The sequence below is a fragment of the Mytilus galloprovincialis genome, chromosome 4 (assembly GCF_965363235.1).
Source record: "Mytilus galloprovincialis chromosome 4, xbMytGall1.hap1.1, whole genome shotgun sequence".
Taxonomy (NCBI): Eukaryota; Metazoa; Mollusca; class Bivalvia; order Mytilida; family Mytilidae; genus Mytilus; species Mytilus galloprovincialis.
The window spans coordinates 83,688,320-83,756,116 of NC_134841.1; the positions used below are offsets into that span (position 1 = coordinate 83,688,320).

Sequence of the window (67,797 nt, forward strand, 5' to 3'; positions counted from 1 at the left end):
TTTGATGCGACTGTCATACAAGTGAGAGGTTTAGCTAGCTATAAAACCAGGTTCAATCCACCATTTTCTAAATTTGAAAATGCCTGTACCAAGTCAGGAATATGACAGTACTTGCCCATTCGTTTTTGATGCTTTTTGTTATTTGATTTTGCCATGTGATTATGGACTTTCCGAATTGATTTTCCTCTGAGTTCAGTATTTTTGTGATTTTACTTTTCACTGACTTATTTTTTTTTTTTTTACTTTTGTCGAAATGAACTGTATTTCAAAAACTAGTATCACGAAAAACATAATTGAGGAACAATGTTTATATTTATTTTATATTTTATAACTTATTAACTGAAATCTAGATATTACATGCAAGCCCGTACCTTGATACTTATTAAAAATATAATAAACACCTGAAATCGAATGGAACCTCACTAGAATAACTTAAATTCGCTCTAGCCCTGAACTATATAAAGCAATACTAACGTATTCGCTTTGCATATATTTATTAGAACTTCATTTAATACAAGAGAGTTAGAAATAAAAAGACTTAGAATTATAGTTTCAATGTTTCAGTGTTGTATTCTGATGTGGACTATATCTATTAGTTGGTTTTTCTTATTCGCTGTTCATGAATTTTTGGCATTGCACAAGATCATACTTTTCTCAGACGTTTTGTGTCATCTTTACACTGAATCCGTTGCATGGATGTGTACTGATTGATACGCTAGTCTTGAGGAACATGATTGATTTATTAGTTGTAATTGGCGTTGATCTAGCTGTCAGTTAATGAAAGTACTGTAAGAATCTGTATTTGTGCTTTTTTTTTTATTAATTTGACATTAAATTTTGTGCTTTGTGTCGATATGAAGAGTCAAGTCATTTCAAATAGATTTTTACAATTTGTTCTTATGTTGCACTGTGACACCATGGTATCATTTTAGGGGGGGACACTCTCAATCAATTTAACTTTAATTCAGCCTACGTGTTATATGTGTCTGTCTTAGTGATGAATAAAGGCAACAGTAGTATACCGCTGTTCGAAATTCATAAATCGATTGAGAAAAAAATCCGGGTACAAACTAAAACTAAGGGAATAAATATAAGAGGAGAACTACGACACAACAGAACACAACATTAAAATGTAACACACAAAGAAACAAACTTGGTACAGGACATTTTAAGAAAAAATGATGGGTTGAACCTGGTTTTATGGCATGCCAAACCTCTCGCTTTTATTGTAATGTTAAATATGTCATGATGAGCATGTAATTCAGGGGTTGTCGTTGTTTGTTGTCTGTCATTTTTGTTTTTCGTTGCTATTCTTTAATATTTTTTTATTGCTTTGTCACAAATCAAGCCATTATTTATTACGGTTGCATTGTTTCATATTTTGTCATGTCGGAATATTTTTTAGCTGACTATATGATATTGGTTTTAATCTGTGTTATAAGCAGTACGTATTGTAGTTGCTTACATCTTCATCAATGTCTTATGTATGAATGTATATGTATATTTAAATATAGCCTTATCTTGTATTATTATGACTATGATCGTATTAAATTTTTAAAAAGGTCTCAAAAGTAGCTAGTTTTATACGCGTGTTGTGTTCTTCGACTGAGTAGACTTGAAATGGTAATTTCCTTCCCTGTGGTGCGCACAGAATGATTTAAAATTTACTGTAACAGAAAAATAAAATTAAAAGAATGAACTATAACGGCAACAATACATCTTCTATCATGGAATAAAAAATATACAATCCGTCTAAACGAAAAAAGTACAAAGTCAGTGTTGAGAAGTATAAAAAAGAAGAAACTAGACTTTTAGCATTTCTTAGATTTGAAAATTGACGAAATTTTTCACGGTGAGTTAAAAACGTACCTTCCAGTTTGTTACAGATTCTTCATTTATTTATAAGATACAATGATAAATTGTACATGCATTCTAAAGGACAAACGATACAGATAAAAGGGGACATTTAACTTGAGAAAGTATAAAGATGGTACCAGTTTTAAGATTACATAAATAACTAACTTTTTGTTCTAGAATCATGAATATTTAATAAAATTTAATTTAAAATTTATCATTTCAAAAGAATTGTGATACAAATTTATAGCATACTTGTGTAAAGTAGATATATCAAGGTTTTTTTTACAAAAATCCGCATGTGCAAATCTATTTAAACAAGAAATCGAAATTTTGAGTAAAACCGAAGTCTTGCGCACATGTATCATTACGGTTATTTTTATATAAGGACGTCCTTATATTTCTTGTAGTCTTGTATAAGCTGTGATATTGATATTTATTCAATAATAACTGGTTAACCATTTTCTCGTGTGAGTCTTAGTCTATTGATCTAATAGGAATATATTTCTATAAAACCCATAGATAAACTGTTTTGTAAATATTTGAATAAACTTTACATACGGCTATTTTCTTTTTCCCTCGGGTTTATATATATATATATATTTATTCGAAATTATGTATTGAGCTACAACATCCAGCCAACTTCTGTTGTAGATGTGGCTATATTTGTGCTTTGGCAAGCTTCTGTTGTAGATGTGGCTATATTTGTACCGTGGCAAGCTTCTGTTATAGATGTGGCTATATTTGTACCTTGGCAAGCTTCTGTTGTAGATGTGGCTATATTTGTACCTTTGCAAGCTTCTGTTGTAGATGTGGCTATATTTGTACTTTGGCAAGCTTCTGTTGTAGATGTGGCTATATTTCTACATTGGCAAGCTTCTGTTGTAGATGTGGCTATATTTGTACCTCGGCAAGCTTCTGTTGTAGATATGGCTATATTTGTACCTTGGCAAGCTTTTATTACAAAGAAGCAAACCATATCGTTACCCAGTCAATTGTTTGAGCACCAATTTATATAACATACACTTATGTTGTTATTATGATCTGCTTTCTAGTGGACCTAGCCTGAAAGCTGCTTTGCAAAATGAATATAAAAGTTGCATTTAAAAAAAATGTACATGGTCCAATGTGCATCTAGTTTAGATAAAGTTGTTGTTAAGTGACAAACCGACATTTTTTACTTTTTCGTTATAAACCACCAAGATTACAGAAGCCTAAAAGGCACGGAGCCAGAATAGTTTTAGCTAATATTAAACATCTATATATCTATAAATGATTACAGCTGTTGTAATTTATGAAAAAGTAATATGACTTCTCGACAATTTTGGATAATAGTGCTAACGCAATAAGAAATCAATCATAGGATATGATGACACAATTAACGATTGGTTCTCTCTCATTGGCTACTTTGTATTATAGTTACACAATTCGATTCCACTTTTATATCTTGATATACGGAATATCTTGCTCAAAGGTTAAGCACCAATTTCTCCGCCTTGGAACTAATATGAAAATAAACATTTCAAAGTAAATAATCTAACACTTGTAACTCTGTACTTATTGGTCATTATATAAGTAAGTGATTTTCTCTAACTTTCTCTGAAGAGAATATTATTAAATGAAATAAACGCACAATATGAAGATAAGGAAATGGGACCTATATTTCGTTTGAAAACGTCGTTGTGCGTGATAAGTAAAAAGCAAATATTAAGTTGGTAGATATTGATGTTTCATAACGTGGAAAGTATTCTTTTGCATGTATTTTCAGGAAGAGAAAAAAAAAAAAAAAACAGGAAACATATAGTTTCTAAAAATGGGCGGACCAAACTGGTTGTGTATTATTCTGACTTCCATTCTAGACAACTGATTTTTTTAGGTTTACTTCTGTATGGCACTGATTTTGATTGATGCTTTTTTACACGTTTTGTATACGAGAAGAATAATGTGCTATCTTACATTTTAAATACAAAAATAGCTACTGTTAATTGCAATATAACTTCATATGATAAGTTTGTGACACTCACATTCACATTTACAAAAATAAGTATACTGTAACCGTATAGATGTAAATTATAAACATTAAAATGTAGCAAATCTTGGGAGAAATGAATTAAGATTTGAGGCAGTATGAATTAAAAAAGAAACAGCATTGTAGTCAAGGCCGGTTCCGATATGGAGAGAAGAGGACTGGATCGTTACCCTTGGCTAGTGAAGATGTTCACTTTATCTTTCACTTCAAGATAACTCCAACCATCTACGCTACTCATGTATACTAGTTTTCATAATTTAATTTAGCCTAACATATGGAAAACGTGATACTTTATTATATTGTTTCAGTATTGCAGCTTAATTCTATCAATTTATATATATCGAAATGAAACATTTCTGTTCACAACTACGAAGAATTTGCAAATACCTTGTGTAACAGTGAGGAGGGACGAAAGTTCAGATATAATTAGCAAAATCAGGTTGTACTTTCAATCATGGCTGACCCTAGGCTACTAGTTTTCCTACTCAGCTTCATTTATTGATAGTTGAGCACTATCATAGACTGTAGCTCTGACCCAAGAGTGTCATGTTGAAGACCATGAACACTTGTTCGAAATAAAATCCCTGCACCCATTTGCAGTAAAATGTCTATGTAAAACTTCGGTTACTTTTATATAAATCGTCGTAAAGGAACTGGCTATGTAGCCTATTATGCAAGATGCAATGATTTGTACAAATCCTTGTATTATGTTACAAAAGGTGTGCATGTCCGGCTCCCAATGAAGAAAAATGTTAAAATTACTTATATAACAATAATAAAGAATCTACTAAGAAGAAATAGAATGACAGACTAGTTAAATCAAATGAAAAAAATAATCGAACTAAGCAACATCATGAAATAAAGCGGTAAGGAGTATTACAGGTTTTCTAAACTTGATGTTGAATTCCAGTTTTATTTAATACCTAGTTTCACTTGTATGACATTCGCATCAAAATGCAGGTGAAGTAGGTATATCGCTGCTATAAAGGTAGGGGTGAATCAATAAAAAAAAAATCAAAATCTCGTTTTTTTTGGTCCTAAATTCATCTATATCATGACCAAAGAGAAATAACTCTATATTTTCAAAATCCGGAAATAAATCCGTCATTTTATGAATTATAATCTTTTGTATATTTCCGCCACCAACCAATGCGAGCTGAAAATTGTGAACGTGACTGTGAAGGTTGAATTCTTAAACATGGGACAGAATACCTCGACTATTACACAGACTTACGAAGTTGCACCCGGCACTCTGTCTAGATCCAAAGTTCCATATCCACCATTCGAGCTTGGAAAACCTCGGTTTGATCAGGTTTGATTATGTAAAAAAAATATAGACCAGAGTACTACTGTAGTTCTGGACATAATTATAGTCCTAGATAATGCAGATAAAACTGAGTGTAATACAAATATTTGGTAGGTACTAACATTACATATCAATCCCAATCAATCCATTTGATCAGTCACGTCTCAGTCATTACAGCTGAACGGACGTGCTGGGCCAGCTCTCCTTTACCCGCTATCTTCGATGATGGTTTACTGTTAGATGATCAACGACTTACTACTTTAGATCACAGAAACCAATCCAACGCTGTACAGTCACCGTAGTAGTTGGCTTATTCACGCGTTAACATGCACTCCAAAACCCGTTGTAGATGGGCAGTCAGGGGACTTACTTAAATGAGTGTTTTTCTAAATCACTGATTCAAGTAACATTACATGTATTTCCATAAAGGTTGAAAGTAAGAGTTGTCTTTCTTTGATAATCACCTATTTAAGTAACTACAAAATAATCACTAGAAGAAGTGATTTAATTTTACTGTAGCTTTAACAATGTTTAAATATAGAATACTAATGATCCAGGGACTAATTATGTTTCTAAACTTATCAGAACCAACATCTGTGTTATCTAGGATGACCAGGTCATTTCAAGTGACGACCTTGTACTGAATCTAGGATAATGACATAAAAATCACTTGTTTAAGTATCATACCTTAATTTCCTTCCCAAAAATTACTTCTTTAAGTATCATTATTTTAATAACCCCCCACTAATTTCAACACCCCCGAACAGTGAAATTTTTATCGCGAACAGTAGAATTTTATTACATAAACTGAAAGATGAAACCTTGAACTTTACAGGAAAAATACTCCCACTGCTTGGAAAAATCTTTAACAAAGTATCAGTTCATTATGTAAAGCCATTATAATAGCACTTTTTCAACTAAAATAGAATTTGCAGCTAAATGATAGCATCAAAGGCATAAACCTTGATACTTAATTGAAGCAAAAAATTCATTTTTTTTTAATTTTACTAATGAAAAGATATTTTTTAAACCTATGTGTTTAAAATTTTGGTTAAACTATATATAGCGACAAAATTACAATTTATGACAAAACTTCAAATTTGTTACTCAAATAAGTGATTTAAAAATCACTTATTTAAGTAAGTCCCCTGACTGATGGGGGAGTGTTATGCCGATTAACGTCCGAGGGCTGTATCCTAGGTGTTAAATAATTGACCTTCATTTCACTGCCTCACGGCTCTGGTCCTGATAATGGTTCTTGTCATCTTTAGCACTACGTCCAAGACTCATCTACCAGTACTCCATCATCAAGGTTAGCGGGCTGCCAAGCTGACTAAACTGGCCCTGAAAGCAGCCGTTGTGAAGAAATAACATCAAAATAGTAAACATACCAAACCAAAACATCTCATAAAACCAAGATGGCGACCACCACCTGTTCCTGACCGATGACACCAAATTATTTAAACGCTCACAATCGCCTTCGGGCACCGAGCCGACCGTGCGAGGGCTGTATAGCCAGTCAAGGTCGTTAAAAACTTTTGTTTGTTGCACTACTTATCAGATTCACACAAAGACATCAGTTTTGATCATGGGCACATGGATCATTGATTTAAAGACTAAATCCATATCCCCTGCTTGAGTCATCTAAAATTTATATTTTGCACTTTAGGATTCTATTTAAAGCTAAACATTTTGAGTTTTAAGATTTATGTTGCATATTTTACTGTTGTGTAATGTTTGTTTGCAAGTATTGTCACCCTTCTTAGTTTAGGTTTGAAACCACATCTGGATACATATAAATTTCAGGTCAAGTTTATTCAAAGCTATTTATAGATCTATCAAACATTATCAAAGTTCACAGTGTTTATTATCATGTATAAACAAAAAACATTGATAAGTCAAACAATAATTTTCACTGGCAACAAAACTTGTTTGATTTATCAATAACATGAATAATATTTTTTAGATGGGGGAGTAAACATACCAAACATATTATTTACAAATCTAAGGTTCATGTACCAGGTCATGCAGGTTGAGTGCTTGTTGAAGTTAGGAGCTAAGTGTTTTGCATTTTAAGGGCATACGATACAGTTACAGGGGAGGTAATGACGTTGCTAACATAAAATGTTATTTTCGTGACGTCAAACTGTGACATATCGGGAAAAAATCGACTGATTTTTATCATTCAAACTGATTTAATTTGAAAATGAATGCATGGACCCCTATGTTTTAAAACAACATTTTGTTTCATTTTGCAAGGAGATTATGTGGACCAATTTTATAAAACTGTAAATAGCGCAATTTTTTGAATTTTGATAAATATACAGCAAAAAATGAAGTTTTTTTTCTCAATTCATGACCATTTGATAAATATGAGTTATTTCTGAATCCAAAACGCATAAATTTTTAGGATACTAATAAAATACAGAAATTACAAATTAAAACAATTTGTGTTTATCTTTTAGAACAAAAAAGTTATGTCTTTCTTTTGAAAGAAAAATTTAACTCAAAAAGTAGCACATGAAGGTATATTTTTTATTACATATTTGATTTAATCAGGCAAAAAATAGCTTTACGGAAATTTTCATCAAACTGTAAATACAGCATCAAAACTGTATCGTATGCCCTTAAACTTGGTTTTCCTAAACATAGCTACATGTAGGTAAACAGATATGTGCAACAGTCAAATCAAGTTTTATGAAGGCCTAATTTAACATTGTTTAATATATTCCAATTTAGTAAATGTGTGAAAAATTCATAAATCAAATGTCTGAAAAAACTGACATCTAAACAATGTGAAACAATAGGTACATGATGTCAAACTTAATTGATGTATTTATACTTTTTTGTACACTTCTGAATGGTTTTAGTATAGACCATGTAGACAAAAAGAAGATATACGGACAAAATGTGACTTTTTTGTTAGTGTTTTGAGAAATTGCATACATTGTACAGGTACGAAAATATTAAAAATTTTAAATGATGGCTTTCCTAGTCACTGACTGGTAGAATGTTGAATCGAAGTAAACCCTTCAAAATGTTTGTAAACGTCCATGACGTCCAATGAAAATGATCATTCCAAACAAATTGCATTAAAACTGACTATTGTAACATGATTGTTGAATTAATAGATATAGGAAGATGTGGTATGAGTGCCAATGAGACAACTCTCAATCCAAATAACAATTTATAAAAGTAAACCATTATCATGATTATAGGTCAATATATGGCCTTCATAGTCTGAATAACTTTCTGCTTGAATTTTAATTTGAACTATTATAAACAGCATTTCTGTAAATGCATCATTTATACTACACTGGTCTGCTGTGACATGTAACATCAATAAATCAAAAATCAATTAGTAAGAGCTATACCATCCATAAAAACAAAAGGACAAAACTTAGGTCATCAGCACTTTGATTTGGTAATTTTAATGGAAATGTATTTTAATGCACTATAAGTTTTATTATTTGATGAAGGCTATCTAATTGTACCTATGTGAACAGTTAACTGTTGTTCTTCTTTTAGTCCTTTCTTTTTTTTTAATGGTAGTCTAGCTGACAATAATAGCATTCAATGTCATTTAATCTACATATGTTTATATTCCATTAAGTTTCATATCAGGCTACAAGATTCGATGTAACAGCTCAGTCTCCCAAGCATATATATGTTGATGAAGTATCTTTTTATATTTCAGAGTACATACCGTGGTCGCTTGACTCACATTTTAGATACAACAGACCCAAAGCTATTGCTTACTCCAAATGTAAGACTTAGATAAGAACATATTTATTCTTTTGAGTAGCAAATTTGCTTTCAAGTCCTTTTCACATCCTATAGGTTGCATTTCTGTAAATATTGACAATGCAATTTACCATAGGAACTCCTTTTACGGCTAAAACTGTACCACTTTTACTATGAAGTTTTGAAAAAAATCTTATCCTAGAATTGAAAGTTCATATGCACCACAATTTTTTTCAAAGGTCAAAATATAGGGCTGTGCGGCATATTTTCAACGTTTATATGCCCTGAACTTCTCAGAGTTTAAACTTACACTAATTTTCTTAACTACCCCTACCTGGAATGAAAGGTTACCACAGATTTCAATGTAAACAATATGCACGTGTTTATTTACTGGTAACATTCCCAAGTTCTGTCTCTGCGATATGGAACACAGAGAGCATAATTGGGAACCAGTATGTAAACAAAATGAATTTTCTATGAATATTCAATTACTCCCCAAAAGAGGCGTGTTTTGAGAAACAGCTGTATTTACAAAGTGCAACCTATACAGACATTTATTCAAATAGAAAACTCTCTAAAATCAGTTTTTCTCACATTAATACTCATTTATCAGAATTAAAGTCTTAAAGAAATCACTGTGTATACTCTAAGTTTTTCTTTACTATGCATTTTATACCCCCTCCCCTGTTTCAATTTTTTAAAGAATTTGAAAACAAGACTTTAATTATTGCCAGCTTAGCCTATTTGCATATTTTCTGATAAAAAATGCCTAGAACCTGTTAAAAACTGTTATGATAACATATAGAAAGCATATCAGAATATCATAAATGTAATGTTTAGCAGTCAATCATTACAACATTCAAGATTATATAAAGTATCCAATCCAGCCTCTATCTCCAGTCCACATCTTACTGTATGCCTATTTGTCAATTAAAGAACACATTTTCTGCCTCAAATGGTCAATTTAGAAATCTTGTCACAACAGTATCATCTTTAACCATATATCTGACACAATTTAGCTACTATATATACTAGAAGTGTTCAAACAAAGCCATATTTGCAATAGTTGTATGTATGCAGATACCAGTCTGAGATATAAATTCACTTAAAATGTTGTAGAGATGACTGCTAACATTTGATTTTTGCATAACTTCCAAGCATAGTTATTGTTTTCTATATCAAGAACTTTAAAATCATAAAATCATAGCATTTACAAGTTAAATTATTTGTTTTATGACCCAGGGGGTAGGCAATTTTCTATGTTTCTTGCCCCTGGGGCCTCAAATTTCCTAAATAATTCTGCTGTTTCTAGCAATTTGGAATATTTAGTACATATTCAGGATAGAACACACTATTGTAAGTTTTCTTGAGATATTTTTGTTTTTCTAACTTGTATTTATTATGCCGTGGTGACAAAAAAGCAGATTTAGGTGTTGCGGCTTACTTTTGGGTTATCGAAAGGACACAAATACCCCATAAATAATATTCAGGAAGGATCTATGAGTTTCAATGACTGCGAAGAGTAAATATAAGCACTTCTTAACAATTTAACTTACAAATATGCAAATATTATGATTTAATTTTGTATCCAGGACTTTAAGTAAACTATGCATACTGTAAACTGTGAATTTATGCTGAGTCATCATATATAAGGCCCAGGATTCTATCAATCTTCATTAAATATTTATAAAACTTCTTATTTGAGTTAATTTCTTTAAAATCTGTGAAATAAAGCAAATTTGGTTAAATTCTGAATGTTCCCCTTTTTGACCCTATATAGGTTGCATTTCTGTAAATATTGACAATGCAATTTTCCATAGGAACTCCTTTTACGGCTAAAACTGTACCACTTTTACTATGAAGTTTTGAAAAAAATCTTATCCTAGAATTGAAAGTTCATATGCACCACAATTTTTTTCAAAGGTCAAAATATAGGGCTGTGCGGCATATTTTCAACGTTTATATGCCCTGAACTTCTCAGAGTTTAAACTTACACTAATTTTCTTAACTACTCCTACCTGGAATGAAAGGTTACCACAGATTTCAATGTAAACAATATGCACGTGTTTATTTACTGGTAACATTCCCAAGTTCTGTCTCTGCGATATGGAACACAGAGAGCATAACTGGGAACCAGTATGTAAACAAAATGAATTTTCTATGAATATTCAATTACTCCCCAAAAGAGGCGTGTTTTGAGAAACAGCTGTATTTACAAAGTGCAACCTATAGAATGAGTTTATGCAAGCATATCATGTGAATTACTTCTAAGAATTAAATATTTGTATTAAAACAAATTGTATATTTATATTGTATATAAATGATATAATTTTTATTCATTTTTAAAAGCAAAAACTACATGAGCGCTACTGTAAATTGAATAAATTTTGCTTTTTTTTTACTGTAAAACTTACATTAATGTACCACAGTCCTCATGGTAAGATTTGAAAAAAATAAAAATTCCATTTTTGATTTCGATAGAATTTTTGTCTGCTGCATTTCAATTAATGTCACATTTTATCCATTTTTGACCACACACAATAATTTCTTACATTACATTATTCAACTGGTAATTATAATGATTAGTAAATAAATATACATGTACTGTTTTCAGGAGAAGGTGGAATGTGCTGTAGAATTTCTAGAAGATTATAAAAATGGAACAGCTCCTAAATATTCAGATGAGCAGTTGTGGCAGTGGCAGAGAATTAAAAATGTAAGATACAATGGAGTACAATATGTTCATGATGTTGGTCATTTGGTAGCACACTTATTTTTTTTAATTTCAAAAAGGTTATTGTTTCAGTACTGCATTAATTTTTAAACATTGATATATACATGATTGTTCTACAGTTAAAATCCTGAATTCAAGTCAGTAAATAAATCACTTCTTCAAAGCATGATATATTTGTGCAATAGAAGTAGTGGGTCTAGCCCTATTTGCCTTGATGAAATGTGCATGAAACATTAGGTGGTTAATAAAACTTTTACAGTATAAACTGTTTTTTCTTGTATGAATACAAGATATATGATATGTGTACTCTTCTTTTTTGGGGAGGATATGGGATTTTTGTTATACAGATATGTAAATTTATATACAAGTATTACTGTTAAAAATTGATGTTTGAAGACGAAGGGGATTTTAGGTTTCGACTCCATCGTCTGTCTGTCCATCAGTCAGTCCTGCAAATCAGTTTTCCATTTTTATTCCCCATTTATTATTCTCCATTTTGCTTCCGCCTGTCCCGCTTCAGGTTAAAGTTTTTGGTCAAGGTATATTTTGATGAAGTTGAAGTCCAATCAACTTGAAACTTAGTAAACATGTTCCCTAAGATATGATCTTTCTAATTTTAATGCAAAAATTGAGATTTTATCCCATTTTCACAGTTCACTGAACATAGAAAATGATAGTGCGGATAGGGCATCCGTGTACTTGGGACAAATTCTTGTTTTTTTCATGCTTAAAGATATTGATTTGATGTTTGGTTTATTTTTTAATCATGACAAGTTACAGATCAAATTCCAAGTTTGTTGCGTTGTGATAATTTGTGCAGAGTTATGGTCCTTTGATTTAGAAAATTCACTAAAATAATCAGTTTTCTGCACTTTTTTTGACATCCCTGAAGATATTGCTTCGATAATTATTATTAGTATATAGTTTTATCATGACAAGTTACAGTTCCAATTTGCTTGATGATATTTACTTAATATTTGTCATATATCATGTATATAGTTTACACCATTACAACTTATAGCTGAAGTTCAAATTTTGTTCCAATAAAAAGAATTTTTAACTGGTAGGGGACTATCCCACTATGTATTGCCATGCAATACTCACAGAATGTTTGTTCATCCATATTTTCCTTAATACATTTGTGATAATTTTCAGTAATATAATCGTTATCTGTTTCAGTCATTCTTTCATCCAGACACAGGAGAAAAAATATATGCACCATTTAGAATGGCAGGTAAATATAGTTTTAAAAGTTTAGATGTTGACAGGTATAATGGAAATAGGTTTGCCTAAAACTATGCATATATAATATTTTGTTATTGGCATTGGTATTAGTATATTCATGTTGATTTAAACATTGTTATAAAAAAGAACTCATCAGTTATAACCTTGCAAAGGAGGGACTCTCTTCCTGAATGCATAATGATTAAACTGTGTAAAAAGGGAGATGAGGGAAGACTTCATTGAGACAGCATCCAAACAACGTAGTCAAAAGATATCTAGAGGGCATCAGCCTTTCACAATGGACAAACACAAACAACGTAGTCAAAAGATATCTAGAGGGCATCAGCCTTTCACAATGGACAAACACAAACAACGTAGTCAAAATATATCTAGAGGGCATCAGCCTTTCACAATGGACAAACACAAACAACGTAGTCAAAATATATCTAGAGGGCATCAGCCTTTCACAATGGACAAACACAAACAATGTAGTCAAAATATATCTAGAGGGCATCAGCCTTTCACAATGGACAAACACAAACAACGTAGTCAAAAGATATCTAGAGGGCATCAGCCTTTCACAATGGACAAACACAAACAACGTAGTCAAAATATATCTAGAGGGCATCAGCCTTTCACAATGGACAAATACAAACAACGTAGTCAAAATATATCTAGAGGGCATCAGCCTTTCACAATGGACAAACACAAACAACGTAGTCAAAAGATATCTAGAGGGCATCAGCCTTTCACAATGGACAAACACAAACAACGTAGTCAAAAGATATCTAGAGGGCATCAGCCTTTCACAATGGACAAACACAAACAACGTAGTCAAAATATATCTAGAGGGCATCAGCCTTTCACAATGGACAAACACAAACAACGTAGTCAAAAGATATCTAGAGGGCATCAGCCTTTCACAATGGACAAACACAAACAAACAAAAAGATAAGAAATCAGTGACAAAATTGTATGGTTTCTGCATATTATTACAAAAGTTCACAGTTAAGTTATCTCGGTAGATTGTATCTGACCTGAATGGGGTATAACAGATACACTTAAGCATCCATTAAATAAAGATGAGGGTATGTAGGTATAATAGCCTAGAGATAACTATCTATTAGAGTATAATATTCTAGATGTTAGAAACTAAGGTCACTGTAAGGAATTTGTATATTAAAAAAATCAAAACATCCAGTTTCAGTTATACTGGTACCAAAGTTTCAGTTATACTGGTACCAACATCTGAGAAATGTAATTTGATACTGTAAACTGTTTTTATTATTGCAATAAAATGAAACTGGGTTATAATCGCAATTATTTAAAGTTGATTTTGAAATTTTTTAGATGAATTAAACAGGATTTTCTCAATATCACAAAAAGTAAAATCGCATTTTTGCTCTAAAATGACAAAATCGTAATAATTTATAAATTTTCGATAGTTTTACAATATTTTGGGATTTTGCTACTCATTTGATGTAAAAAAGGTCTTTAATTACATACACTGTATTGAATATTATAGATTTGATTTAATTTTAAATTATGTCATATATTTATCATGTTTATTTTGTTATTTTAAAATTTGTCTTTATTTTTTTGTGCTTCAGGTTTTGTTCCATTTGGATCACCAATTGTAAGTTATAATCCTAACATTTGGATCACCAATTTTAAGTTATGATTCTAACATTTGGATCACCAATTGTAAGTTATAATCCTAACATTTGGATCACCAATTGTAAGTTATAAGCCTAACATTTGGATCACCAATTGTAAGTTATAATCCTAACATTTGGATCACCAATTGTAAGTTATAAGCCTAACATTTGGATCACCAATTGTAAGTTACAAGCCTAACATTTGGATCACCAATTGTAAGTTATAATCCTAACATTTGGATCACCAATTGTAAGTTATAATCCTAACATTTGGATCACCAATTGTAAGTTATAATCCTAACATTTGGATCACCAATTGCAAGTTATAATCCTAACATTTGGATCACCAATTGTAAGTTATAATCCTAACATTTGAATAAAACATTCATATTATGCATGGCTCTGATTGATGTCAGGATAACATATGATAACAAGTGAAACTGCGAGCTACTGCTCACTGATGATACCCCCGCCGCAAGTGGATAATATTAATAGTGTAAAAATATGCAAGTGTTCGGTAAACAGGAAGTTGTCGAGTGATGAATCTGAAAACGCATCACACGGTATGGCTGACATATATAAATGTTGATACCAAATTTCAGAAAGGGTGGATGTGTAGTTCCTGAGAAAAATGTGACGAAAGTTTCATGGGACGGACTGACTGACTGACTGACGGACGGACGGACGGACTGATGGACGGACGGACGGACTGACAGACAGAGGTAAAACAGTATCCCCCCCCTTTTTTAAAGCGGGGGTATAAGGACTGACAGACAGAGGTAAAACAGTATACCCCCCCCTTTTTTAAAGCGGGGGTATAAAAATATGAAGTTAAGTACATACTAAATTCTTTACAATCTTTTCTAGATAGGTTTTTCTAGATAGGTCTGAACTATATTGTTGCTGATGGTTATTGATAGGTTTGTGAAATATAACAAAAAGTGTGATAGTAAACTTCAGAAACATGGAACTGGTATAAGTTACAACCACCAAATTTAAAAGAGTGAAAACAACAAAACACAAACAGTTAAAGTTCAAAGACAGGAAAATAGTAGCCCAGTATTCCAACTTTAATAGACTGTATTTTAAGTATCATGAAAATACATAGTTTGTAAGGATTCAGATCATGACAGGACAGTGTGAAGTCTGGCTAAGATGTTTATATGTTAACATTATCATGTATACCCATTTGATATGAACTATTTTCTAAGTATATATTATGAGTCTGCACTGGATTTGAAATTGTATATGTTCTGAAACCAAAACAATTGCAGTGTTCTCCCTAGGCCGTTTTAGCGTCGCGATACCGCAATGCTATATTTTCTTCCTGTGATGCTATAATAATTTCCAGGACGCTATAATTATTTTCTTGATGTTATTTTTCTCGTTTCTATATGGCAAAGCCATGTCCTAAATTTTGAACTTTCATCTAATTACCGCTTATGATCATAAAAAATATATCACCTTTAATTGTAATCCCTTCAAGATGGACAATAGCAGTGTAGAGGCAATATAAAGTGATTAAATATGTGTTAATTACCCTTTGGGTGATAACTGTTTGGATACGAATACCCCAAGCTGTCACTTGTGACATGATTAATAATACCACGTGGTCTGCTATGTCAAATTTCGACAAGGAGAAAATGTAATCAGAAAATCAGAAAAATAATCGAAATGTATGTTTGCAAAATGGAAATTCAAAGAAACAAACAATTTTTCTCTTTTATAAAGAGGTTGAGTCATATTTTTATGACTTTTAAAATATTAGTTACTTTCTTTCTGTTCCTATTACTTTTTGTAAATCGAGAGTCAAAATTTTGATTTTGAGCTAAATAAGTTTTGTAATTTCTTTAGAATATGATCATAATTGGCTTTAGTTTATGTTGCATCCATTTAATGCATTAAAAACGTCATATTCATTTTCAATCTCTTGTCAAACATTGTTTATTTTTGTATTTTTCATAGACTTCGGCGGCCATTGAATATTTTAGTGTAAACTACTGATCGGAACCGGACCAGATATGACAAAAATCCGCATTTTACGATAATAACTACATATGCACAAATGGCACAGAAGACAGAAAACAATGATACCTAAAAAGAAAACTAAGCATTAACAGACTATTTGTTAGATAACTTTGTTAAAAATATATATCATTTTGATAAAAAGAAACAACTGCCAACTGGGACTAATTCATTGAGTACCATGAACCAATATATTTCATAGACATGATATAGAAAAAAGTTTTTTGATTTAAATCTTATTGCTATATGATACTTTCTCTTCCCTTTTTTTGTCGAGCCTGCAACTTTTGTTGCAGAAAGCTTGACATAGGGATAGTGATCCGGCGGCGGCGGCTACGGCGGCGGCTACGGCGGCGGCGGTGTTAGCTCACTTCTTAAAAGCTTTATATTTCAGAAGGTGGAAGACCTGGATGCTCCATACTTTGTATATAGATGCTTCATGTTACAAAGTTTCCGTCAGTCACATGTCCAATGTCCTTGACCTCATTTTCATGGTTCAGTGACCACTTGAAAAAAAAGTTCAATTTTTTTGTAATGTTGAATTCTCTCTTATTATAAATAATAGGATAACTATATTTGGTATGTGCGTACCTTGCAAGGTCCTCATATCTGTCAGACAGTTTTCACTTGACCTCGACCTCATTTCATGGATCAGTGATCAAGGTTAAGTTTTGGTGGTCAAGTCCATATCTCAGATACTATAAGCAATAGGGCTAGTATATTCGGTGTATGGAAGGACTGTAAGGTGTACATGTCCAACTGGCAGGTGTCATCTGACCTTGACCTCATTTTCATGGTTCAGTGGTTATAGTTAAATTTTTGTGTTTTGGTCTGTTTTTCTCATACTATATGCAATAGGTCTACTATATTTGTTGTATGGAATGATGGTAAGGTGTACATGTCTAGCGGGCAGATGTCATGTGACCTTGACCTCATTTTCATGGTTCAGTGGTCAAAGTTAAGTTTTTGAGTTTTGGTCTTTTTATCTAATACTGTATGCCATAGGTCAACTATATTTGGTGTATGGAAATATTTTATGATCTTTATGTCAGTCGCGCAGGTTTTATTTGACGGTGACCTCATTTTCACGGTTCATTGCACAGTGTTAAGTTTTTGTGTTTTGGTCTTTTTCTTAAACTATAAGTAATGGGTCAACTATATATGTTGTATAGAAGCATTGTTAGCTGTACATGTCTGCCTGGCATGGTTCATCTGACCTTGATCTCATTTTCAAGGTTCATTGGTCTTTGTTTAGTTATCTTGGTTAATGTTAAGTTTATGAGACAGTTGTAATAAAACAAACTTTATACTTAGGACTATCAATATAAAATCAATGATTAGTATAGAAGGCGAGACATTTCAGCGTGTGCACTCTTGTATTTATAAGAGGCTGAGCCAGTGTTTTTTCCTACATATTTAGTGCAATTGTATCTTTACAGGTTGCACTATAATAAACCATTCATTCATTCATTTAGCTGGGTAGGTAGGATAACTGGAACCACACATATATTTTCATTTGGCCCAAGAGGAAAAAAAAATTCTGGTACTATATAAAATGAATATAGAAAACATGAACTGAAAATACTGTTATCATGGTTATAGTTTAATTGTATTCTCAGTTATGAATTCAACAATATAGACACAAAGAATAGGATGGAATAGAATATTTTATTCACCAAATGAGGGCCTATAGCATACAATCAATATAATACATTTTGTAATAAACAATAACATATATAACGTAAAGGAAATAGAGCATTGCCACGACGCGACAAATTACATTGAAAAAAATACCGTTTATTTTTTACGCCAAATGTGATGCTATCCAAAATTTCTTGGGAGAACACTGAATTGAGTAAATATGTTATATTTTAATTGCAGGTAATAGGTTCGTCATGCCATAAAGGAAGACTAACCTGTAAATATTTTCTATTTTGATTACAGGTAATAGGTCTGTTATGGCCTAACCCCAGTTTTGCAGCCACCATATTTTGGCAGTGGTTGAATCAGACACATAATGCTTGTTTTAATTATTCCCACAGAAATGCTTCAAAGGTAAAGTATGATGGTGTCAATATTCTCCAACATCACACCTATGTTCCTGTCTTATCAATATAAATCACCTATAAAACCAGGTTTAGTCTACCTTTTTCTACATAAGGAAATGCATGTACCTATGTTCCTGTCTTATTGATATAATTTGCATGGCATTTCAATACTGCATAGTTTGAGTCTGGTATAAAGATTATAACGAATGAAGTCCATTAGGATTTATATTTTCACTTGGATTGAGAGTAAAAGTTACCAATATTAAAAAGGACAGGGATGAAAACAGTTACAGGTACAATGCAGAGCCTGTAACAATGAAGTCAAACCAATACCATATATTAGTTGCTAGTTAGCTTTTAAAGGTCCATGGGATAGCAAATTGTGAAATAAATCCAAACAGATAATAAACAGCCTCATTAACAAACATTAAGCCAAAACCAATTATGACAACCAAAACTTGTCACCACATTTCAGTGCCTTCTACACAATATAAGGTATTGTAAAGGTCTAGGTTTTGCAAAGATGCTCCATTATAATTTTTAAAGAATATATTTTATGCCAGCGTTTCCAATCACCATCATAATTTGTCTTTTGTCACCAACTTTACCAAAAACATATTTCAAACTCAACATAATGTCATTTAAACTCTGGTGGATAGTTGTCTCATTGACAGTCATGCATTAAAGCACACATCTTTCAACAAATATGAACAAGTAAACTTTTGTTTTTACATTACAGCACACCCCTTTTAACAAATATGTAGAGGGATATGCTGGGGCTGTAACCAGTGCTGTTACTATTGCTGTAAGTATAGTACATATTTTATAGTTTGTTTATTTATTTATTAAAGGAGGTTTCATAGTCACATTTTATTTTACTTCTCTTGATATTTTATTGCCTTAAACATAGGCTCCTTGATGTTTTATTGCCTTAAACATAGGCAGTGCATTTAAAACATTGTAAAACAATTCATATAGTTCTGCTTTTAGAATGAAATTCAAAACAGTGTGGCTGTGGCCATTGATTGACACATTAAATTCATCCATTGACTGGGACAATTTAGGTGAACGTTTGTATGTAACGACCACTGCTCACTATGTACTTTTTAAAGAAACTTAAACTATGGGGTCACTAAAGGTTCTCAACACCTTAATAAAGTTATTCGAAAAATTAATCAGAAATAACACGATGTTTTGATTTATATCAATTATATAAATCAAAACATAAAGGTTATTCCTGATTAATTTTTCGAATTATTTTATAATTAAAGGCGTTAAGAAACCTTTGGTGACCCCACAGTTTAAATGTCTATAGTTGGTACGTCGTGAACAGTGGTCGTTACAGACAAACGTTCACGTAAATTGTCCCAGTCAATGGATGAATTTAATGTGTCAATCAATGGCCACAGCCACACTGTTTTGAATTTCATTCTATTGTCTTTAAACTTTTCTTTTTAAATCTTCACCTCACAAATCACAAATTGTAAATGAATTCAAGTCTTGGTAAATTGTAATTTTCTTTCATACTGATAACATTTTTTGTTTTTTTAGGTTAGTCTTCAGGCACTAATAAAGAGAGCTCATGTGTTTAGTCCAACAACCAAAATGTTAATACAGAGATTTATACCCTTTCCAGCTGTGGGTAGGTGACAGGGTTTAATATTACAACATAAGTCACTTAAGTCTTGATTCCACTATTTCATGCTATTTTCATTATTTTGTTTACGAGAAGTTTCCCAAATGATTTGATCTTTATTTAGGAAAGTATAAAAGGAGTCTTAAAAGCAGACATTTTATATAGCTTTATAGAGTTAAGATATTAAAATAAAACAATGTCTATGATTTGTAGCATGAAATATTTGCCACTGAACATTAAGCAACCAACAATCAATCAATATATGATTTGTCTATTAGATATATAGAGTCAAAAATATGTGTCTAGGTAGGGGGACATGCCTAAACTAGCATTTTAAAAAATTGGCTCAGCATGTTTGTCTTGTACAAAGCAGGGTAATTACTCATCTTATATTAATATGTTCTCATCCTGAATATATATTTAATGTGTGTTAAACAGCCATCCATCATCACCATCTAGATATCTATTTATCCTCATTTCTTCAAAGAGTTGTCTCCCATTTTTGTAAGAGTTATTGTGATTGAATATGTTTTCAATGTAGTTTTTTTGATAAAACATTTTAGTTTTGGTAAACATTTAAAAAAAAATAGGTAATCAAACGTTCACCACAATTTTGATTATCATAATGATGTTTTACGTATTGAATAGTAGTTATATTACTGCTTAAAATGGGGGATATCATTTTGGAAAACATGGACAATTATATTCAACCCAAACAGGTTATATACAATTTTTAAAGTACTGTGACATAAATTTTAAGCATTTCTTTGCTTTAAAAAATTACTAAAAAAACAAAGGTATATTTAAAACAAATAATTTCTCTGTAAGGTCTGTGTTTTATAGCTTTTATATTCCATACATCATGGAAGTATCTTAGAATAATGAGGTGTCAAGAAAGTTTCCTCTTTTTTTTTTAATATTTGGACAACAGTCAAGATATTCCTCTTAGTGAGTAAAAATGATCTCATTCCTAAATAAATTACTACAATATTTCAGCTGTTTTGAGTATAACACTTATGCAAAAAATATTTTTTACAGCATCAGCAAACATATGTAATGTAGTATTAATGAGAAAAAATGAATTAGAAGATGGAATTGAAGTTTTAGATGACCAGAATAATGTTGTTGGTACTTCAAAAATTGCTGCTAAAAGGGTATGTAGTCCTTATGTGTTATATTAATTTATATCTAGTTATATTTAGTTTGAGTTTGTTAATGGGTTAGACCTTAAAGGCAAAGGCACTTGTCTCAGAACTTTTTTTTATGGGCCCGCAATGAAGTTGTCGGTGCCATATAGTTTTACCCTTGTCTGAAATTCCGTAATTCCGTCATTCCGAAATTCCATAATTCTGTCATACCGAAATACCGTCATTCTGTCATTCCGCCATTCCGCAACAAACAATTATACGGAGTTTTTTCTAAACACCTTCAGATATTGGGCTGATTTTTGGTATGTGAGTTAACCATGATGAGTTACAGACCAAGTTAAAGTTTCGTTCCACTTTGCTAATTTTTGCCGAAATTAAGGGCTTTGGACTTTGATAAATTGTTAAAATCACAGTTATACCGAGTTTTTTTCTAAACGCCTTCAGATATTCGGCTAATTTTTGGTATGTGAGTTAACCGAGATGAGTTACAGATCAAGTTTAAGTTTTGTTCCGCTCCACTAATTTATGCCAACATTAAGTGTTTACAACTTTGAAAATTGTTGAAAATCACAGTTATACAGACTTTTTTGCTATACATCTCCAGATTTTGAGCTGATTTATGTGAGACTACCATGCATCATGTTTGTGTCCACATGTGTTATAGAAATTGCAGATTTTTCAACTTTTTGAGACGGGGCCATTCGTGTCGCTTTGACACATCTAGTTCCTATATACCTTAATATAACATGTTATATATAGGTATATAGGATTTTTTTTCTAAGACAAGTGCCTGTGCTTAAAGGGGAAGTTAAACTTTGCTGTTTTTACTATTCGTATTAACAGCTGTGTACATTGAATTTAAAGGGAAAGTAAAATGTTTGCTTAAGGGAAATTTCACAGTAATAAGTTTATCGTGACTCTAGCAAAAAAATATATGTGCATCATGTCTGCTCTATTGTGAATTTTGTGCTAAAAAAGATAAAGGATAATTATTTGTAGCTAAACTTTAAAGAGAATTTCAAAATATTTTGATAATTTTGTTGAAGGAAATATTAGATTAATTATACCTCCTCTTTTATATAAGTAGGCTGTATATTATGATAGCATTTACTGTCCATCTATCATGTCTGTTCTTCTTGATTGATTTTTTTTTGGCTGTCCATTTGGAACATTGGTTTTTGTTGTTGATAATATTGATTATCTTAATTTCAGGCTTTAACAGAAACAGCTATAACAAGAGTAGTTTTGCCAATCCCAATTCTTATTTTTCCTCCAATAATTATGTCAGTTTTAGAAAGGTAAGAGTCTCTTTCTTATATTATAAACTTATGAATCTTATTTTCCCTCACCATGCATCAAAAGCTTAAGAATGTTAGACATCAGAATGCAAACCTGCGTTGGTGTCATCACTATCCAACTAAATTTTTTTGTAGAAAGTTCTTTATTTTTTAAGGTAGTAGATCTGGATAAACCTTACACATATAGTGCCTTAGTATCTGAAGTTTCTGTGTGTCTTATATTATCCTTTGTTGATGAAATCAATTTCATGGTTCAATGAAAACAAAAAAACTGTATAGTTTTTATACGACCGCAAAAATTTTAATTTTTTGGTCGTATATTGCTATCACGTTGGCGTCGTCGTCGTCGTCGTCGTCGTCCGAATACTTTTAGTTTTCGCACTCTAACTTTAGTAAAAGTGAATAGAAATCAATGAAATTTTAACACAAGGTTTATGACCACAAAAGGAAGGTTGGGATTGATTTTGGGAGTTTTGGTCCCAACATTTTAGGAATTAGGGGCCAAAAAGGGCCCAAATAAGCATTTTCTTGGTTTTCGCACTATAACTTTAGTTAAAGTGAATAGAAATCTATGAAACTTTGACACAAGGTTTATGACCACAAAAGGAAGGTTGGGATTGATTTTGGGAGTTTTGGTTCCAACAGTTTAGGAAATAAGGGCCAAAAAAGGGCCAAAATAAGCATTATTCTTGGTTTTCGCACAATAACTTTAGTATAAGTAAATAGAAATCAATGAAATTTTAACACAAGGTTTATGACCACAAAAGAAAGGTTGGGATTGATTTTTGGAGTTGAGGTCACAAAAGTTTATGAATTAGGGACCAAAAAGGGGCCCAAATAAGCATTATTTTTGGTTTTTGCACCATAACTTTAGTATAAGTAAATAGAAATCTATGAAATTTAAACACAAGGTTTATGACCATAAAAGGAAGGTTGGGTTTGATTTTGGGAGTTTTGGTCCTAACAGTTTAGGAATAAGGGGCCCAAAGGGTCCAAAATTGAACTTTGTGTGATTTCATCAAAAATTGAATAATTGGGGTTCTTTGATATGCCGAATCTAACTATGTATGTAGATTCTTAATTTTTGGTCCCGTTTTCAAATTGGTCTACATTAAGGTCCAAAGGGTCCAAAATTAAACTTAGTTTGATTTTAACAAAAAATGAATCCTTGGAGTTCTTTGATATGCTGAATCTAAAAATGTACTTAGATTTTTGATTATTTGCCCAGTTTTCAAGTTGGTCCAAATCGGGGTCCAAAATTAAACTTTGTTTGATTTCATCAAAAATTGAATAAATGGGTTCTTTGATATGCCAAATCTAACTGTGTATTTAGATTCTTAATTTTTGGTCCAGTTTTCAAATTGGTCTACATTAAGGTCCAAAGGGTCCAAAATTAAACTAAGTTTGATTTTAACAAAAATTAAATTCTTGGGCTTATTTGATATGCTTTATCTAAATATGTACTTTATGTATGATTTTTGATTATGGGCCCAGTTTTCAAGTTGGTCCAAATCAGGATTCCATATCAAGTATTGTGCAATAGCAAGAAATTTTCAATTGCACAGTATTGCACAATAGCAAGAAATATCTAATTTCACAATATTGTGCAATAGCAATTAATTTTCAATTGGAGTTATATTTCTTTGTATAGAATAGTAGTTGCTAATATATGTTGGAAATTTGCCAGACATGACTATAATGGCATTTTCTATTTTTATTTGCCAATAACTTTATGTAAATAACTTCATTGGAAATTTGCCAATATAAAATGTTGCTGATGAAGCTTTTTTTCCTTATCTTATCTAAAATGTTTTTTAGATAATGTATGTTGGACATTTGCCAGACATGACTATGATGTCATTTTCTATTTTTATTTGCCAATAACTTTATGTAAATAACTTCATTGGAAATTTGCCAATATAAAATGTTGCTGATGAAGTTTTTTTTTATTGTTTTATACAATAAACAATGTATATTCACTTTTACTACCAACCAATCTTTACCATTCAGTGATAACAAGCACTTTATTTTACATTTTAATATTTTATGATGTATTTAAAAGAGTAGTTATTGTTGCAAACTCCATTAGAAATTTGAATTGATATCAGTTTTGGAAAAAGGGAAACGGGGATGTGAAAAAAAAGGGGGGGTTTAAATGCCAATAACTTTATGTAAATAACTTCATTGGAAATTAAATTTTTCTCATTTCAGATTTCATAAATAAAAAGAAAATTTCTTCAAACATTTTTTTGAGAGGATTAATATTCAACAGCATAGTGAAATGCTCAAAGGCAAAAAAAAACTTTTAAGTGCATTAGACCACATTCGTTCTGTGTCAGAAACCTATGCTGTGTCATGATCAACTATTTAATTTTAGATTTAAAAAGTTTGAAGAAGAAATCTTTAATTGATTTGTAAAATCTTGACATTTGTTTTGTGTAAAAAAAACCCATGTAATGTCAAAAATTTGATCACAATCCAAATTCAGAGCTGTATCACGCTTGAATGTTTTGTCCATACTTGCCCCAACTGTTCAGGGTTCGACCTCTGCGGTCGTATAAAGCTGCGCCCTGCGGAGCACCTGGTTATATCAACTATATCTAGATTATAGAATCATTGCAAGGTATTCTTGTCAATCTAACAAAATTCATTTGAATTTACCTCATTATCATGATCATGATCATCCTTTTATTCATTTTTTTAAGATTACCATATTTTGTATAAAAATTCCTTGTGTCAAGTGATTTTTTTTTAAGGTAGTGCAATATTACCAATTTTAAAATTTTTATATAAAATTGAAATATTTTTTGTATATGATTTCAGAAGTAAATATCTTACGTATAATCGTGGAATGCGTATTTTCTGGCATTCTATAGTTGTTACAGCCTGTTTTGCCATTGCTCTACCCCATGCAATAGCATTATTTCCACAGAATTCACAGGTAGGTATTGAATATTTTACTTTGAATACCTTGTACTACTAAAAGACAATGCTTACATTTGAGTAAACAGTAATAAAACATTTTCTATGGGATTATATCATCAAACAAACAAAAAATGAAATGGTAACCATTTTTCATGTTATTTGCATTTAAACTTAAAAAAACAACATAAAAATTTACAAACTTGGTATATTTCAAGGGTTTAAAAAATGTGAAAAATTTCTAGTTTTCTTAACTGTTGGTAGCATTCCTGATATAAAATTTTGTTAATATAAAAAATTATGCACCATCTTTTCTCAACGTAATATTTTTTTATACCAGGATAGATAATTTTGATTGATTAAATAAACATAAATATAGTTTTAAAAGGGAGATATCTACAAAGACTTCATTTGGTATAATCTGGTAGAATTTCATATATTATTTTGTTCTCTCTATTTCTGAATACTTACTGTTGGAAAGTTGTCTACAAAAAGATCTTTACAACTTTCTGTTATCCAGTTTGCCTTATTTTTTCCTTCTTTTGTAACCCATAATACAAAAAAAAGTGTTAACTAAATTACTAAACTTGGACCCTAATTTGTAAATTGCTTATCTCTATTTTAGATAAATGTCAATGAGTTAGAAGAAGAATTTAAAGACAAAACAGACCAAACTGTACTGTACTACAATAAAGGCCTATAGTATTGTAATAGTGATATTTGTGACTGGTTTTATACATGTTTATATACAGATGTATTTTTAATAAATGGAATTGAAGAATTATGAACTTGATTTCAGGAAGGAATGATGTGTCATGTTTTGTCTTTCCTTGCACAAGGGGAAGTGAATATTTATATCATCGGTGCACTGTTTTGATTTGAAAGTCAGTTCCATAGAATTTTGTCATGTTAGACATTGATGATATATTTTTTCCTCAGTGATTATATCACTTTAAGCTAACATTTCAAAAAACCCTTGAAACTATAAGCTTATTCAGGGAACCCATTCACTGGCATAAGTAATATTAAAAATATAACTAATATGTTATTTATATTAGTTAAAACTATAAAGATCGTAGTTCTTTCTTAAAGTGATTTATATGTAGTTTGCAGTGCTCTTTAATAGTCTTGGTAAAATTTTAGAAAAATCTTATCTTTGAATGAATGTCACCAATTTAAAACAATCTAGAGACCATTTTATTATTATTTACTGAATATATAAAATAAAAAAGTAGAAGAGAAAACCCTATATTGGTCAATACTTTTTTAAAGCATATTATTTAAAAAATCAAAAGATTGTTGCCATAATTTTTATCTTTGTCAAATGTTTACATATAAATATATCTAAAGCACATATTAAATTTCCTTTTACATTTTCTATTATTTAAATGTTTTTTAAATTCTTCATTGAAAAGAATAGATTTATAAAAATCATATTAATAATTTTAGATTTCATTAGGGAACATTTACAGATATGTTTTTTTAGTGACAGCTAATATGACTTAACCATACTGTTTGATTCCCTTGTGTTGTTTAATAGCTGAACAAGCAACTAACCCTGATTAAGTTATTTATACATTTAATGTTTAAAATACATGGTATATGATTAATGCTTTGTTATTTACTCCTCCAAATAAGTATTATTTACTGCATTTAACTAAATGATCTATTGCAATGGATTTTTTTTGTAAAAAAGAGTAAGAGGTGTCTTCTTTTGCATCAAAGCAAATATTAATATAATGATAAATTTGTAGTCAAAGAAATGTCATAGCAAGTTTGCAGTCATTTTCAGAACAAAAAATAAGTTTTCTAAAATTGTTAAGAATTTTGTCTGTTTTAAGATAATCACATTATGCATAATCATTGGTTTATGAATTGTTGTGTAACCACTTATTATGTACTAATTATTATTTGTTTTGATATAAATAATACAAAAGCTGTAATATTAATGTTTCTTGATTACTTAGAATAAGAAAATCTATTTTCCTTATAGTGCTGTAGAACTTGATTGATTTCATAGTTACAGCTAAATGACATGAGTGTGTAGGTAAAAGTAATGTCTTGGGTAAGCATACCTGGAAAGTGAACCATGAAATCATTATAAGGTTGGGTACACTCCCCTCCTTTAAAAGTACACTAGTCCAGCATATAACCAATCTATCTGTCTGTAGGACAAGACTGCTCTTAAAGGAGGGTAGTATACCTAACCTAACAATGATTTCACGGTTCAGCTAGCAAGCAATGTAGCCAAAGATGTCACCTTTATCTACACACTCAGGTCAATTTGCTGTAAGGTGATTGAATATCTATGACTGCATATTTGATTTGGCCTTTCAACTGTTCTAGCGCCAGCGACTAGTCTAAGTGTAGACAAAACGCACGTCTAGTGTACTATATTATAAGTCTTGTTTCTTTAATTATGTCTCATTTATGGGCATTATGTTTTCTGGTCTGTGCATTCGTCTGTCTGTTCGTCCTGATTCAAGTTAATGTTTTTTGTTTGAGGCAGTTTTTGATGTTGAAGTCCAACCAACTTCAAACTTAGAACACATGTTCCCTATGATATGTTCTTTCTTATTTTACTGCCTAATTAGAGATTTCACCCCATTTTCACGGTCTACTGAACATAGAAAATGGTAGTGCAGATGAGGCAACTGTATACTTGGGACACATTTCTGTTTTTTTTAGTTTTTACTTCTTCGATTTTCATGCTATTCCTTCTGTTTTTGTTTGTTACTTTGATACTTTGATTTGTCTTTTCGTAATCAATGTAAGAAACGTGAACACTGGTAAACGGTTGTCGCCTTAATTTTGAATTGCCTTGATTCGTGTCTAGCAAACTGAATTTAATAAACTTATCATAGATACTAGGATTGAAATTATGTATTTGTACCAGAGGCCCGTTTCGTCTAAGAAAGACTCACCAGTGACGCTCGAAAAGTTAAAAAGGCCAAATAAAGTACAAATTTGAAGAGCGTGGAGGACCAAGCATTCCTAATAGTTTTGCCAATTGCAGCTAAGGTAGAATTCAAAATTATGACCATATCAATGATAAATATGTCCACACAGAAGTGCTGACTACTGTGCTGGTAATACCCTCGGCAAATAAAAACTTCACCAACAGTGGCACCAGAGACATATAATATATATATATATGTCTCTGGTGGCATCGACCCAGTGGTTGTAGATAAACTGATCATAGATACTAGGATGGGAATTTTGTATGTGCACCCGACAGCATAGTATCTTTAATAAGATTTTAACAACTAAAGGTTGCAATCATTTATACAACACCGCAAAAAGAAGTTCATCTGGTGTATCAATTTTAGCTAAATATCTTTAAGGTATCTACTCTCGAAACTATCTGCAAATACAAAATACAAAATATAGCTAGCTATAAAACCAGGTTTAATCCACCCTTTTCTACTAAGAAAATGCCTGTACCAAGTCAAGAAATATGGTAACGCACTACTATACATGTTTAAGTCTATATGGTATGACATGGTATACATGATGCTGGTCCATACAAAACGAATGACTAGGTATTTATATTATCAAATTTCTATAGATGGTTCAACTACATCAAGTTGACTTATGTTTAATAATAAAACTTAACAGAAGCTTCTTACAATTAAAAAATAGTATCAATTAAAGAGGAATATTTTTTATTGATTTTTTCCTCATTTTTGTTGAGCCTACGATTAACAGTAAATATAACCTGTAAAATCAGACACTTTCCAAAAGGTCATTTCCCCGTAGGAATTTAAGGATAAAAAATGAAAATCCTTTTAAAATGATTTTATACTGTCAATTCATATTTAAAATAGTTATCAAAGGTACCAGGATTATAATTTAATAAGCCAGACTCGCGTTTCGTCTATATAAGACTCATTGGTGACGCTCAAATGAAAAAAAGTTATGAAGCCAAACAAGTACAAAGTTGAAGACCATTGAGGACCCAAAATTCCAAAAAGTTGTGCCAAAGACGACTAAGTAATCTATTCCTGGGATAAGAACATCCTTAGTTTTTCGAAAAATTCAAAGTTTTGTAACAGGAGGTTTATAAAAATGACCATATAATTGATATTCATGTCAAAACCGAAGTGTGACTTCTGGTCTGGTAATACCCTCGGGGACGAAACGTTCACCAACAGTTGCATCGACCCAGTGGTGTAAATAGTTATCAAAGGTACCAGGATAAAAGAATTAATTTTTTTCGTGTATTTTCGAATTCATGGTTTTGCGAAAGTCTGAATACAAGTATATAAAAACATGTGTTTTTAATGAACATTAAAAGAGGGACGAAAGATACCAAAAGGACAGTCAAACTCATCAATCTAAAACAAACTGACAACGCATGGCTAAAAATGAAAAAGACTAACAAAGATCAGCACACATGACACAACATAGAAAACTAAAGAATAAACAACACGAACCCCATAAAAAAAACTAGGGGTGATCTCAGGTGCTCCGGAAGGGTAAGCAGATCCTGCTCCATATGTGGCACCCGTCATGTTGCTTATGTAATAACAATCCGGTAAATAGTCAAATTCGGTAGGTCACATTCATGAAAGGGAAGAAAATTGTAGTTACGACGAAAGGAACATATCCGATATCATTTGTGAAACGGTTATTCCATAACGGTCAACCAACTCGTGATGGCGTCCGTAAAATTTACGAAGGGATGATTTCAACTTCACCATTTGGAACTCTTGGTTTAATAGCGTCCTTGTGAGCAGCAACATTCTATAAGAAAATCATGATAGGAAAAGCAAGCACGGGAATATCGTATCAGTTGGGAGATATATACCCCGTATGCAGGTGCTGCTTGAATTTTGCTACTCAGAAATGGAAAGTTCACAATTGGAAAGCTGAAATCATCTCTTTTGTCGTTAAGTTTTGTTTTCAACCGACCTTCATTGTCAATTTCTAGATGTAAGTCAAGATATGAGGCACACTTAACTGTATCTGTAGTGTCCTTTATCTCTAGCTCGATGGAAAAGATGCGTTCCACATAGTCACCAAATTTTGAATTATTTAGTGAAAGAACATCATCTATATAGCGGAAATTAGAGTTAAAGGATATTGCTTACTTCTTATCTTTCTTCCTAAGAAGTCTTGCATGAAGTCTTGAATAACTTTTCCAACAAAATCCTCGAAAATTAGTATCTCACGAATATTTATGGATTCGCACAAGCTGCTAAACTATGGGAAACCAACACACTGAAATCCACTATTGTTGTTGATCCCTAATCACGTGCAAAGATAGTTGCGATGCTTACTTAAATTTGAAAATTGTACCATAGAATTTGCGTCTTACACTTTGAGAAGCGAATAATCTTCAACTACTTTCTTCAAATATTGTGTAAAAACGTTAATGTTGAGCTATGAAAGTCAAGTGGCTCGAGCATTTTTCTGAGGAAGTTTTAAAAAATTGCAAAGAAATATTTTTACAGTGGGTAAGCTTTCATTAGTCTTAACTATCTATAGATTAACAACTTTTGGTTATATTTATAATTTAAAATCATCATTGAAGGTGGGGGACGATTGCACAGATAATTAATTATATTGATGTGCCATTTGTATGCAAGAGTGACATTCCGTTGTATTATGTGCCAATTCGAAAAAGTTATGCGAGTATTCTCGCCCCTTAACAGGTTCATTATTTTATAATTAAGTTTAGGTTTCTGATATAATTTTGAATAATTACAAAATGTATCAATTCAATGTATTTCAGTTTTTGTTCTTGGTGTATCAAAAACATTGATGTACGAATATAATTTCATAAATTTGAAACGTTTAAAATGATTACATACCAATATAAAGAACCGTTCATCATTTTTGAAAAAGACTATGACCGAAAATCGAATTATTTATCTTCACTTGGTGATAGATTGATTGGGAAATGAACCAGCGTAATCTAATGGTAATCACAGAGAGGGACCAACAAACAATTATTAATTGTAGCTTATTCAACAATCAAACAATTTTCCACTCTAAACGAATGTTACTTTATACAAATATAAGGACTTTGTTAGCTAAATCTACAAATTTTATTTAAGAATTAAATGCTTCCTTTTGTAAATTTATTGGGGTGTAAAAGCGTTGACCGAAGTACATTTTGTATGAAGCGCGGAAGCGCTTCATTCTAAAAAAGTGCGCACGGTCAACGCTTTTACAACCCTATAAAGTTACAAAAAGAAGTATTCAATACTTATAGTATGAAATTCAAAACAGTGTAGCTGTGGCCATTGATTGACACATTAAAATCATTCATTGACTGGGACAATTTAGGTGAACGTTTGTATGTAACGACCAATGCTCACTATGTACTTTTAAAGACACTTAAACTATGGGGTCACCAAAGGTTCTCAACACCTAATTAAGTAATTTGAAAAATTAATCAGAAATAACACGATATTTTGATTTATATCAATTATATAAATCAAAACACAAAGGTTATTCCTGGTTAATTTTTCGAATTATTTTATAATTAAAGGCGTTAAGAAACCTTTGGTGACCCCACAGTTTAAATGTCTATCGTAGGTACGTCATGAACAGTGGTTGTTACAGACAAACGTTCACGTAAATTGTCCCAGTCAATGGATGATTTTGATGGGTCAATCAATGGCCACAGCTACACTGTTTTGAATTTCATACTAATTACATTTTTTAGCTATGATCATGAAAACACGAATTTTATATATTTTTTTTATTTAATTCACCTGTGCACTTTATTGTTGGACCACGTGTTATCATGAATTAAAAGTTGTATTGAGCAATGCAACTGTTTACGGAATAACACGTGATGTGCAGTTAGCCAATCAGAATAAAGTATTATAATGAAACATACATCTAATGTAATTATTAGATATTATGATTTTTTATTGCAATAGATTAATATTGTAACAAACCCAGGGTTACTGTAATACTGTTTAACTCATTCAGGAGGAGTGGAATACTGGTTCAATTTAACGGAAGTGTAAAGAATCAGATGTAATAAGCGTAACGATAATATTTATTTAAGCAGTATTTCTGACTTGTTATTTCATCAACAATAAATACACATTCAACATTCAACAAATAACAACAATGCACCGGGTGGTCACCAAGAACTTGAACTAGTTATAACTTATAATCATTAGAGAAACACCACGGAAAAATCATCTAATTAAGAGTTTCTGTTTCTGGACAATAGAAATGACTTGTAAATCCCTTTAAAAGAATATTTAGTTTTAGCGCCAAAAGTCTAGTTTCGCGCCAAAAATCTAGTTTCACTAAAACAGATAAAAATCTAAATATAGACTCAAGTATTTAAATTATCATTAGTACCTTTCTTATTTAATTTTGATTATTTGACTTTTCTATTTTTATGTTGACAGTTCAAAGGATTGATTCCGACTGACATGTTGTTCTGCAGGCTCCTATTTATGTGTTTTGGCCCTAACTATGACGTAAGAGTAAACGTCCAATCGTCCAATCAAAAGCAACGTTTCTTACGTCTTTTGGCTTGAAACGTTCAAGAGGACAATCAGATTTCGTTATTATTAAATAAATACTCATTATTGGCTTGTCCTCATTTTGTCCTTCTTGTCCGAATTATTTTTAAAAGCAAATAAAACCAAAAGGACATTTTTATATAATACTATAATGAAACGGACAGTAAATTCCTTTCTCACTACGGCGTATGAACTTATGTGTAATTTACCTAACCTTACGCATTAGATATAATGCTTAAATGAGATCAATGAAAACCCTGTTCTATCATAAATAAAGACACTGTTAATGAAAAGGGAGGCACAAACATAATAAATACGCAATTTATCCGCATTGATAAAGTGTTAACTTAAACAAATAATGATATTGAGATCGCAAAGTGAAAGTACAGAAAGGTGTCATGGCGGAGGTAAACAAGTTGAATCTCACGACAAGGTTTGTCAAAATAAACCACTATATAACGAGAGAATCAAAGTATTTCATAGGTAAACATTACCAAGATATACATATAAAACTGGCCCTTATCACTTGCCAAGTACAAATAGTTTAAATCATGAGTATGAAAGTCAATGCATTTCAGCACACTCGAGAAGTTGACCACCCGGCAATATTCAAATAAATATATGTAATATACATAATAATACAATAAATAATAACAATTATCAGTCCAGATTTGTCACAATTTCCCCCACCCAAGTCTTAAAATACTCCTGTATTTTCTGGAGGTAACAGTATACCAGTACTTTTATTCTTTACTCAGACTCTGGATTTTGCAGTCTTAATGGAATATATTTACATTGTTTAATTATGTCATCTACACTTCTGTCTCTTTGAGGAAAACATCTTTCCATCATCTGAAGAAACTTTTCATCATCTATTTCCCCTAGAGCAATCTGCTTTAACACTTCATGATTGTAATATCTGGATTTTGTGATATGTTGGTCTTTCTTGTGAGGGGGTTGGATTTTGGTACCTGGTAGAATGAGAAAATTATATTTCTCTAATAAAAATGATCTGTGTGGTATAGCGTTTGGACTTTTCCTCAATTCTAGTTGCATGGCAGTATGTTCTGTTACAAGAAGTTTCTGATCTGGAGTTAATGCTTTATGATTTTCAGGCGGCCAAGTTATGTCTTCATTTAATTTCACAAAATTTCCACTCCAATCTCTCCTGGAAGGAGGAAATACTGGCATACAACCCATAGTTAAAAGTAATTTCGCCCTAGATTTTATATTTGTAGAGAACTCATCTTCATCACTGATATCTTCTACCATGGAACTTAGGGACGTAGAATCTATAGGTGAAATGGTGGGCAATGATGGACATGAAGTGGAAGATGATGATGTAATAGTAACTGAAGTTGCAGCTGAAGTTCAAGAAGACGCTATATTCAAAACAGAAGCTGAAGTCAAAGCAGGAACTGATGTCGGTGCAGGAAGTGATGTCAAACTAAGAATTGGAGTAAGTGTGTGAGCTGCTGTCAAAGAAGCAGTTGAATTCAAAACAGAATCTGAAGTCAAACCAGGAATTGATGTAGGAACTGGAACTGATATCAAAGGAGACAATTGTGGCACGGCAGAATCTGATGTCAAAGAAGAAGTTGGAGTTGTTGATATGGTCATAGGATGTATTAATCTGAAGATTTTCTGGAAATAACAACTTAATATACTGGTTCCTTTGGAAAATAGTTGGACCTTCACTAGTTCTTCTGAGGGATGTAAAGCTTCTTCTTTGAGATTTTGAACCATATTAGACCGATCATTTGTTAATGTGCCCATCTTCCTGCAGAGACTTTCTCTAACCTTAGGATCTTTTAAGGTATTATCTGTAAGTTTGACCCTATAGAAATCTGTTCCATACTGGATATCTAATTGTATGTGCCCTAATGCTAAATTAATGTTGATGATGTCTACCTTCAGTGGTTTTTCTGGAGAATAAGATGGAACAAATTCTGATTCAATCTCTGTTTTCTTTGATTTTTTCTCTTCTTTGTGTTTTTCCAGCCCTCATACCACTCGTCTTTTCTTTTTACAGTCTTATTAATGGTCAGCAATTGCAAGATTTCTAGACGCGCCTCTTTTGCTTCTGTACTTTCCCTTCTGGATGGGTTGATTATCTTCTTATAATCATCAGGCTTATTGGCTAACCAAAACCCATTGTTTTCCGAAAAAAAATACGGAGATAATTTTCTTACTTTGTCTAGATGATGTCTGTCTACATGTTTCTTAAGGTCCACCATTCTTCGACATGTTGTCTCCTCCTCATAGCAAAATGGGCATGTTACCCTTAACACATCATGAAAGGATGTACTTAAATGATTCTTTAGATCTCTTCTTGATGTGAATTTCTCCGGACAAAGCCAACACAATTCTAATTTATATTTCTCTGTCATTCTGTTGAAAAAAATAAAGATAAAACTCATAAACATTATATTAATTTCACACCTTTCATTTATTTCTATTTCTAATTATCAAACCCTACTGCTTCATCATAATTGTTTGTCATATAAGGTAATCTGTTCTGTAATTATAGAATCATCTGTTATTCCAAAATTCGTTGTTTTCATGTATAATTATGTGCATATTTTAGGTTGTCGATATGATAATACTATTTATTCATTTTATTTTCCACTGAATGATTTTCATTAACTCAAAACTATATATAAAATATCTCTAGACAATGTAGTGAACAACTCTACAAAGCAACACACAAATTCTCAAGTAAATCACAAGTCATCTCTATGTCACTCCTAACAATTTCTGATAAGACAAAGGACACATTTCAAAACCATTTAGAAACACCAGAGCCATTTTCGAATTTCTTACACTTATTTACAAAAACACTGTATCACTTTCACAAAAATAAAATATACCATGACAATGTCACTTCAAATAATAACTTCTGTTGACTCTGCAACTTTATTAACTACTTTGGAAATATCACAATAAACTTCCAATTTTCACCAAATTTTCTAGAAAACTCCCTCTTTTCAACCAACTCTGGGGTGATCAGTCCCTTTAGGCAAATCTGGGCTACGTTTCTAGAAAGTATCACATAACTACTGAATGCATTCACAACACTTCACCAATACTTCTTCATAAACACTATATCTCAACACATGAATAATTTTATTCATAAAATAAAAATAACAAATGATACACATTTAAACACATAAGCACAATAAATTTCTAATGGCATCTGTTCTCTTCTTTGGGTTTTTTTTTACTACTTGCTGGAATCTGCTGTCACTTTAAACCATTTTGGAATATTGTTTCCTTTATATTCTATGAGTCTGTCTATGTGGAACACTTTTCCTGGTTTCTTTGGATATTTCTTTACAATATAGTTCACATCATCAATTTTCTTAGTCACTATGTATGGCCCTTTCCATTTACTTGTTAATTTATGACAAACTCCAACTTTTCTGGTTGGTTCATAAACCCATACTGCTTGACCATCATGTAAGGATCTTTTCTTTGCTCTGAGGTCATAATGTCTCTTCTGATATGAATTACTTTTCTTTAAACTTTTTCTGGCTTCCTCATGTGCACTTTGAAATCTTTTCTGCAAAATTTCAACATACTCATTTACTTCCTGTATATCAGTTTCTCTACATGGTGTAGGAATAACTGCTTGTAAAGGCAATGTAACCTCTTTGCCAAATACCATTTTGTTTGGTGTCTTTCCAGTACTGGAGTGAATTGATGAACGATATGCCATTAAAATTTGTGGAACAAAAGTGTCCCATAGTTTTTGTTTCTTTTCACAGAAAATTGTTAACATGGTACCAATCGTACGGTTTATTCTTTCAACATTTCCGTTGGAGGAAGGTCTTAACCCACTTGTGCGGACTTTATCAATACCCAACATTTTACAAGTATCTTGAAAGATATTACTTTCAAAATTTTGACCTTGATCTGTCAATATCTGAATTGGAGTTCCATATCTACAAATGAATTCATTCACCAGAGTTGTAGTTACTGTCACAGCTTCCTGATTTGGCATTGGATATGCCTCTACCCACTTAGTAAAACAATCATGGACTACTAGCAAATATTTATTATCTCTATCTGTAAGCGGGAGAGGACCCATAATATCTATAGCTATTTTCTCCATAGGTTCACCAACAATGTAGGTTCCCATAGGAGCTGGGCTTTCTTTTGAATGTTTACGAGAAGTGCATAGATCACATTTAGTACAATACTTTTGTACTGTTTCTTTCATATTAGGCCAGTAAAAGGTTTGCCGTACTTTATCTAAAGTTTTCTCGACACCTAAATGTCCACCTGTGGGTGTATCATGCAAATATTTCAATACTTCATTATGCTTGGTAATAGGTAATAGGAGCTGCAATACATTCACTTCATTTTGTTCATCTGTCCAGTTTCTATAAAGCATTCCAATATGAATTACTAATCGGTCCCACTGTCGCCATAAAGTTTTGACTAAGGATGAAAGGTGAGATATCTCATTCCACTGTGGTCGATTTGAATCTTCTTTTGCTGTTAAAATGTAACCTATAACTGGATCTTCTAATTGTAGCTGTCTTATCTCTGTTGTATCCCATCCATCTAAAATGCAATCACTAATCTTTACTTTATCTTTTCTTTCAGAATACTGACTTCTTGTTATGACTCGAATTTGATGAGCTTCATCTTCTTCAATTGGAGTTTGTACAATCTTGTTTTCATCATCTCTTGCATCTTGAAATTTAATTTCATATTTGGGTTCTTCACATTCATCATCAGAACAATCATCTATAGCTTCCTGTCTCAAGCATACTTTACAAGGTTTTCTTGAAAGCGCATCTGCGTTTCGATGTTTCGTTCCTGCCCGATGAGTAACTGTCAAATTATATAAACAGAGTTCTTGTAGCCAACGCGCCATCTGTCCTGTTGGTTGTTTTAAATTAGACATCCAACTAACAGCAGCATTATCTGTCCTTAATAATACTTGTTGTCCATATAGATAGACATGAAAATGACGAAGAGCTGTAACCACCGCTAACAATTCTTTCCTAGTTACACAATATAATTGTTCATGCTTATTTAGAGATTTACTCATATAAGCTATAACCTTTTCAGCACCATCCTGTTCTTGGGACAGGACACCACCTAGAGCTTTATTACTAGCATCTGTGTCTAATATGAAAGGTTTATTGGGCATTGGATATGACAAAATTGGAGAAGTTGTTAAAGCTTCTTTCAGACTTTTGAAAGATTCATCACAAGATTCATTCCAGATAAATTTTACACCTTTTTCACATACTTTATGTAGAGGGCGGGCTATTTGAGCAAATCCCTTTACATATTTACGATAATAAGAACAGAGCCCTAGGAAACTTCTCATTTGCTTGGCATTTGTTGGAGTAGGCCAATCTTTAACAGCTGATATTTTAGCAGGGTCTGTTGAAGTACCTTCACTAGATACTATGTGACCTAGAAACTTCACACTCTTTTGAAAGAAAGAGCATTTGGCTGGTTTTAATTTAAGGTTTGCCTTTATTAATCTGTCAAAAACATGCTCAAGTCTTTCTATACACATGTTAATAGTTTTACCAGGTACAATTATGTCGTCCATATATAACAGACATTCAACCCACTGAATTCCTCTTAAAATGTCCTCAAGTGCTCTTTCCAAGGTACTTGGAGAATTAACCAAACCAAACGGCATTACCAAGAATTGATATAGGCCAACCCCTGTGGTAAAAGCTGTCTTATGTTTGTCTTCAGGGGCCATGGGAATCTGCCAAAATCCGGCAGAAAGGTCCATAGTATTAAACCAAGTATTTCCATTTAAGGAGTCCAAACATTCATCTACTCTAGGAAGTGGATAGGCGTCTTTAACTGTGCTTTGGTTAATTTTCCTGTAATCAACACAGAATCGCACGGAATTGTCACTCTTCTTTGTCACAAGGACTATAGGTGAACTCCAACAGCTTTGAGACGGTTCAATTATTCCTCTTTCTAACATTTTATGAACTTCTTGTCTCTCAATTTCCCGCTTGCCCAATGGTAATCGCCTTGGCATCTGCTTGATTGGTTGTGCATTTCCTGTGTCTATTCTGTGTTGCACATTTTCTATCCGGCCTATATCTTCTGAAGTTTTAGAAAACACATTTTGAAATTTTACAAATAAGGCTGCCACTCTTTCTGATTCATCAGTTGTAAGATGCTTTGAACTCCGTTCCCACATATCCTTTAAATATTCTGGAAGTTGAGAAGGTGAACTCTCAGGATTATCAACAACTACACTAGCACATCTTGCATCCGTATCAGAAACACGTTTTGAACATGACTCACATGTTCCTAATTGAGTATTTGGGTTCAAATCTATATCTTCATTGTTAAAATTTGCAACCAACACAGAAAGCTTGTCTGATACTGGTTGAACTATCCCAGCTAATACACATATATTCTTCTCAATAACTGTTTCATATAAACTCTCAATATAAACTGGTTCATCATGCACTTTAGCGGAAGGAAACTGAATATCAACCCATTTATAACAATTTGCTGGTAGATTAATACCCTCACTAGCAAAAACTCTGCAAATCATATTACTTTTCCCTCCTATCCAACATTGAATGACATCTTCATCTGTATGTAATGTCATTTTCTTATAATCAATTTTATTCACAAACTTTAATAAGAAATCTTGTCCTAGAATTGCATCTAAAGCAATATCACAAATAATCACATTATTTTCATAACTAATTTTTCCCACTCTTATGCTCATTTTTGCTACACCGTAAGTATTTATGTTTTTGCCATTAACATCATTTAATACTATATTAGATTCTTGTAATGAAGGGCACATAGTTTTATCTATTTTCTGAAACAAATTTTGCGACAACAAAGTTACTGTAGATCCATTGTCTACTAAAAAAGTGGATGTCTGTCCATAAACAGAACCTTGCATATAAAATCCATTGTCGGTTATATTTCCTAGTCCCCCTATTTGACCTATTCTGCTATTAACAATTTGAGTCTGAATTTCTTTTCCAACATGTTTAAAATTATTTAACAAGTCCCGAGGCCCTTCTGTAACCGTCAACTCCCGACCTATTGAATCAACGGATGGTCGTTTCCCTGAACTGGTTCCAAAGTTGTATTTGGTCTGAAATTTCTGAAATTATGGGAATTTGGTGGTTTATTTTCCCTAAATTTTGGACCAGTGTACATAGAACATTGTCTATAAAAATGATCAGGAGAGTCACAAATGAAGCAGGTTCTTTGATTCTGTGTATTTCTCCCATTTTGATAATTTTTCTGTCCAAATCTAAAGTTTGATCGGTTTCCCTTATTCTGAGTCTGATTTTCTAACTTGTCAATCCTACTTATAAGCATTTGAATGGTTTTGTCATTATTTGGCTGTTGGGAAACTAATCTAACATTTGGGTCAACATCATTTTGCCATTCCATATCTGCTTTATTTTCAATACAATTTTCATAAGAAACTGAGCGGACACTAGTTTTCTTCTTATCACTTGACTCCCCTAACAGAGCCTCATATCTTTCAATTATATCCACAGCGTCACCGACCGTTTTACATTCTCGATCTACACATCGACATTTCATTTCTAAAGGAATTGACTTATATAATTGATTGAGTGCCAAAACTTCTTGTGCCATTGAATTTAAATTACAATAAGCTTTTTGTACCATCTGGCGGAGGTCATCACCGAGAGCAGCAATTGTTTCACCTGAATTTCGCTTTCTCATTTCAAAACGCGATAACCAGCGATTTTGTTGACGAGCACTTCCGAATCTTTCTTCTAAGCGTCGGACAAGGATATTATAAGTTCGGCGTTCATGTGAAGGAAGGCTCATATAAAAAGTTCGCGCAGGGCCCTTTAAACTTGCAGCAAGTGTCAACACTCTATCCTCCATGCTCCATCTGCCTAGTTCTGCACAATCTTGAAAATGCGAATAATATTCTTCCCAATCTGATCCACTATAAGCATCTGGGCGAATTGTAGCAGGATGTCCAGCAATTGGTAACTGTTCACGGCCAAATCGTGGTGCATTTCCCCATTTTCGTTCTTGACTGTTATTATTTTCAAAATACAAAACACCCGGATTAACTTCAAAATTCCGTTCCGTCTCGACTGTATTTCTTTGTCTGACCATATCATCTCGTATGTTGTCATTAAATTCACTTTCCATATCACCTTGACCTTGTTTTACTGTATTTAATACAGAGTCTTCATTATTTTTCTCGACCGTTTCACGTTTATCCATATTAAACTCGATTTCTGAATCGGATTCGTCAGACATTGAAAATTATTACCAGTTTACTAAAATCGTTGAAAATTTAATATTCTAATCAAACTTAAAAATCACAGGCGAGGTATTCGATCACTGGATGACAATTATTTTTGTCATCCCACTTCTGACACCAAACTGTAACAAACCCAGGGTTACTGTAATACTGTTTAACTCATTCAGGAGGAGTGGAATACTGGTTCAATTTAACGGAAGTGTAAAGAATCAGATGTAATAAGCGTAACGATAATATTTATTTAAGCAGTATTTCTGACTTGTTATTTCATCAACAATAAATACACATTCAACATTCAACAAATAACAACAATGCACCGGGTGGTCACCAAGAACTTGAACTAGTTATAACTTATAATCATTAGAGAAACACCACGGAAAAATCATCTAATTAAGAGTTTCTGTTTCTGGACAATAGAAATGACTTGTAAATCCCTTTAAAAGAATATTTAGTTTTAGCGCCAAAAGTCTAGTTTCGCGCCAAAAATCTAGTTTCACTAAAACAGATAAAAATCTAAATATAGACTCAAGTATTTAAATTATCATTAGTACCTTTCTTATTTAACTTTGATTATTTGACTTTTCTATTTTTATGTTGACAGTTCAAAGGATTGATTCCGACTGACATGTTGTTCTGCAGGCTCCTATTTATGTGTTTTGGCCCTAACTATGACGTAAGAGTAAACGTCCAATCGTCCAATCAAAAGCAACGTTTCTTACGTCTTTTGGCTTGAAACGTTCAAGAGGACAATCAGATTTCGTTATTATTAAATAAATACTCATTATTGGCTTGTCCTCATTTTGTCCTTCTTGTCCGAATTATTTTTAAAAGCAAATAAAACCAAAAGGACATTTTTATATAATACTATAATGAAACGGACAGTAAATTCCTTTCTCACTACGGCGTATGAACTTATGTGTAATTTACCTAACCTTACGCATTAGATATAATGCTTAAATGAGATCAATGAAAACCCTGTTCTATCATAAATAAAGACACTGTTAATGAAAAGGGAGGCACAAACATAATAAATACGCAATTTATCCGCATTGATAAAGTGTTAACTTAAACAAATAATGATATTGAGATCGCAAAGTGAAAGTACAGAAAGGTGTCATGGCGGAGGTAAACAAGTTGAATCTCACGACAAGGTTTGTCAAAATAAACCACTATATAACGAGAGAATCAAAGTATTTCATAGGTAAACATTACCAAGATATACATATAAAACTGGCGCTTATCACTTGCCAAGTACAAATAGTTTAAATCATGAGTATGAAAGTCAATGCATTTCAGCACACTCGAGAAGTTGACCACCCGGCAATATTCAAATAAATATATGTAATATACATAATAATACAATAAATAATAACAATTATCAGTCCAGATTTGTCACAATATGCTAAATAGTATCGGCTTTTTTAGCTTGTTTTTAAAGATAACGTCCAAGACGAATAACCAAGAAGTTGGTTATTGACTTCGGAAGAAAACATATTACGATAATACTATTGAAAAGCCCGAGTGAACCGATTGTTGTTTAAAGCTATTTATATTTTTTTTGTGACGACATACAAGTCTTTAAAAACACTAGACAGCATGGCTTCCATGACCACAAAGGAAAATTACTGAACATGCATCGAACCTTGGTAAGATGATATAACAACACAAACTGTTACATAAATTTTAATGCAACCTGAAACATTGAGTACATGTAGTTATATTCTTTCATGCATGTCCGTGCTACGCAAGCAAATTAATAATTATACAATAAATAACAACTTTTGTATTGACTGGGACCACTCGAACAGTCGTGTGTACGCTATAAATACATTTTGGGGTTGATTTGTAGTATCTTTAACTTTATAAATGCTTGATGGAAAAGTGCTATGACGCCGAAATCTGAACTTCATCCAAGATAAGTTTGTTGTATCTATCTGTAGTGTATAAGAGAGTTAAAACTTTGCCTCTTGATATGTGTAAAAAAGGGGGGAGATGAGAGATGCGCAGTGTTGTACACATTTAAAGGAGAGAACGCTATCCAAAACCATAAGCAGAAGAAAAAACAAAGTATATCTAGAAGATGCCATTTTGTACATACACCAAACGGTCAAAATGATTTATGCTCGATTTGTTTTTTAACAAATGCATTTAGCTTATACATACCACAGGCACTTGTTTCTGTCAATGTGGGGTTTACTATCCATACCAGTACAAAAAAACACAAGGTAGCTAACGGAAATTTTCAATGTGTTCGCTTCAACCAATATTTTTTTAAATTTCCCTTGATTTTTTCACAAATAAAAGTACACCAGTCTGTCGGTAATTGATTTATCTTTACAATGAAACAACTTTCACGTACCTTGAGAATACCCCTCAAACAGAATAACACACTTCAGATGAGAATTATTGACTTTTTTCCAGACCATTGAATATGTAAGGAATTAACTTCCGGTTAACTTAGGAAGTTAATATAACTGTGTAATCCCATTGGTCACATTTTTCTGGTTACTGGTAACTAGTATAAATAAACAGGTAACCAGATGAATTAAACCAATGGGATTGCACAGTTATATTAACTTCCTAAGTTTACCGGAAGTTAAGTCCTTACAAATTCAATGGTCTGGAAAAAGGTCAATATAATTCTCATCTGAAGTGTGTTATTCTGTTTGAGGGGTATTCTCAAGGTACGTGAAAGTTGTTTCATTGTAAAGATAAATCAATTACCGACAGACTGGTGTACTTTTATTTGTGAAAAAATCAAGGGAAATTAAAAAAATATTGGTTGAAGCGAACACATTGAAAATTTCCGTTAGCTACCTTGTGTTTTTTTTTGTACTGGTATGGATAGTAAACCCCACATTGACAGAAACAAGTGCCTGTGATACAAACATATAAGAAGTGGGACACGGTGTTATGAAAAGTAATTAAATATACTGTTAGTGTCAGTAAACAAAGTCTGGACTGGTCAACTTAAAATAGAAAAATACTTTTTTTGCACTTTTAAAAGGCATTTTTTTACACTAAAAAACTTCATAAAAGAATACAAATGTTGCCAGTGAATATATACCAATTGGTTATCTAAACTTTGAAATAAAACCATGGCATGAGGAAAACAATGAAAATTCGATTTTATGCAAAACAATAAACAGTAAAACAATAGATCCAGCATCAATGAAAGGAGGTGTCAATAAGGCAGCACCGATGAACCCAATGACCGACATTACCAAAAGTAGACATCAACATGATTAAGAGGTCATACTGTAGAAAAAAACAATTATTGAGAATAAAACTACCAAAAGGTTAACATCAAACAAATAAGAAGATGCGGTATGAATACCAATTAGACAATTATCCACCCCAAGTTCAAATGAGGTGGATGTATGCAATTGTAGGCAACTGAATGGCCTTCAACAATGATAAACATTCATGCATCATGATTTTGATAGAGAATATAAACAGGGAATGTGTCAAAGAGACATCACACGACAAAAGAGCAGGAAACACCACAATGCCACCAATGGGCCGTGTCATCATCCCGTAGCAGGATTCAGCTTGCACCTAGACATTTTATAATGTATATTTCTATATGATGTTTTTTTCCAAACATTTTGTTTTTCATATATGCTATGCTGGTGACCAAAAGTTAATATGATCTTAACATTTACTTTCTTTTGTAGACAAACCAATGATGATTTCTGGACACAGATGTTATGTGTAAAATGTGAAGAATAAAAAAAAGAACTATAATATTCGAAATTTTCATTGTATCATAAACAGCTTCAATTTTATAACAAAAAGATTAAAAGATTTGTATTTCATTACTGAAGCAGCAATCATTATAAATAAATCACAGTATCAAAAATGTTGGGTAAACATTATTTTGACAGCAACCACAAAGCAAAAAAAGGTACACAGACATATATTTAGTATATTAATATACTATATTAAAACAAAAAAAAACAACAAGAAACACATTGTTGTCAGATATGTTAGAGAATTAAGATTTGTATTAACAAATTAAAAATCATATAAACAATTTAACAGATTTCACGTTTGAACTGTATCTCATTTACATGTCTGGCCCTTCTCAGTTAACTATATGGTATGGAGTTTTTCTTAATATTGAAGGCCGAGCAGTGATTATATTTGCGAATATCAATGTCATTTGAACTCTGCTGGGTTGTTGCCTCATAAGCAATCATACCAATCTCCTTATTTTATATAAAGGTTCACATGTACACGAGAAGTTATTGTTCTTGTGAAGCTGCCCTTTAACACATGATGGATATTATTATAGTTAGTAGTAGGAGAATACACTTTTCAGTTATTTTTTTTAAAAGTGATCATGTAGTATGGGATAAATCCCATTCCATCTTTACCATGTGATAGATTCAGACTTGCATACATTCAAAGAGAATTGGGTTTCATGAATGGCTGGGTAACTTTCTCCATAGACACAGAGACTGGCAAAGTGGTATTGTGTGTAGGTTGGTCCCTTTTTTTCCCCAAAAGAGATTAGGCGATATAGATTATTGTTGAAACATTCAGACTATTCTGACGTTTGCAATTTTAAGATCAGTTAAATTTGGAAATGAAAAATGAGTTCGCTCATAGTGTAATCTCACTGATCTGCCAGTGATAAGTTGTTAAGGAGGTTTTTCTACATTGAAATGTTAGTATTTGTATGAGTTGTTTTTCTTTCAATAAACGTTACTTGACATGGTGTGCTTTTCGAGTAAGGTAAGTGCGTCAGATATCTAAAAAAATACATAAAAAGGAAAACATAAATTATAACAAGAATTTACAAAAATAAGAATAATGAGACAAAACTAAGAAAAATGGTTAAAAATAAAGTATACAGACTAACGTGGATACAAAATACCGACTGTTGGTTGCTGTACGTCAAGTGGCAAATATTTCATACATGTTCAAAACGATGTGATACAATATAAAGAATAGAGAATAAATATAGTAGTGTGCTATAATATGAAAATAGAGAAAATTTGTATTTTATAGTATGAAGATAAGAAAATATTAAACGTGGTGTGTAAAATATAAAAAAAAAATTAGATTGATTTTGGGTTGCTTGGTTATTATCTTGTGGTAAATAATGACAACGTTCAGGACAAAAAAAATATAAAGATCCTAGATTATAGCCCGTTCAGGATACATGTCGGAGAAATTATAACTCGCCAGAAAATTAGGGTATATTGTATTGCGTTATGTTACTTACATAGTCTTACATAGTCTGTAACTGAGCGCTGGATCACTCCACTATGCTCAGATCTTCAGTTATTTGCTGACTTGTTTCGGTTCCGGTTCCTGTGTCAGCTTTTGCTCTATAGTTATATTTCATTTCACTATTTGTCCAAAATTTATCTAGGCGGCTTTCAAATGTCTGAATAGTTGGTGCATTTACAACGTTGCTGGGTAAGCTGTTCCATATTGGTGCAATTCGTTGTGTGAAGAAGTTGGATCTTATGTTTTTGTTGCATCTTTGGATAGTCAGTTTTTTGTTGTGTCCTCTAGTAGCAGAAGTGGTGTTATATGTGAGTAGGTTAGGTAACGCTTCGTCGTATATTCCAGATGTTAATTTGTAAGCTTCTATCATATCACCTCTCATGCGTCTGTATTTAAGTGTTGGTAATTTAAGCTTCTTCAACCGTTGTTCATACTCTAGATCTTTCAATGTTGGTATCAATTTCGTTGCTCGCCTTTGAACATTTTCAATTGCTGTTATATCTTTAACTTTGAATGGGCTCCATATAGCATTGGCATATTCGAGGTTTGGTCTTGCTAATGCTTTATAAAGTAATAAGAACATTTCCTCATTGAGACAGGTAAATATCCTTCTAATTAGTCCCATATTACTATTGGCTTTATTTATTTTTTCATTCATATGTTGTTCAAAATTTAGTTTGTTATCAATGGTTACTCCTATGTCTTTTTCTTTGTCAACATGTTCTAGTGTGGTGTTACACAGGTTGTATTTATGGTTGTTATCATGTTGTTTCCCTATTGTTAGGACTTTACATTTATCTGGGTGAAATCTTAGCAACCAAGTATTTGACCAAGTTTCTAGATGAGATAAGTCTGTTTGAAGTGCATCACTATCATCTGTTGTTTGTATTTGTTGAAAGACTTTGGTATCGTCAGCAAACATGTAGCAATCTGAGTCAAGCATTTCTGGTAGATTATTAATGTAGATGACAAACAATATTGGACTCAGTACACTGCCTTGAGGGATGCCGCTTGTTACTTGTTTGAATTCTGAGTAGCTGCCGTTGACACGTACTTGTTGTTTTCTACCACTAAGGAATGATGTTACCCATGATATTATCTCTTCTGCTATTCCGTAACTCTTTAATTTTCCAATCAGTCGTTTGTGGGGGACAGTATCAAATGCCTTCATGAAATCAAGGTATTTGGTATCTATGGAACCTCCATTATCCAGAATTTTAGTCCATTTTTCAAGAACATGGAGTAGCTGTAATGTAGTCGACCTTCCTGATAAAAATCCGAACTGGTAATCACTAAATAGTTTATTTAGCCTCATGTGTGACACCATATGGTCTCTAACAAATGTTTCTAGGAGTTTACAAAGTATGCACGTTAAGCTTACTGGCCTGTAATTTGATGCCTGTTTTCGGTTGCCCTTCTTGAATATGGCTGTAATACATCCTTCTTTCCAGTCTTGAGGTATAGTTTTTTCTTTCAGCGACGTATTGAAAATTATGGTTATTGGAGTTGATAGTGCATCACACACGTCATGTAATAGTCTAGGATGAATATTATCGGGTCCTTGTGATTTATTTATGTTCAGGTTTTTCAGGCGTTTTTGAACATTCTCCTGTTTAACTACGAGATAATTCATGGCTTCCTTTACGGTTTGTCCTTGAAGTTTTGGTATGTCTCCATCGTCCTCCTTTGTAAAGACGCTGGCAAAGAAACTCGAAAGTGTTTCTGCCTTTTCTTTGTCGTTGGTTGTTAGTACATCATTACCATCTTGTGTATTCATGACGAGATCGGATATACCAGTTCTAGTTTTAGTTTTTGATTTTACGTAATGCCAGAATTTTTTCGGGTTATTTTTTACTTGCTTGGCAATTTCTTTCTCTTTCATCTTGACTGCTTTTCTGGTAAGTTTCTTGACCTTGTTTCTGGTTTTACAGAATTCTCTATATTTTTCGCTACTTTTTGTTTCCATATACCTTGTCCAGCATCTGTGTTTTTTCCTTATTGCTTTCAATGTTTCTTGGTTGAGGCCTACAGCTTTATTTTTTTTTGCTCGATTGTCCTGTCTTTTTATGTGGTATGTGTTTACTTTGAAGTTCCAAGAGTTTTTGTCTTAAAAAAATATCCATTGTTCATTTGTAGACTTTTCTTTCATTATGTTGTCTATATTGCTCAGATCTGTCCTTAGTCCATCTAAATCTGCTTTATCATAGTAAAACTTTATCCTTTCTGAGTTTGTTTCTTCAATGTAACAGTTGAATTTAAATGTCAATACTGAGTGGTCGCTCTTCCCCAGGGGACTTAAGTATTCCAAATCAGAAATCATACCCTCTTCATTGGTCAGAAGTAGATCTAATATATGAGGATCTTGATTTATTCTTCCTCGTGTTGGTTTCAATACATGTTGGTATAAAAAGCAATCTCTAAGGCATTCTATGAATTTATATTCTCTTGATTGGTCATTTGTTGGTGTGCTCCATGTCTCCCAATTTATCTTATCATAATCAAAGTCTCCCATCAATAAAATATGGCTATAGTCTCTGGATACCACATCTTTAAATAACTTTCTCAGTGACTCATCGTTGTTATCTTGTCCATTAGGGCTTCTATAAATACAACCTATGAGTAATTTGTCTCCACTTACTAATCTGATATGAACCCATACTGATTCCTCATAATCTGTTTCAAAGTCTACTTGAGTCGCCTCAATAGATTCATGTATATAAACGTTTACTCCTCTTCCAATGTCATTATTAACATTTGCACTGTACATTTCATAGTGTTCAATTGCTAATTCGCAGTTCTGAATGTTGTATCTGAAGTTTTTGGGTTTTGCCTCTGTTATACCTATTATTTTAGGGATGTTGTTTTTAGCATGAAGTCTAAGCTCCTCCATTTTGTTGGTTATACAATCCGCATTTGTGTAAAAACAATCAACAGTGTCAAGAAAATGTAACGAACGAACTGGTGCTCTTAAACTTACATGGTGCTTTGAATGGTTAAAACTATTTACATTTTGTTTGTTATTTACTATGGACTCAGTTTCTTTATGTACATTGCCCACGGTGGGCCTCGTACTCTGAACCTGAATTTCCCCTGTGATTTTTCTTCCTTTTCTTTTGCCTTCTCTTTAAGTTGAGTTAGCTCTTCCTTTTCTTTTGGTGTCATGTCATGGCTGATGCCAATATTATTGTTATCATCACTTCCAAAATCTGATTCATCTCTAAGTTTACTAAAGTTTTTAAAATCATTACGTTTAATTGTGTCACTGTCAAATGTAACTAATAATGGTCTATGTTTATTCTCTTCTTCATATTTCTTTCCTAATCTGAGTGTGTTAAAAATGTTACCTTTTTCCATTTCAACATCAATCCTTTTCCCGATATCTGTTATACTTTCTGTATCTTGTGCTGACTTTTCTGACTTAACATTACTTTTAGGCTCAGGTACATTGAAGAAGATTGCATTATTTTTCCTTCTTTCCCTATCTTTCATTTCTTTCACTGTTTCTGTGATTACATCATCTGGTGTGGTGGCTGAAGCATGCCCAGAATGAGGTGTTATCTCACTCTTGAATTCTTCATTTATAATTGTTTTAACAGTTTCAACTGTTACCATTTGTTCTACTTTTGTTTCTAGTGTAACTACTCGTTGCTCAAATTTCTCCATAAAAAGTCTGCATTTTTCTTCTATTTCTCGATCATGGCGGAGATTTTTCTCTACTGTTTCATTACAGAGGGAACAGAACCATTTTATGTCAGCTCTGTTGGATAAGTGATTGTACAATGTAGCAGGCATACTAAGACAGGATATGCAGTTATGTTTTCTACAATAATCACATTCTAGGACTTTATCTGTTTTCTTTTTGTATAGAACATTGCATAGTTGGCAATTCCAGCCTTCATTTTCTGTACGAGATACTGATTTGGGTCTACCTTTGTTTACCCCGGGCTGAGATGCCTGGAGGTCATTTTCAATTTGATCTTTGTTTTGTGTATTACTCATGATTTTTTATACTCTGTTTCGATTATATGGATGGTGTGTGTTTACCAAGTCACTTTACACTTATTTCAGATATTTCTAAATCTGTCTATTGTTGATTATAACTATAATTTTCGTCGGAGCAAAATTCCCACCATTTTATAACAGGAACCGGAAGTTACACAACGGTCCACCTACGGATCCCTCTCTTAGCGCGCAGAGTTTTTTTTGTTTTTACATGTGTACAAAATTCAGGAAAAAGATCACTGCTAAATGCAGTTTTCGATCGTTCTTTTAAAATTGCCCATCTGCAAGTTGGGCAACATAGAGTCAGCACCAATAATATCAGTTTTAATATCACGTATACACGTAACGTTACACTGTTTATCGTTGTTAATTTTTTCTGGAATACTGTAAAATGGGGATAACGGATGTGCTATTTATAGATATGTTCTATATTTAATTATTTGTTACGCCCCCTATAAATATCTGACCAGTCCGGTTAATCACCCCAAACGTAATATTTAAATATGCGTCTGGGTAATCGAGACTACCCCCGAACACGATGAGTAGATATCAAACATTGTCAACTCGCCCCACTGGCCAATCGGCCCAACCTATATCGCCACTTTATGAAAAAAATCGCCCCACTCTTGTTTATCGACTCGCTCCACTTTTGAAAAAGTGTAAAATCAAACTGAACAATCACTGACAATTCACTTATTAACGAAAAGGGTTTAAACCCCACTGAATAAAAGTCTGCCAACTCGCCCCACTTATAAAAATATCTTGCTTCCTTTAAGTTAAATTACTTATAGTTTGTATCCAGTCGTCCTAGTGTAGTGGTTGTGTCTTGGCTTGATATGCTAAAGGTCTTGAGTTCGAATCCCAGCATATACACTGGATTTTTTCTACCTGAATTTTGATAGATAGTCTCTTCCGTATAATTGTATATTTAATTATGTCTTTTCCGTATAATATATTCAATTATAAGTTTTATAGTGGATTTGACACTCCCGCCAAAATGTAACAGAACAAAGAAAAGCATGCATAACAAAGAAACTCAAACTGGGGTGATCTGGTAGGGGTGATCCGGCTCAGATCACCCCAGTTAGAACAAAGGCGCTGGGATGTAACTGCTATGAGCAACACGACGGGTGCCACATGTGGAAAAGTGTCTGTTAATAATTCCGGAGTACATGAGGTAATTTTGAAAGTTCGATATTCCCCTTAACCGTTTTCTTGCTTATAGACATAAACTATCTTCTGTTAGCTCATATTTCTTTTATTACCAATTCAAATAATGGTTTTATAAACATTATTTTTCCTGTAGCCACTATCTATTCCATAGGAGCTTATAAAGGCTAGATCTTTCTAGTTAACAGAACCTTGTTTTGAGGGTAAACAAAACTTTATGAATTTTCGTGATTGAAAGACAGCAGTTAGATAAACGAAGCTCCAATTATTTGGCCTATGGTTTACTTACTGGTTTCTTCTAAAACGACACAGAAATTTCGAGCATCTTCGAAAAATGTTTAGATGACTAGAAAAAAGTGTATTATTGTGTAATAAATATGTTATACTTTTCGAAAAAATGTCTTGCAGGTTATCGTGTAAAGAAATCATTATGTGTCGAAAAATAGCCTAGCTATTAAGATACCATATTCTTTTAAAACTAAAAGAACGGATCGCGTCATTATAAAATTAGTTTGTGTGCAATTGGAGTTATCTTTCTTTTATTGTAATATTCATTTATTGTGCAGTAACTTCGTCGTAATAGCTTTATTTTGATTCAAAGTCTATTTGCATGCATTTCTTTCTTTGTTTTTAGTACTTTCAGTTTTAAAATATTGTCATATCATTTATCATAACTAACATTAGACTGACAAATGGTTTTGACACAAAATCTGGCATGTGTTGAAAATAAGATGTCTTTTTGCCTAGTTTTTTGTTTGTTTTAAGTCGTGTACGATGCCAAACCTGGGAACTGGGATCGGTATCATGCGAGGACAGCAAATATTGTCCCTCCGAACAAGACAGTAAGATAGGTAAAAACAAGATGTGTCAAAGCGACACGAATGGCCCCGTCTGAAAAAGTTAAAAATTGAAAAATTTCAATAACACACGTGGACACAAACATGATGGTAGTCTCATATATCAAAAGTCAGCTCAAAATCTGGACGGTATAGAAAAAAGTCCTAAACTGTGATTTTCTACAATTTTTAAAGTTATAAACCTTTAATTTGGGCAAAAATTAGCGGAGCAGAGCGAAACTTAAAATTGCTATATAACTCATTAAGGTGAGCTCACATACCAAAAATCAGCCCAATATCTGAAAGCATTTAGAAAAAAGGTCCGTTACGGTAACAAGCCCGAAATTACAGCAAAAATTAGCGGAGCGGAACGAAACTTAAATTTGATCTGTAACTCATCATGAGTAACTCACATACTAAAAAGCAGCGTTTAGAAAAAAAGTCCGTATACCTTGTAACTGTGATTTTCAGCAATTTATCAAAGTCCATAGCCCGTTATTTCGGCAAGAATTAGCCGATCGGAACAAAACTTAAACTTGATCTGTAACTCATCTTGAGTAACTAACATGCCAAAAATCATCCCAATATCTGAAAGCTTTTAGAAAAAGTCTGTATAACTGATTTTCAACAATTTATCAAACTTTTTAAGTCCAAAGCCCGTAATTTCGGCAAAAATTAGCAGAGCGGAACGAAACTTAAACTTGATATGTAACTCATCATGGTTAACTCACATACCAAAAATTCGCCCAATATCTGAAGGCGTTTAGAAAAAAACTCAGTATTATATGGTTTGTTGCGGAATGACGGAATGACGGAAATTTGGAATTACGGAATTAGGGAATTACGGAATTACGGAATCACAGAATTACGGACACGGGTAAAACTATATGGCACCGACAACTTCGTTGCGGGGCCATACAAAAATCGTCCTTTTCATGTACGGAATACACCAATAAAGGAGGTATGTCAAGAACCAATATAAAAATAAGGATATGTGAGGTGAATGTCAATGAGTCAGATTTCAAATAAAATTAAAAAAGCAAATATCGAAACGTGTACAAAAAAGAAGATGTGGTATGATTGCCAAAGTGACCAAAATGACACAGAAATTAACAACTATAGGTCACCGTACGGCCTTCAACATTGAGCAAAGACCATACGAAGCACACAAAAAACCCAAACAATCATGAACAAAAAAGATAAGTCTTTTATGGAAACACTGTTTTATTTTAGAATCTAATCTGGATACCTTGATGATGATTTTGCATCTGTAAAAACAACCGATATACTACAGGCGTCACGAAATATATTTCTTTATCTCAAGTGAAGAAAATTGCGGTCGTGAACAAGACGCATCGGCTGCACTTTTTTGGTACAGAAGTACAGAAGGCAACACATTCAACAATTCAAGACATCGAGTTTTCCACGTCGGAACTATTATTATTGCATAGCAATATAATATTTCCCACAGAAAGTAACCAAAAGTTAGCATGCAATAAATTCTAATATTGAACTAGTCCAATAAATCTTCAAAATTCATGACGTCATCAACGAGAAAATCTTAGTTTAAAACAATTTTTACATTCAAATATTATATTGCTATACAATAAAAGGGTTATTGCATGAATATTTGTGAATATTGTCCCTCGTAGAACAAATATTGCACTCGCAAGCTCGTGCAATATAAAATTCTACTCGGGACAATATTCCCCAATATTCATGCGATAACCCTATTTCATCGGATTCCTTAACTGATTGTCTGTGTGGTTTTCCCTCCCAAAAACTCTGCGTATGAAGCTAGACTGATGGAGGAAAGAAAAGCAGATCAAAATGAGATTAAACCAGTTTTAAAAATACGAACACAAAAAGAAGCTATTGCATCAAGAAACCAAGAATCATATTTAAATAATTGAATATTCAATTTGCTAACAAACAGGTGAATCGGTATTGAAAAATATGCAGTCGAAAGGTCCGTGTAACACTTATCAATTCAAAGTTTTGGATTTTTGGAATTTTGATCAAAGTTTTAAAATATCAAAATTTCAAATTGTGTAAAAGTTTTGAAATTTTGAAATTTTAACCAAATTATTAAAATATTAGAATTCTAAATATTGTTTTTAAATTTGATAGTTTAGGATTTTGATCAAACTTCTAAAATATTAAATCTTACGTGCAATGTTGATTATGTCACTTTTTGAAAGTTTGATTTTTTGAATTTTTGATTAAAATATCAAAAATAGAAAAGGGGCAAAAAGAGGGGTACCTGTAAAAAGCGAAACGAAATAAAAGCGGAACAAAACGAAACTATATGAATTGAAAACAAACTGATACTTAAAAGTTAATGTATGAAATAAAACCACAGACAGACAGTTGTAAGCGGTGAAAAATTGGATAACAAAATAAATATTTCTCAAAAGAAGAGAATTCATTTCAAAACAAGACGTACGGATCCGATATTGGCCATTTTACTTCCTGTTTTTTTTAGCACCCATATTTTAGGAGAAACAGGAGTAACAGTAAAAACTGAACAACTCGCAGTAGGTCAAATAGTATGTTTAGGTTGAGCATGTATATATATTTTCTACTGAACTCTAAGCAATAGAAAGGCTCAATACACAGTGTATTATCTCTTTTGATTTCAAATTTTTCTGTTTTGCTCTACGACTTCTTAATTTCTGCAATCATGTCGGCTAAAGAATATATCATTTAATCTGTTCTTTGTAAGTTGTTGGCCCTTAATATTCAGCTTTGATCATGAGCGTTCCCTAAGAAGGTCGATCCAGAAAAGCGCTTCGGTCGTAATTTTTAACGTTATGTTTTCATTTTTATATATCGGTTGTATGGCGATCATAATTATATAGCCTTGTATTGATGATTTTAGTTAATATTTTTTTGGTACGGTAGGAATACTGAATGCATGGTGTCCCAATTAAGGTTGTGCTAGTCTACAATGTGAGAGGTTTTTGATATATATATATATATATATATATATATATATTTATCATATACTTAGTACAAAATACAGCAATTTTGTATATCTAATAAAGGGTCTTTTTTCCAGTCTGTATCACATACCCTGTATCGCATACCCGTATCGCATAGCTAAACCCGTATCACATAGCCCGTATCGCATGGCTGCGTGACGTCATAATGTGAAGAACGTCAACTTTTGACCTATCACGTCCAGTTGCTGTATTTCCTGGCATGAAAGGGAAAAAATGAGTTTAAACTAACAAAAATGTACTAGCATTTCAAATAAAATCAATATTTTCCAAAAAAAATAGTACCCAGTGACTTCACGAGCGATTTTCATCTATATAAAAAAAAGACACAATAAGATGGAAATATCTGAAGTTTTATTGTTTAGTCTTATTTTTTATGAAGTCTCTTTTCATTACCTGATGGGTTAAACACAAATGAAAATTTTTACGATTTTAATTTGATTAGAAAAGGTAGCAAACTTTCCAATAAATATTTTTCTTGGTGTTCACCTCGCCAGAAGTTAAAATGAACCAGATCATGAATAATACCATCGCCAAATAAACAATAAAACTTTAAACATTTTACATCTTACGATATTTATTTTTTGAATATTAATTTTTGTTGAAATATAAGAATAGTATCGTTGGTGGATGCATTTTAATACATTGTCTTAAACGTATATTGAGAATAAAATTTGGTTATAGGGGATATTACGATGTGGATATTAAGCAAATAAGGAAGTCTATAAAAAAAATTCAACTGGGAAAATACAGCACAATCACAATGTTCTTTTCTTGCTTATAATTTCGGACGATTTAAAAAAAATGGATATCCCATGAATCTGATTCCATTAAAATATATGATAAACAGAATAATACATGGCAAAATCCGTATCACATGCCGTATCACCCTCGACCAATATCATCCCTTGGGCCTAAAGGCCCTCGGGCTGATATTGATATCTCGGGATGATACGGCATGTGATACGGATTTTGCCATGTATTATTCTCTATTTATATATATATATATATATCTTGTTTACGCTGAAATTAAGAGTACTAAGACCAAATATTAGTAGATTGGAGCCAAGATACTGTTACAAGGTATCTACATAAACTGATCATAGATTGATACCGGGATATAAATTATGCAATTTTTTTGCGCCAGACGCGCGTTTCGTCTACAAAAGACTTATCAGTTACGCTCGATTCAAATCAAGTTAAAAACGCAAATAAAGTCAAATAAAATTAAAAAGGCCAAATAAATTAAACGTTTATATCATACTTATAGCTCTGGTTTTGTAAAAGTTGAAACCATTCATATCATATATAAACGTATACCATAAACATTATTTTCAGCATTCATATGTATGTAATAGTTGCCGCTGTACTACATTAAGCGCCCATCTATCTATTTGTAGGTGTCGGCATTTTGAAAATTGAAAATTCTTTTCAAATTAAAGTTTATATAAGCGATTTACTTAATAAAATTGTTAGCGCTTCGACAAAACAACAACACCCCACTTTTAAAGTTAAATGGTTGCTCCCTTATAGACTGGTTATCATATACGTACATGTAGCTCCATTATGGGTCCTAGATCAACCACTGTTTTTAAATAGTAATAAAAGGAAAGGGATTTGTTTTGTATTAAGGGATATTATTGTTCCGTATTTGCATTTTGTTATTTGAACATTTTTAAGTTATCGTACGACAATCGACTTTTGGCAAACTAAAAGAACACAGGTACATCCAGTCAGAATGGGGCGTGTAAAGAGAAGCCACAGTGTCAGCTGCATGATGATTTTTTTCCATTTTTTGCCATACACCAATGTTGCTCTCGAAAAATCAATACAATGTAAAAGTAAAGAATTCAACTACGGAACGCTGAAAACTAAAATTTGAAAGTCAAGACAAATAAGAACCGAAAAAAATTGAAGAGGTTTTGGCCAAAGTGAAGTTAAAACATACCAAAATCCATCGATCTATAAGGGCTACTTTGACCGAGGGAGTTGGATCCTAAGTTTCTTCGTAATTTGTACGTAAACAACCTATTTTAAATTATCTATTTTTTGTTGCCAGTGACGCATATTTCATGAATGTTCCTGAACAAATTAGCAATAAATACAACAGAGAGAGAGAGTGTGCATAATGAAGACATAACCTTTCAATCAGTTTAATTGAGGTCTGGAACTGGCGTATGGCAGTAACTGTTAGCTTTATATATATAGTATATATTAGTCCTTTGTAAATTTATTATCATTGTCATTTTGATCAGTTTCGTTTGTTTCCTATTCTGACATAGGACATGTATTTTCTTTTCAAGTGCGTTTTACTGTTCGTATTACTGTGTGTTTTTAATTCTTTATTGGCTAGAGGTATAGAGGAGGGTTGTGATCTCACGAAACATGTTTAACCCCGTCGCATTTGTGTGCCTGTCCCAATTCAGGAGCCTCTGTCCTTTTAAGTCTTGTATGATTTTAATTTTAGTTCATTGTTATATTTCGAAGTTTAGTATGACGTCTATAATCACTGAACCAGTACACTTTATTGTCTAGGGGCCAGCTGAAGCGCGCCTAGCACAACGTTCATTGCGACGCTATACATTAAGTACTCCTTCCGTGTTATTTCTTGGAACTGAAATAAATCATAAAAGGCAATATATTATCGTCATGCAATCGATAAAAAAGAAAACAAAAAGTTTAAAGCTGCATTCGAGCAAATCGCTTTTTCTGGATCGACCTTCATCAGGAACATCAAAAAGGCGAATAATACTATTTGGTTTACTGCGAGTTGGTCAGTTTTCACTGTTACTTCTAAATGTTGGGCACTGGGAACACCAAATAGCTCTGAATTATTTATCTCAAACGCTAACCTTATATAAGAGATTTAATCAACTTATTAATTCCGGTTTAAATAGGTTTAACAATTTTTTTTTTGATAGTTGCACAACCATAAAATTTCAAGATACTGTTATCCCATGTGATGTCTAATATGTTTTATATATATATAAAAATAAAAGCTTCTTCTTTCCATCATTTATTTTGTAATTAAAAATGATTTGATATATTTTGTGCTATTTATTTATAACTAAGAATGATTGTTATCAGAGCCGTGTTTACATCAGTGTTTACAGGTACCCCTCTTTTCGCCCCTTTTCTATTTTTGATATTTTAATCAAAAATTTAAAAAATCAAACTTTCAAAAAGTGAAATAATCAAAATTGCACGTTAGGTTTAGTATTTTAAAAGTTTGATCAAATTCCTAAACTATCAAATTTATAAACGATATTTAGAATTTTAATATTTTAATAATTTGGTTAAAATTTCAAAATTTCAAAACTTTTACACAATTTGAAATTTTGATATTTTAAAACTTTGATCAAAATTCCAAAAATCTAAAGTTTCAAAACTTTTTAAAACTTTGAAATGATAAGTGTTACACGGACCTCGAAAGCCTGTAAAAAGTAAAATCACAAAAATACTGAACTCAGAGGAAAATCCAATCGGAAAGTCAATAATCAAATGGCAAAATCAAATGACAAAACACATCAAAAACGAATGGACAAGAACTGTCATATTCCTGACTTGGTACAGGCATTTTCAAATATAGAAAATGGTGGATTAAACCTGTTTTATAGCGCTAAACCTCCCCTTTTGATGACAGTCTATCAAATTCCGTTATATTTACAATGATGCGTGAACTAAACAGGCATAATAAATAAAATAGTCAAAATATGGGTACATCAGTCATCATCGTGTAACAATTTTGAAAGGAACAATTTAACAGAACACAAAAACATCTATCTACAAACACATAATTTAAAATGTTTATATCCAATAAATGAAAGTGATTTTCAAGTTAATTTCTAACGAAAACTCTCTTTTTTTTAACTCATTAACTTTTGATAAAAAAAAATCGTATTTTCACATTCTACTCCGATAAAGCGCCTTTTTGTAATAATTCTGAAATTTCGTGTTGCCTTTTATCAAAATAAAATGCGTTAGGAATAGTATATAACAAAAACTCAATACACTATCCTGTTAATATTCAATGCATTCAGTATCCGATTTTCTGCAGTAAAAAAGCCGACTATGAATTGTATACGTATAAGTTGGTGCGTCTGCTGATGAACTTATATATAGTCCCCGATGTTATCGCCATTCCAGTAACATAGCCAGTACTTGTACTTCAGTACTGGCATGTACTGGCATGAAAATACGGATTTGGTTATTAAAATTTGTTGTTACAACTTTTTTGAAAGTATTTAAAAAAAAAATTAAGGAATGTATCTCCCACGTGCAACGCTCTTATTCCTTGCCCGGCTTTGGCTATACTTTTTGTCTTTATTGGTTTATAGAGTTTATAGCTCTTCATCCTTATAATAAGCTTTGGATTTTCAAATATTTTGGTCTCGAGCATCACTGAAGAGACATTGATTGTCGAAATGCGCATTTGGTGCAGAAATTTGGTACAGTTTACTTTCACGTCATCTTTTAGATATACATAAAATTGAGAATGGAAATGAGGAAAGTGTCAAAGAGACAACAACCCGACCATATAACAGACAACAGCAGAAGGTCGTAGGGTTTTTGTTTATTCAATAATATGGTGTGTTATGATATTATGATGCTTGTGTGTATGTGAAAAGCTGATGCATACGATATATCAAGCTTAGTCCGTGAAATTTTAGTAATAAGATTGGGTCCGGTCTTACTGACCAGTTTTAATTATTGTGATATCGGTTATAATGCCTTATATTTTAACCGTTAAGGAATGACCTGCATGGGTATGACAATATAGTCCCTATCCATTTTTATTCTGCAGAAATATGCATGTTATATATGCCACTGGACGTCTCAAGTATCAGACGACACATTGATCAATTAAACAACTTATCTTTTACAATTGCTCTGTTGTGTTTTTATATAAAGCAAAATGCGTATTCGTTTCAAAATCTGGAATCTTAGATTTGTGCACAGAACGTGTTATTTTATGACATATCATGCAGGTACATGCTTATTAAGACAGACAATTGACATAAACTCGTTGTTATTATTGTGAAGTGTACAAACTTAACTGTCGTAGTTAATTACCTCTCTCTGGTCTGTGCAAGTTATGGAACCAATAAGCTATTTTCATTAGCAAGCATAAACGTGATGTCATTGGTGGTCTTGAGTAGTGTATCGATAAAATGTTGAACGGTTCAGTAAGAATGGCGACTTATGCGGCTGTAGCCCTACAGTTTTAGATACAATGATATATTTCACGATAGCTAATTGGCAAATTAGAAGATACTTGGATTTTGACAATTTTGAGATAACATATTCTTCATTTTACTGTCTAGATTTTATGTACTTTGATGATTATTTTTGTAATTGGATAGAACATTCTGTTTGTCATTACACGGTAGAATGCGACCTATGAGACAATTAGTACGTACTGTGTATATAGATTGCTGCAATTACTTGAAGGTGTCATTCATAATGAGTTCTTCTGACGCGTGATTTATAAATTGTTACTGTAAACGTCTTGGTAGACACGGCACATCAAAGTCTAAAAAATAACACTTTGGTCTGATAAAATTAAATACATCAGCCATAACATTACCTCATCAAAGAAACTATTACCGTTAACATTATTTGTTTTGTGTTTATCTCCATATTACTTAAATAGTTTCTTATTATTTTCTCTTCACCGTTAGCGTGTTTTATGCCATACAAATTATTTACTATGATTCTCATCCGGGCATTTATTGTCTTCATGGTATAAATAAACGTTGTCCGACTACGGTTTCAAAATACCATATTATATCATATTATTACTGTATTCGAGAGGATGTTTTGTCAAAAAAAAATAGTTTTTATCAAAGGTTCAACAGAAAGGCTTCAGAACGAACTGAATTAAAACAACTACATTGGAGAAATGAAAGTAAATGTAGATACATCAAAATTAATATGTGTGCATGAAATACTATTACAATACTAAATAAAGCAACATTCTGAAATTATAATGGATAACAAGTTGTGTTTTAGTCTCGATTAATTGATTAACTGCTGTTTTCATAGCCATAAACAATTTAAACGGTTTTTATCTAATTATCCTGTGGCCAATATTTCATGCATCTTCAGGCCAAAACGAGTTGATATTCTGATTTTCATTCAATAATCTTTTCATGTACCTTTTATAGGTCCATTCACATCGGGTCTTTGTTCTATATTTTTCATCTTCTCTTGGCGCTTTATGATGAGATTCATTGCTTGATATAAAAATAAGACAAAGTGGTATGAATGATAATGAAAAGAAAAAGCTCAACCAGAGATCTAATGACGTAGAATATAGCAAACACGGCCTTCGACAATGAGCAAAACACATACCGCATACCAAGAGATACAAGACACCAAAATAAAATAAAACATAAAGAATTCAATCGGAAAACTATCTGATTTTTATACAAAACAACAAATGAAAACAATTTTCCTTTTTGATTTAAAAACTAACAAATGTTACAAATTGCACGATATTCCTTTAGTTTAAATTTATTTATTTATAGTGGATTGGGAAACAAGATATTGCAACTTTTATCAATCCCTTTCAACTTAGCGGGTGTGAGTGCTGCCTTGTAGCGGCATTAGACAGCTTGTTTCGAAATCTACAAGGGTTTCTTTTACGTGCAAGAGATATGGCTCTCTCTTAACACTTCCGAGGGACTATCAATTCATCGTTTCTCAAGACCATACTCGCAAATGGTGTCCAGTCCCTGAAATTCCCTGGAACGGGGATCTAACCAAGAACCTTTGTGCTAGTAGTCCGATGAGCTAACCACTACACCACGGCTCTCTGTTATGCTCCTCAATGCTCTTCAACTTCGTACTTTATTTGGCCTTTTTAACTTTTTTGAATTCAAGCGTCACTGATGAGTCTTTTGTAGACGAAACGCGCGTCTGGCGTATATACAAAATTTAGTCCTGGTATCTATGACGAGTTTATTTACAACCACTGGGTCGATGCCACTGCTGGTGGAGATTATTTCCCCGAGGGTATCACCAGCCCAGTAGTCAGCACAAAAAGTGCTGACATGAATTATCATTGATATGGTTATATTTATAAATTAACTGTTTACAAACTTTAGAATTTTTGAAATACTAAGGTTTTTCTACCTCAGGCATAGATTACCTTAGCTGGATTTGGCAAAAACTTTTAGGAATTTTGGTCCTCAATGCTCTTCAACTTCGTACTTTATTTGACCTTTTTAACTATTTTGGTTTCGAGCGTCACTGATGAGTCTTTGGAGACGAAACGCGCGTCTGTCGTATATACAAAATTTAGTCCTGGTATCTATGATGAGTTTAATTATTACTTTGATGGTAAATGAAATTTTGTAACTGTGATTGGAATTTTATGATTTTTTCTAAATAAGTTAGATCAATACAAAATGTATGATTTGTCGTGTTACGTGATTGATGTAATCCTTTTGAATGGTTATGTTATCTATCAATTTTATAAACAATTAGGTATGCATGAACATAAGAAGATGTGGTATTATAGCTAATGAAACAACTCTCTACAAGAGACCAAACGACACAGACTTGTTTATTATGTTGAATGATGTACATATCTATCCATCAATGTGGTATCTTATTGAACAGATGATATATCTTGCAAAGCGCGAATGTACTAAGTTTGACACTATCTTGGTTTATATTTTGATAGATATTAGTATATAACTAGACTAAGTTGTGAGCAGGCCACCTACAGTCACCTTTTAGGTAAACGTCAAGGCCTATTTCATTGTCATCATCACAAGCATTCTCTCTGAAATCAAATGTGAACAACACTGAAGCTCTTTGCTTCTATTAGAACTGTCAGTTTCAGTCAAAACAACAATATACAATTATATCAATAAACTTGATTGAAGATAGTTATTTTACTCCAATGAAAAAATTAATTAAACGAACTTGCAGTATATGAGTGCTAATATTTCATATCTGATTTAGAAAATAATAAATGATTGCCTTTCTCCAAAGACATCACAATATTTCTTACTATCTCTTAATATTTTATGTCATATAAATGAAATATGATTTTGCCTGAAGAAAGTTTTAATAATATACTTAATAAATTCACACCGTGCTGATTGATTTTAATCAGTCACTTGTTCGTATCTGTAAACCATATCTTAAAGCGTCATGTTTTAATTAATTCGGATAATTTTCTTTAAAATCTTATATAAATCACACAATAAAAAGTAAATGCATATATATTTCTCATTTATGTCTTTTTTATTGTATCTCTTTATCATCAAGTGCACTCAATTTTGGACTGCTTTTAACCCTGATAACGTTATTAGTTTATTAATTTTTAATATTTCACCGATTTTCAATATATAATGATTATAATTGTTTAGTACCAAAATTATTTTAGGTCTTAAATTATTCGTTTATTAATTTATTTGTTTCGTGTTGATTTCCCGTTGATAATATTTGACAGAAAATCAAATTAAACTGTCATTTTATTAGTAATCTTTAAAAAATATCTCTTTCGAAAGAATAATCCTATCTCACTAAAAGCATGAGAAAATGCTGAATTATTTTGGAGGTTACTAACTTACTAATTAACTTTATTACTACAATTAATTATTCTTTAAAAATGTATTTACGAAAAACAGTAGAAATTTTGGTTGATATACACATGTATGAGGTTATGATGCGGAAGTTCAAAAATGTTATGTACATACTTTAATATCGAGCAAATAGTTTAATGTCTCAATTAAAAAAAAATAGACAAAATACCAATGCAAATTTCCCATTACTGTATAAAACAAATATGGCTCCTTGTTGAAGGTCGTAAATTGACCTATAATGGTTTACTTTGTTATTTGGATGGAGAGTTGTCTCATTAGCACTCACACCACATCTTCCTATATCTAAGAAAGGTTATCAGTTTGAATCCTTTAATATTTTTTTTTGATGCAATTATTTAACAATAGATTCATTCTGCAAGTATATAAACATATGGACAACTTTGCTGTTTGTATGCTGTCAGGATCAAACTGATGTTTTTGCTGGTGTAAACTGTCAGGTAAAACAAAATCAGACTTTCGAGAGTTCTATGGAATGCAAGAACCGCTCATTTTCATTTTGAATTCGTTATAGGCTAAACGGTTAAATTTTTCGGTCGACTTTTTAAACAACGACTCAGTTTCAACCCCGATGACCACCCACAATACAAAAAGGACTGTTTAGTAAACCGATAGCACATTTGTTCTTATTCTATTGTTCGAGTGAGCTCACAATATCCTTATGGAATATAGCTTTAATAAATCAACAACAGAAGTTTGATGTTAAAATTAGCCCCATGATTCGATAATTGATTTTTTCACCTTAAATGAAGTGTAAATTTGTATTGATGCCATTTTATAATAAACGCCTATAAATCAATTACACGTACATACCTACAGAACACCCAGGGACAATATACTATAGAATAGAGATATATCCTTGAATTTCCAACCTGACACGAATGTGGCATTGCATGTTTTCATAATTTGCACGTCAATACATGGGAAAGGTTTTGTTATAAGCATATTCTTTTAATGTTATTAGAAATCATCATTGTACTACTCTCTGAAATCCCTTTTCCACTAGGTTTTGTTGAATTCATCAGATATTTAAATGAGGGCAACTCAGCTACTAGGCATATTTGCAAGTAAAATAAGTAGATACAAGGGGGACAATCAATATTCATAAGTCGAAAGGAATCTAACACCATGGCATAAACATGGAAAAGGACGAAATGACAAATAAGTCAACAACTCACTACGCAGAAAAACAACCGACTGCAGCAACACGAACCCCACCAAAAATGTTGTTGGTGGCTTTCTGATGGTCTGGTAGGGTAAGCCTGATCTAATTCACTTTTTATGTTGCTCGTGGTAAGTTCAAATTCGATGTTAAGTCTCATTCGTTAATCGAAGAAAAATAGGACTTGATTGCGGTTAACGTTATATAAATTAGAACATATCCGTGTAAACCTCAAGCAGATATTCGATAACGGTCTGTCTGTCAACTAAGTATCCTTATTATAAATGATTCCTTGTAAGCAACAACCCTCTACCAATCATGAAAAAATATTTAATCTGAATCTGAAATGAAATTCAGCTTAGGAATATCGCATTAACTGGGATATATATACTCCATATACATGTAGGCACAGCTGGAATGTTGCTACACGAAAATAGAAATTTAACAATTGAGATGATGAAACCCTCTCTAGGTCTTCTGTCATAAAACTTAGTTTTCAGTCAATCCTCATGGTTAATTTCTAGGGGTAAGTCAAGATATGAGGTAAACTTCACTTTATCTGCAGTATCCTTTTTTCAAAATTGGTGTGTTCAATCTAGCTACCGAACATTGTATAATTAAGTGATAGAGAACATATCTACATTTTAATTCCTCACGAAAAGTGCTTTAGAATGAGGTCTGCATCACATGAATAATAACACATATTAAGACAGCAGTACCTAATTACCGTTGTTCTAATCTCATGATTCCATTAATAGAATACAAATAAAGGTAGTAAACAAAAACTGATATAATCTCAGGAAATCCCAAAAAGGTGCGAGAATGCGTAAGCCGACAGTGTAAGTGTGTCCTGTATAATGTATGCATCATACACCATGCGAATCCACAATAGGTCAAATACAGGCAATAGTAGTATACCGCTGTCATAAATCAATTGAGAGAAACCAAATCTGGGTTACAAACTAAAACCGAGGGAACACATCAAGAGGAAAACAAAGGAACAACAGAAACTTTGAAGTGCATTAAAAACAAACGCCAATGCAACATACATAGAAACGAGTTTATTGATAACAACTGCCACATTCCTTACTTGGTACAAGGCATTTTAAGAAAAATGGTGTGTTGAATCTGGTTTTATTGCCAACCAAACCTGTCACTTCAATATTATGCTACAATAGGGAATAAAGCTCAATTGATTAAATTACAGATCAGATAACTATTCTGGTATCAAAAGATCTAAGACTGCAAAAACATGTCCAATTCGAGACACAAAGTTTTTAACGTATCGTTTTGGTCAACCAAGATGTGTTTATTACATTAAAACTTGTGTAGTGTCGTTCCCTGTTACAACTCTATTAGAGCCGCTTTTGTGTATGGAACAGTGGCCTCGGTGGCCTAGTGATCTAAGATTTTTTGCTGTAATCGCAAGTCAGTCAACACTGATGTTGTGAGTTCAAAGCCCGCTCGTAAGTGTGCACTCAATTCCAATTTTAATTGATAAGGGTTGTCTTCTTATCGAAGGTCGCTAATTTTCTTCAGACACTCCGGTTTCCTCCACCAACAAAATGAAGCCGTCACGAAAAAGCCCCAAAGCGGTGCTTAAAAGTGGCGTTAAAACAACAAATCAAATCAAGTTTATGAAACATCTCATGCAAATGAAGTACGAATAGTGCAAACATGCATGAGACGAGAATAAAGTATCAATTAATATTTATTTTCTGTAGCATCTTTAAAATCGAGTTCCCTGGGATATATTTATTTTTTGTTGACAAAACATCATCAATATAATTTAAATCGAAATTCATCAATTTCACAGGATCTTTTTTCTTTGTTTTTTTTCTTTAAGAAGGTTTGTATAATTTTTGCTTCACAATTGGAATAAAACAGGAGCACATGGGAGTAGTGATAGTTTTTTGAAAAAAAAAAACAAAAAAAAACACATTACTAAAACGAAACATATATGTTGTAAATCAAAATATCTCTAATGAAATTATTTATTTTGAATTGACTTTAATTTTAGAATAGGGAATACTAGTGTTAAGGCAGTAAAGTAAAATGTTTTATACTATTGGAAAAATATTGTAAAATAACAAAACTATTGAACTCCGACGAAAATTCAAAACGGAACGATCCTAATTAAATGATAAAATCAAAAGCTCAAACACATCACACGAATGGATAACAACTGTCATTTCTGACATGGTACAGGCGCTTTCTTATGTAGGAAATGATAAATTAAAGCTATTTTATAGCTAGATTAACCTCTCAAATGTAAGGCGGTCGCATCACATTCCATAATGTTAAAAGCGATGTTTGAACACAACAAATAGACATAATAGGTAAAAATATCAAAAATAGGG

At 32.3% G+C, this 67,797-nt stretch overlaps 1 protein-coding gene across 2 annotated transcripts; it reads left to right on the top strand.

Annotated features, from left to right (window-relative positions):
- The first annotated feature begins 5,012 nt into the window (after positions 1-5,012).
- LOC143073186 (sideroflexin-5-like) lies at positions 5,013-26,407 on the top strand. 2 transcript variants are annotated; one of them, XM_076248543.1, is made up of 12 exons: positions 5,013-5,195; positions 8,887-8,955; positions 11,548-11,649; positions 12,847-12,901; positions 14,502-14,527; positions 18,519-18,629; positions 19,362-19,427; positions 20,174-20,264; positions 21,297-21,412; positions 22,619-22,704; positions 25,528-25,645; positions 26,252-26,407. In XM_076248543.1, the coding sequence occupies exons 1-12, from the start codon at positions 5,082-5,084 to the stop codon at positions 26,327-26,329; spliced, it is 1,032 nt and encodes a 343-aa protein (XP_076104658.1). In that variant the 5' UTR covers positions 5,013-5,081; the 3' UTR covers positions 26,330-26,407. The 2 variants fall into 2 exon arrangements, with proteins under 2 accessions (XP_076104658.1, XP_076104659.1); XM_076248544.1 differs by lacking the exon at positions 25,528-25,645.
- The last annotated feature ends 41,390 nt before the right edge of the window (positions 26,408-67,797 follow it).

Excerpts from the sequence above, each read along its gene's own strand:
- LOC143073186 (XM_076248543.1), top strand. The coding sequence starts at position 5,082 with ATGGGACAGAATACCTCGACTATTACACAGACTTACGAAGTTGCACCC. Across the intron at positions 8,956-11,547 it reads AGCTATTGCTTACTCCAAAT|GAGAAGGTGGAATGTGCTGT; the intron begins GTAAGACTTAGA and ends TACTGTTTTCAG. Across the intron at positions 18,630-19,361 it reads CCCACAGAAATGCTTCAAAG|CACACCCCTTTTAACAAATA; the intron begins GTAAAGTATGAT and ends TTTACATTACAG.